Source organism: Chiloscyllium plagiosum, unplaced genomic scaffold, assembly GCF_037043375.1.
Source record: "Chiloscyllium plagiosum isolate Xiang-an unplaced genomic scaffold, Cpla_swu_hap1 HiC_scaffold_5, whole genome shotgun sequence".
Lineage (NCBI taxonomy): Eukaryota > Metazoa > Chordata > Chondrichthyes > Orectolobiformes > Hemiscylliidae > Chiloscyllium > Chiloscyllium plagiosum.
The window spans coordinates 14,099,771-14,171,859 of NW_028270143.1; the positions used below are offsets into that span (position 1 = coordinate 14,099,771).

A 72,089-nucleotide genomic window follows, 5' to 3' on the forward strand; every position below is an offset into this window, starting at 1 on the left:
GCACTAGTCAAGAGTGTGATGAAATTTTCCCCACTTACCTGAATGAGTGTGGATCCAACACTTAAGAGGCTTGACATCATCCAGGAAAAAGCAGCCACTTGATTGGAACCACCAATTGTACCACCTGTACATGCATAAGAATTTTATCAAGGCTCTTTAGACATCACCTTACAACTCCACAACCACTGCACTCCAGAAGGGGAAGGGCAGCAGATACACATGAACACCGCAATCTGCAAGTTCCCCTCAAGCCAATACTATCCTGACTGGAAATATATTATTGTTCCTTCAATGTTTCTTTAAGAATCCTGCAACTCCTTCCCTAACAGCATTGTAAGTCTACATACGCCAAATGGACTGCAGCTGTTCAAGAAGGCAGCCCTGCCCAACCCTCTTAAGATGAATTAGTGATGGGATATAAGTGCTGTTCCAGCCAGCAAAGCTCACATCCCATGGATTAAAAAAAAGTCAAAGAAATTACAGCCCAGGTAGGTTAAATTGGTGGTGGAGAAGCTTCTAGAAATAATTATTTGGGCTAGAATTAATTGTCGTGTGGAAAAATATGGATTAATTCACTAGAGTCAGTATGGATTTAAGAGAAAACCACATCTAACTTGTTGGGAGATTTTTTTTGGAAAGGTGTTAACAAAGGCAAGGCTGGAAATATTGTGTACATAGAGTTCCAAAAGATATTTGATGGAGAGCCACACAGAGACTTGTGAGGAAAGTGATAGGTAATCGAATCAAAGGGTCAGCAGCAACATGGGATATAAATTGTCTGACTGATAGGAAGAAGAGAATAATGATTAATGGGTATTGTTTGGGCTGGAGCTCCCCAGAGGTCGGTCTTGCTTTACTTATGTACAAAAATGATCTAGATCTCGGTGAGCTGGTGACAATTTCAGAGTTTGTGGGGATGGCACAAAACGGAGAAGAATCGTAAACTGAGAAATACAGAACCGTGACAAGTTGGTGGACTGGGTAGATAGGTAAAAACAATGACTGCAGATGCTGGAAACCAGATTCTGGATTAGTGGTGCTGGAAGAGCACAGCAGTTCAGGCAGCATCCGAGGAGCAGTAAAATTGACGTTTTGGGCAAAAGCCCTTCATCAGGAATACAGGCAGTGAGCCTGAAGGGTGGAAAGATAAGTGAGAGGAGGGTGGGGGTGGGGAGAAAGTAGCATAGAGTACAATAGGTGAGTGGGGGAGGGGATGAAGGTAATAGGTCGGTGGGGGTGGGGGGGGAGGGTGGAGTGGATAGGTGGAAAAGAAGATAGGCAGGTAGGACAGGTCATGGGGACAGTGGGAAATGAGGAAACTGTTGAAGTCCACATTGATGCCCTGGGGTTGAAGTGTTCCGAGGCTGAAGATGAGGTGTTCTTCCTCCAGGCGTCTGGTGGTGAGGGAGCGGCGGTGAAGGAGGCCCAGGACTTTCATGTCCTCGGCAGAGTGGGAGAGGGAGTTGAAATGTTGGGCCACAGGGCGGGATGTGGATGAGTTGCGTTGAAGGGCATCTTTAACCATGTGGGAAGTGAAACTGAGGTCTCTAAAGAAGGAGGCCATCTGGTGTGTTCTGTGGTGGAACTGGTCCTCCTGGAAGCAGATGCAGCGGAGGCAGAGGAATTGGGAATACGGGATGGCATTTTTGCAAGAGATAGGGTGGGAAGAGGTGTAATCCAGGTAGCTGTGGGAGTCGGTGGGTTTGTAAAAAATGTTGGTGTCAAGTCGGTCGTCATTAATGGAGATGGAGAGATCCAGGAAGGGGAGGGAGGTGTCAGAAATGGTCCAGGTAAATTTAAGGTCAGGGTGGAATGTGTTAGTGAAGTTGATGAGTTGCTCAACCTCCACACGGGAACACAAGGTGGCGCCAATGCAGTCATCAATGTAGCGGAGGAAGAGGTGGGGAATGGTGCCAGTGTAATTATGGAAGGTGGACTGTTCTACGTAGCCAACAAAGAGACAGGCATAGATGGGACCCATACGGGTGCCCATGGCTACCCCTTTGGTCTGGAGGATGTGGGAGGATTCGAAGGAGAAATTACTAAGGGTGAGGACCAGTTCGGCCAAACGAATGAGAGTGTCGGTGGAAGGGTACTGTTGGGGACGTCTGGAGAGGAAGAAATGGAGGGCTTGGAGGCCCTGGTCATGGCGGATGGAGGTGTAGAGGGATTGGATATCCATGGTGAAGATGAGGCATTGGGGGCTGGGAAAACGGAAGTCTTGGAGGAGGTGGAGAGGGCGTGGGTGGTATCTCGAACGTATGTGAGGAGTTCTTGGACTAGGGGGGATAGGACAGTGTCGAGATAGGTAGAGATGAGTTCAGTGGGGCAGGAGCATGCTGAGACAATGGGTCGGCCAGGGTGGTCAGGCTTGTGGATCTTGGGAAGGAGGTAGAACCGGGCAGTGCGGGGTTCCTGGACTATGAGGTTGGAAGCTGTGGGTGGGAGATCTCCTGAGGTGATGAGGTTCTGTATAGTCTGGGAGATGATAGTTTGGTGATGGAGGGGTGGGGTCATGGTCGAGGGGGCGATAGGAAGAGGTGTCCTCAAGTTGGCGTTTGGCTTCAGCGGTGTGGAGATCAGTGTGCCAGACTACCACTGCGCCCCCTTTATCTGCTGGCTTGATGGTGAGGTCGGGATTGGAGCAGAGGGATTGGAGGGCTGCGCGTTGTGAGGGTGAGAGGTTGGAGTGGGGGAGGGCGGTAGTCAGGTTGAGGCGGTTAATGTCCCGGTGGCAGTTGGAAATGAAGAGGTCGAGGGCGGGTAATAGGCCAGCGCGGGGTGTCCAGGTGGATGCAGTGTGTTAGAGGTGGGCGAAGGGGTCCTCGGACGGTGGGCAGGAGTCCTGATTGTGAAAGTAAGCTCGGAGGTGGCGGAAGAAGTGTTCGACATCACTGCGTGTATTAAATTCATTGATGCGTGGACGGAGGGGGATGAAGGTGAGTCCTTTCCTGAGGACTGATCGTTCGTCCTCAGTGAAGGGGAAGGTCTGGAGGGATGGTGAAAACCTGGCAGGGCTGGGAGCTGGTGTGGGTGTGGAGCTGGGAGTGGGTGTGGAGGTGAGGGGAATGGGGGTGGAGTCATGAGCAGGTGTGGTGTTCCCCTCAGGATTCTGGGGCGTGGGGATGGTGACAGTGGGATCTGTGGGGGGGCATGTAAGCAGAATGCAAGTGAGTGGCGTTGGTGGGGGCGGAAGTGGTGACAAACATGGCAGTGGGGGGGGCAGAAGTCACTGAGCGTGTGACATCAGCGATGATGTGAGGGGTGGAAGTGATGTCACGTGTGGTGCATGAGGAATTGTGAGGGGTGGAAGTGGCTGTGGGAGTGGCCATTGACATCATCAATCAGCGTGGGGGTGGCAGCTGCACCAGCCGCATGGCTAATGGCGTCCGAGCAGTTCCAGAGGCCGGGGAAATCTTCTGGAATGTTTGAGGAGCGCTGGTTATGGAGGTGGATAGATAAAAGTTTGTTGTACTTACAGTTTTTGATGTTTGAAATGGAGTTGAAATACTGTTTGTTGAGAGTATGAATTCTCTGAGGATATAGTACAGAGTGGGTCCTTTGCAATTCTGAGAGAGTGTGGCCCTCAGCTGAGGCAGGGCTGACTGTAGAGAGGTGCCGGCGCATTGCTGCGAGCGTGGAGTGGAGGATCTTGAAGGAGAACCGTTGCTGGTGTTTTTGAATCTGTAATCTGTACTGTTTGTCCTGTTCGGGTCCGAACTCTGCGGTTTAAAGGGGGTCCGGAGTCCGTGTGGGATGAGTTGGTTACGGAGGCAGGCACTGAGGAAGCAAATGTGGCTGTGGTAGCGAGTTTGTTTCAGGACATGGTTGAAGAACTTCAGGGCAGAGGAAATGACCTGGGAGTTGCAGTGGGACAGGGACTCCCTGAGATTCTTGTAGAGAGAGGAGGAAAACGTCTTCAAGGCAGGCATCCTTGCAAGAGGATTCGCAGTAGGGTTAAAATCAACTAGGTAAAAACAATGACTGCAGATGCTGGAAACCAGATTCTGGATTAGTGGTGCTGGAAGAGCATAGCAGTTCAGGCAGCATCCGAAGAGGGTAGATGGGTAGCAGATGAAGTTCAATGAGGAGAATCATTGAATCCCTACATGCAGAAACAAACCATTTGGCCCAACACGACCCTCCAAAGAGTATCCGACCCAGATCCATTCCCCTATCCTATTACTCTAATTTACCCCTGACTAATGCATGTAACCTACACATGCCTGAACACTATGGTCAATTTAGCATGGCCAGTTCACCTAATCTGCACATCTTTGGACTGTGAGAGGAAACCGGAGCACCCGGAGGAAACCCACACAGACCCGGGGAGAAAGTGCAAATTCCACATGGACAGTAGCCCAAGGCTGGAATCAAAATGTGAATCTTTGGCACAAAGAACCTGAAGAGATGGTACATAATAAAGGATGATATTGTGAAAGGTGAGTCGGAGTAGAAATATTGGGGTATACGTGTGAGTAAGTCATTAAAGATGACAGGTCAGGTAGGGAGAATAGTCAATACAATATGCAATATTTTAATCTTCATTAATAGGGGCAAAGAGTTCAAGAGTACAGAAGTCATACTTACCTTATATAAGAAACTGTTAGACCTCAGCTGGAGAATTTTGTACAGTTCTGGGTGCAACACTTCAGGAAGGATATGAATGTATGGAGAGCGTGCAGAAGTTTATGAGAATGGTCCCAATGATGGGTTGCTTCAGTTATGAGGACAGATTGGAGAAATTGGGACTGTTTTCTTTGGAGAGTAAGCAGAGGGGATATTTAATAGAAGTCTTCAAAGTCATGAATGTTCAGGACAAAGTGGATATGGAGAAATTGTTCCTATCTGTAAAAAGATCAAGAATGAGGGACAGTTTTAAAGTATTTTACAAAATAAGCAAATGGAAGTTGAAAAAAAATTCCATTCAGGAAGTTCATCTGATTTGTAAATGTGGTAGAAGCAGATTCAATTGAGGTATTCAAGAAGCCATTGGAAGATTTACTTAAATTTTGGGCAGCACAGTGGCTCAGTGGTTAGCACTGCTGCCTCACAGCACCAGGGACCTGGGTTCAATTCTCACCTCAGGTGACTGTCTGTGTAGAGTTTGCACATTCTCCCTGTGTCTGTGTGGGTTTCCTCTGGGTGCTCTGGCTTCCTCCCACAGGCCAAAGACGTGCAGGTCAGATGAATTGGCCATGCTCAATTCCCCATAGTGTTGGATGCATTAGTCAGGAGTAAATATAGGGTAGGGGAATAGGTTTGGGTGGGTTACTCTTCGGAGGGTCAGTGTGGACATGTTGGGTGGATTGTTTCCACATTGTTTCTATTCAGAATCCCTACAATGTGTGGGTTATGGGGACGAGGCAAATCAAAACACTTAGAGAACTAATGTAGATACATTAGTCCTCATTCTGTATGATAGAATTGGGATTCTGTCACCCTCTTGGTTTAAAATGCTTTCACGTTTCATATTATTTGAAGGTTTTGAGTTAGTGCCCTGAGAAGCTTTCGAGGAGATCTAAAATAGGTGTTCAAAACTCTGAACATCTTGTTGAAGTAGTCAGAGTGGAACCTTTTCTATTGGTGAGAAGACTGAGAACCCGAGGACACCAATTTAAGGCAACTGAAAAAAGAGGCAATGATAACATGAGGAAAAGTTCTTTTTGGCAACAAATTATTAGGATCTGGAACAAACTGCAAACTCTACTCAAAGGATACAATTTTTGCTTTAAAAGGGGAATTAAATAAGCACCTGAAGAGAATGAAATTGTTGGTTGTGGGGAAAGGAAGGTAGAGTGAGACTAGCAGAGTTGCTCTTTTGAATGGTGTTCATCTGTAATGTAATCTTCCTATAATTGCATGATGCATTTTTTTGGCTTGATGCTCCTCATGAAAATAATGTGTAGTGATTCACCATAATAATCTGCTCTATAATTTTTATAATTCAAAATGCATAGAAGAATAACAGGTTCTAGGTCTAATAATTAACTACAATGAAGAGCAGGTTAAAAAGAGCATTTATTTTCTGTCGGATATGATATTTTCTTCCATTCTTGTGACTTTCTTTGCCTTTTACATGCCTCCCCAATTACTTGGTCATTAAAGAACTATACAACATAAGTGCAATTGATCTCATTCAGACACTTTTAACCAACTTGTTTCCTTGAGGTTTTTCCCTTCGGTCAGAATGTCTGTCACATGCTCAGAAGGATAGGCATTTGGCAAATCACAAATAAATTAAACAAAAAAACACAAATGTCATTACCACTTGACAAAATGTAATAGCTCTTGACACAGAACAAATGACAGCAACATTCTTTCAGCAAACTAGCAACCACTGATTCCTTAAACATGCAGATACAGTAGGAATTAAAACATCTGAGTCATTTAAGACGTATTTATTGCAGGATTTTGAAATGTATCACTGCATTGTCTTAAAACTATTCCTCTACAATCTATCATGAGCATGTTGCTTTCCTTAGTTCCACACACATTTGATTTACAATTCTATTATTAACCCTGACATTATTTACCACATAGGCACATTAACCCTGTGAGATGTTGATTTGAATTACAGAGGTGGTTCCCACTGCCAAAGACTATTTTCATAAATAATGTACAGTAATGCCAATCAATAATGCTGCTGAAACACATTAACCCTCCTATTTTTGCTTCACTGGAGTTGAAGTTAGAACAGTTCATTTTCCATGATCAATAACCAGCTACATGACATGTAGAATTTTAATTTTAGCCACGATAGAGCACAGCTCCACAGAAATTACAATTTTCAAGTTGCATTGACCATTGACCTGTGAAAACAGCACAGCAAAATGTCAACTTATGCTTGCCACCTGGGTATTAAATATTAACTGCTTCATTTAAATTTAAATTAGTGGAATGGCAACGAATGGAACATTTGATGCCATTTGTTCATTAAGATGGAGAGAAGCATAATAAACTGTAGTAGGATAGGGAAATGATGCAAATACAATGAAGCACAACCAAATTCAATTGAACCCGATCTCAGCGATCAAACAGATCTCCCCCCCAAAATAAAAATCCCTTTAGGCATTTATCTGTAAACATCTCTCTCCATAAATAACATAAATGTCTCCTTAGTATCGCCATGTCTAACTGAAGCTGAAATAGAAGGAATGGATCATACACAGCACGGAGAAGGTGAAAGTGTTTTTGTGGTTGAAAATGGAGGGAGCGCTATGGCTCAACCATCAGATACAGGTGGAGTAACCCAGCCATATTTCTCATGTGTCTTCACCAAACTTTTGAATGTTGCTTCAGCTTCTTTACGAGTGAAAGCTTTCTTTGTTTTCCCTACTTTTCTGCAAATCCGTCCCTATATCAGATAAAGAAAACAGAAAATAAAATGGGTCAGTACTTCTGTTCACTACAATGACAGGAAGCAACCAATGCTTGTATGCTCAGAGAAGCACCATTGTCTTGAGAAGGTGCTCGTAAAGAAAGCTTGTAACAATGGTCATCCTTTAAGCTTAGCAACAACATTAAAGGATGTGCAGCAGTGGGAAGAGCAATTTTGGTTTTACCAGCAAAAAGCCCGATTTACTGCTCCAAATATTATTTAAATTTGACTGACAAGTTATTGCCAATGCTAATAACAAGCTCACCAAGTGCTTACCCATGGAGCAAAGCCAGCAGATGAGTTTTAGAGCACTACTGGTAAACTGATCAGTTTGGAATAGTTGGAATAATAGGTGGAACAGTTTGGATGGGGAAGGAGGTTAGTAATGATGGGATAGCAATATTGGATTGTAAGGAATCTGCAGAATAAAAATTGATTGGATTTGCTTTGAAAGTTTACAGTCCAGATGGAAATCTTGCCATGAGTCTATAAATCTGTTTTAAAACGATTTATTGCAAAACCACTGCTCATATTTGTAAAAATGAAATAAATCAATTATCTGCATCAGCTGCCTCTTGTATGAGATGAATTATATCAACATTCACACCATTGTTCACTTAGAGAGAAGGCACACGAAAATGGTTCAGCATAACCGTGCATGATATTTTTCAGATGCTAATGGAGAAGAGGCTTGATCCACATTGCCAGTCAAGTGCATCCAGTGTGAAGAGGATACACCAGAACCATCTGGAAAGATAACTGGCTGGGTGTTTGTTTCCTGATACACTGAGGGGACCTGGCTGTAGATGAGGAGAAAAATGAGACTTGAGGAAAGATGCCAAGGTTATTTTTCCCAGCAGATTATTGCAGCAATTATCTCCGCTATGGATGAGGACTTTCTGTTCTGACTCACTCTCCTGAGTTGTTTTGCAATGGTTTGAATCATGTGCATAGCTATATAGCAAGATAGTGCAGTTGCAAGAAGTGTGTTTTAGTTCCAGTTATCAAAAATGGATCTTAACAGTTTACCTAACAAATATTTCCACCATACATATTTCCATATGAGTAGGTGAATACTCGGTTCCTGACATTTACAGAGAGCTACAAGATAATGAAATGTATGCATTAATGTCAATGCAAAATGCAAAGTGAGAAAATAGGGCAGTCATATAAATACTTGGTGGGAATAGATAGACGAAAGTTGGGTGGGACTGTGGTTAAAAGATCAGAAAATATGAAAGTTCAAAGTACTAATGCCATGTGTATTTGAACAGAAGTGTGCTAATGGACAGCTCCACGACAATATCATTTTAAACTTACATAAACGAGGTTAACACTCCGTATTGTAATTAAATACTGACATTAAAATTTAAAAATGTAAGTACTTACATGTTATATCCACTGTTTGCAATTGTTGAGGGGTCAGTCATTACAGATATTATTGCACACTATGTTGGGTTGAAGTTGCAATGGCTGTTTCATTAATTAATAGTTCGACAACTGTGCACTTTCCCAATTATTCTATTTTCTTTAAATAACAATAACAATCTTGGCTTAAGGGCTGTATTTTCAACATTTTTGGCTACATTTGAATTACATTGAGTTTTTTCTTTGCAGAGTTTTTCATCCTGAGGCCTAGGGAGTTTTCTCACTGTGTTTTACCAAACTCAGCTCATTCATTATCTACCCTGCCATGAAGGTGTTCATTATGTCTGATGTAGGCCTCATTTTACCATGTGCCATTTCCAGAATTTGTCACTCAGCACATAGCCCAGAATTCAATAGCATCCCTTGTACCCATGCCATCTTAAAAAGAATGTGGCGCATCTGTTCAATCACTGTCAGTTACCAAAGCAGCTCTGCACAGTTCCTGATATTTGCCCCAGGCATGGCAGACAGGGAAAATTAGCACATTGTTGTGTGGGCAGGGACCTGGAAGTCCTGCCGAACAGGATGATGCAGGGATGGGACAGTCCTCTTCCACCAGGACCAGCAGTGAAGGCCAAGATACCAGACCACGTCAGTATGGCCTGAGGTTGTGATCCATACTAAAGCAGTCTCAGCCATCTGAAGGAGTGCTCAGCACCTTCAGAGGAAAGTCAACAGCCTCTCCACTCCAGCAGCTTAGGTGTCACCATTTTCACATTTGATACCTCATCACTGAAAGTAAGCTTGTGGGGAACATAAAAAAAAATTGTAAAAGCTTATATTGACAAGTGAAAAGGATTGGTGGAGACAAATGTAGGCCCCTTTATAATCAGAAAGAAGTTTAGTTGGGAGCGAAGAGAAGGCAGACAAATTAAATACATATTTTGGTTATATCTTCAAAAAGGAGGAAACAAATGGTGTCCCAAAAATGTTGGGGAACCCAGGCCTAGTGAGAGGGAGGCACTGAAGGAAATCATTATTAGTCAGGAAACAGTGGTGAGTAAACTGATGAGATTAAAGGCTGACAAATCTCCAGGCCTGATGATCTACAGTCTAGAGTACTTGAGGAAGTGGCCCTAGAAATAATGGATACATTGGTCATCTTTCAAGATTGTATAGACTCTGGAGCAGCTTCTATGGCTTGGAGAGCTAGTCAATATAACCTCACTATTTAAAAATGAATGTAGAGAGAAAACAGAAAATTATAGAGTGCTCAGCCCGATATCAGTGATAGGTAAAATGCTAGAAGCCATTATAAAAGATTTAATAGCAGAGCACTTGGGAAACAGTGACAGGATCAGAAGGAGCCAGCATGGATTTACAAAAGAGAACTCATGCTTAACAGATCTATAGGAGATTTTGAGGATACAACTGATACAGTTGATAAGAGGATACCAATGGATGTTGCTTGCTTGGACTATCAGAAGGCTTTTGATAAAGTCCCCGATAAGAGATTAGCAAGTATAATTAAAAAGCATGGGATTGAGGGTAGTGTACTGACACAGATAGGGAACCAGCTGGCAAAAAGCAAACACAGTAGGAATATACAATTTATTTTTTGAGTGGCAGCCAGTAACTAGCGGGCTTCCATTTCCTAAAAAGGTCTCACCACCCTTGTACCTCCATGAAGGCTAGTGCTAAGGAGAACAATGACCAAGAACATTGCAGAAGAGTGCCGTCCAAGTGGTCCAGGCACCACAATTACATCGCCAGAGGGCCGATGGTCTGCATAACAGGTGTGCTGCCGCTGTCTAGGATTCCTGCACTCAATTCAGTAGCCTTCTGTTGAATGGTATCCATTGTCCCAAAGGATCCAGACATGGATTTAGGTTACGGTACAGTTAGGAATGGCCCCACAGTCTGTACCAGTCGCTTTACGTCTGGTTGGCAACAGAGTGCCAGCAACCTATGTAACTCCCTGAAAATTCTACTTTACCTGTTTAGTGAGGTCTTTAACAAGTTTAGGAAGGTGGATAAGATCACTGTCCTGGCAATTGCTAATGCACTGAACACTGCCAGCATCAGGAATGGTGCAACTAAACTGTCATTCCAACCAGTGCTGGTATTTTAAGATTCCACGTGTGTGTCAATGCCTCCAGTGTGGCCCAAAGGTTAGATCGCATTTTGTCACATTAACTACCCAGACAGATTTCCTGAGTAATTTGGCGGTAAAATCTCTTTGCAGTATCTTTAACATTTCTTGACACATATTTGTGAGGTTCCTCTGTCCATTATTTTAATCAAGTCATAATATTTAAAATAAACAAGTTAATACCCATGTTAAAATAACAGAGAAATTTAACGCAAGTGCTTTTTCAAGTACAAGTTCACTGAGAAGTTGGTTTCCCCTCGAATTGGTATTCTTGCAAATTGTCCTGATGAGTGTACTGTGGAAAATCTTGAAAAAAAATCTTTTACAGCAATAAGTTAAACTTGAGTCAAATAAATTTAGTGTGAATTTCCAATTAAGTATCACTGTTCAATTAAGTTAAACATCAATGGATGCAAGTACACGGTAAATGCTTAAAAGGCAACTGAGTAATGCGGTGGGTCTATCATGATACACTGACACCAGTTAAAGATAAACAAAATATTGCTGAATCATAGCACTAAAGCAATCATTTTCCAACTTGCCATTCCCATCACAGAACCCTGCTTCCTGAAATCACATTGAATAATGCAAACATCCACCGCTTGCTTTTTGAGTTCTCAATCATCGGTAGTATATTTGGGCTTCTGACATACATTCCCACTAAGCAAAGATTTCTATTCTTAGCCTGCTGAGAAAAAAAAAATACCCCTTCAAATAAAGGTCACTTAGTATAAAAGATGCAGAAATTATTCTCAATTTTTAGATTGGACACTGCTGATGATGCATTTTGATGCATACCATTGAACTGAACTTGTACCAAACTCCACCACTTCCTCTAGCAGCTCATTCCATACATACATCACGCTTCGTGAAAAAATTGCCCCTTTGGTCCCTTTTAAATCTTTCCCCTCTCACTTCAAACCCAAATGCTGGCAAATAGGCCTTGACTATGTTTCCATGCTGTATAGCTCTATGGTGGTCTCAGAAAGATGACAAATGGATCTCAGTGGCTGCTTCCCATAAATAGGAAGGTTTAACTTTACAGACTGTTATGCCATAGGTGAAGGATACTTTTTTATTTGCTCTTGGGATGTCAGCATCTCTGGCAAGGTCAGTGTTTATTACCCGTCCCCAACTCCCCTTGAGAAGTTGGTAGACAGCCATCTTCTTGAACCACTGCAGTCCACGTTCTGTAGGTATACCTGTTGTGCTGTTACTTACGGAGTATTAGGATTTTGACTTAGCAATAGTAAAGGATTGGTGATATGGTTCCAGGATGTTGAGTTATCTGCAGGGGACCCTATTCACATGAGGCTAGGGATCCATGAGTTATTAATTTTTAAAAAATACTCTACATTAGAATAACTTTCTTTCACAAAGACTTTTGCTAGGAATTTCCAGAGCTGTTTTAGTTCTGCTGCTTTTACACATTAACATTTTTGACAAGGTTACAGCAATAGTGGGGGAGAAACCTTGATACAATCCCCAATGATAGGACTCATACTAAATACATGATTATATTCGGCTCCATGAAAGGAAGTTCGAGAAGTGTAATTAGTAGGTATCCTAAATGAGCCTGATTCTGTTCTGAGACAACATCCACACCTGTAAACTTCACAGTAAGGGTCACTAGACAGCAATTAAATGCAGTAAATTGGATCCAATTGTAATGCCATCAGACATCAGTTTGTTGATGTTCTCAGTCGACTGTGAATCAAAACATCAACTCACACTTATAATTTTGGATTCTCATGTTGTATCTTCTCTGTCCACTGTTTATGACCACCACAATGTTTTGCCACACCTATGCAATTAGGTGTACATTAGGATGCACAAATTACTGTTGCTCTGGTTCCAAAACATACATTTTAGGGCAACTTTAATCCAGCTTATAGCAGCAGGAAAAATGGTAGCTGGGCCCCACTTAATTGTGGGAGGACATGTGTCAATCTGCTAGCGACTGCAATATACTCCCTCAAACGATTAAATCAGAGAAAGGAAGGGGCCAGTATAAGAAACTTGCCTATTCATGGTGGTATATCAATTAGGCTTATTATCACTGAGCTCCCTGGAATTCAGTGGTGGTTTGGGCATTAAAAATGCACAGATTTTCTGTGCACATTCGAAAAGATGCTCAGCAAATCCTGTTGCGTTTTCCAGCAGCCTATCAGAGGAGTCTCTCATTGTTTGTGTCCAATCGAGCCACACTGGCAAAGTAGGGCTGCTGAACGTTACCTCATGCCTTTGATACCCCTCCAAGTTATGTGTGACACCCTTCCACTACTGTCAACCCATCCTTATTCACCTATGTCCAGAGGTCCAACTGAGATCCCTGGTGAAACCCTTGGAATATTCATTGCAGCAGCCACTGTTCTCAGTGCTTCTACTGTCAATGGAATGCACTTCCAACTCATGCTCCAAAACTCTAGGGCAAAATCGGCTTCTACCTTGCTACAAGTGCTGTTGCTGGAAATTATGCTGCTGTTAGCTCTCAGATGCTGTAGAGGTGCAAAGCTACTGCATTGTCATCTTTATTTTACCTTGTTTTATGTCAAATCTTTTGTAATTGCTTTTGTTTATTTTTCAGTGTTTAAAAATTATTTAATCTAACTACTTCAAATTAATGTATTAATACATTTTAATAATTGGAAAGGCAAAGATTGATTACACATAAGCAGCACAGATTTGTTAGAGTGAGATCCTGGCTGACTTATTTGAATTTTTTGAAAAAATGACTAAATATATTGAGGGTACTGCAGTTGATGTTGTTTAAGTGGACTTCAGTAAGGTCATTGATGGGGTCCCATATGAAAGATCTAAAAGAGCCCATGGGATCTAAAGCAAATTGGCAAACTGAATCCAAAACTGGCTGACAAATAGGAGGCAAAGGTGATGACGGAGGGTTGTTTTTGCGATTGGAAGCGTGTGGCTAGCAGTGTTCTGGGATCGTTGCTAGGGTCCTTGCTGTTTGTTATGTACACCACTGACTTGGATGTGAATGGAGAAGATTTAATTAGGAAGTTTTCAGATGACATGAAAATTCAGTGTGTTGTTGATACTGAGGAGGATGCCTCAGGCTACAGTCTGATACTGATTAGTTGGTAAAATGGACAGAGCTATGGTACGTTGGAATTTAACCCTGATAATTGTGACGTGATGCACTTTGGGATGACTAATAAGGGAAGGAAATGCACAATGAATTGAGGTCCCTAGGTATCCAGAGAAACAAAGGGATCTTGGTGCACAAGTCCACTGATCCCTGAAGGTCTCAGTACAGGTAGATAAGATGATGAAAAAGGCATATGGGATGCTTACCTTCATTAACAGGGGCACAGAATATAGGAGCGAGGAATTCTTGTTGCTGCTTTATAAAACATTGATGAGACCGCAGATGGCATACGAGGTGCAGTTCTGGTTGCCGTGCTATTGGAAGGAGGTGATTACACTGGACAGCAATTACAGAGCAGATTCACCAGGATGTTGCCCGGGATAAAAAGTATCAGTTATGAGGACAGACTGGATTTGTTTTCCTTATAGCAGAGGAGGTTCAAGGGAATCTGATTGACGTATACAAAATTATGAAGGCATAGAGTAGATTGTGAGAATCTCTTCCCATTGGCAGACATATCTAAGACCAGAGGGCATAAGTTTAAGGTGAGGAGCACATAGTTTACAGGAGATCGGAGGAAATAATTTTTCACTCAGAGGATGTTTGATATATGTATGGAATGAGCTGCCTGAGAGGATGGTGGAAACAGGTATTTTTGCAATTTTTAAGAAGCATCTGAACGAGCACTTAAAATGCCAGGGCTGAGTAAATGGAGGTAAATAGTGTAGTTCAGTGTTTGAATATGTTGAATCAAATTTTCGTTGTTGGCACAGTACTGAGACAGCAAGCAACATTCTCTGTGACTTTGACAATACTGCACTGTTGCTTCCCATCTTGATCATTATACCTTTTTGGCAGCTTGCTCCAGCATTCTCCTTCAATTCTGCTTTATTGTCTAGCTGATTGGAACTCCATTACTTGTTAACACTGTTACCAGCCAATATGAAATGTGTTTGGACACTTTTCTATTTTAAAGCAATTCCTTACATGCATACTTTTTGTTCCATTGTAGCTGCTGCTCCTGATGGTGTGACTCAGTTTCTCTGGTTCAGGTACTGGTCACTTAAAACAAATATAAACCAGCTCTTTGGTCAACTGAATGCTTTTATAAATAATGAGTAGATAAACTGTGATACGCAAGTCTTTTTATCCACTTCAGCACCTGACGAAAAGTAATAGTTCTCAACGCTTTATTAAAGTCTGTGCAGCATCATTGAAAATCAGGATTCCTGATGAAGGGCTTTTGCCCGAAACATCGATTTTCCTGCTCCTCGGATACTGCCTGACCTGCTGTGCTTTTCCAGCACTACTGTAATCTTGACGTCAAAGAAAATCAGCCAATCTCGGGGCTAAATAAAGGGGCCACAAACATTGGCTGAATAGGGCAGAAGAAATGGCTGGTAAAATTTAAATAAACTGCTCAAGAAACTCAGCCTTTGTGGAGGGAGAATCATTGTTGATCTTTTGAATCCAGTATGAACCTTCTTCAGTTGAATTCCAAAGTAGAATCACAGTGGACTCAAAATATTTACTCGGTTTCTCCACAGATGCTGGCCAGCACTGCTGTGCTTCTCTCACACTTTTATTTCAGATCTTCAATAGTAGTTCCTTTTTATTTTAGCTGGTGGAATAAGTATGAAGACAGGAATCTAAGATGAAAGGCTACAGCAAGCAGTTTGATGTTTGATGAAGCTGAGATAGAGGGCGGCACGGTGGCACAGTGCTGCCTCACAACGCCGGAGACCCGGGTTCAATTCCTGCCTCAGGCTTCTGTCTGTGTGGAGTTTGCACGTTCTCGCCGTGTCTGCGTGGGTTTCCTCCCACAGTCCAAGATGTGCAGGTTAGGTGAATTGGCCATGCTAAATTGCCTGTGGTGTTAGGTGAAGGGGTAAATGTAGGGGAGTAAGTCTGGGTGGGTTGCTCTTCGGAGGGTCGGTGTGGACTTGTTGGGCCGAAGGGCCTGTTTCCACACTGCAAGTAATCTAGTGCTCGGTAAGGTGGGTGTAAAGACACTTAGCTCGGCTGGCATTCTAGGGTACCCTTTAAATGGAAATTAGCACAGTGTGCCTTACAACAGTAAACAGTAACAATCAGCATTGTGTACATTATATACACGTGTTGAAGTGGAATACATACATTTTGTAAGGAAACTGTGAAAGACTGCCAATGAATGACAGAGTCCTGAAGAAGGGTTACACCCGAAACGTCGACTTCTGCACCTCTGCTGCCTGGCTTGCTGTGTTCTTCCAGCCTCCTGCCTGCCAACCATTTAATAGGCAGAAGTTCCAAATGTGCAGCAGCAAAGTGTAGCCCAAAATTTACTGTTCCTGCACTGCTCACCACGCATGAGCAAACACTTACTCAAGCTGCAACTTACTCAAAACTTTCCACAAGTCTTCATAAAACAATTGTGATACAATTTACTTTCGTGTCACATGGAAATGCCACACTGGGTGCTTGATTTGCAGTTTGGCTTTTCAGCAAACATAATGAGGCAATTCTCTGAAATGTTGCAATCAGCACAGTCTCATTTGTAGTGACTGCAGATCATAAAATTATAGCTACAATGCTGCGACTGTGCTATTTGCCAGTGAGTCTCTGTGCTGACAGCACAGCCTCACAGAATTGCCTTCTATATTCTGCTAGGACAAGAAAACATTTTCCAATAAAAAGCATTTGATTTCTTTTCATATTAAGTGCCAAGAAAATCTCTATTCATAGAATCCCGACAGTGTGGAAGGTAGGCCATTTTGGCCTATCGAATCCACACCGACCCTGGGAACAGCATCTCACCCTCAGCCTATCCATGTAACCTTGCATTTCCCCAGCTAGCCTGTACATCCCTGGATACTATGGGTAATTTAGCATAGCCACTCCATCTTGGGACTGTAGGAGGAAACACGAGCACCCAAAAGAACCCACACAGACACAAATTTTGCACAGTCAGTCGCCCAAGGGGAGTTAAACCCGGGTCCCTGGTGCTGTGAGGCAGCAGTGCTAACTATTATGTCACTGTGCTACGTAAAATTAAAATTCAAATAGCAGTTATAAAGCTGCAGACCTCTCAGAAATTTCAGCGTTTTTGGGAGTTTTGCTTAGATCCATTTCAGGCAATTTGAAAACTTAAGAGGATGGAATCTTCACACACACTTAACGATATAGGCTATGATGAAAAATTTGGAAGAATCATGTAATAAGTTTATATTGGGAACTGCAAGTTGCATTTTCCAATTCAGTTCCTGACATTGAGACAAGATTTTCGTTAGTGATAATCATTCACTATCACCCTCATTATTACTTAATAATGCCTTAATGTGCATATTGAAAATGGATACTGAAAATTGCTAGAATGGAAGTTAGAATGGGTACCTGACAGCAGCTCACAGCTTGCTCTATCTTGGATGTCTGACACCAAACTCTCCATGCATGCACCTTTAGCAGAGGGCACATGTACTCCACATCCATGGGCACTAGTATTGGATATATGCCAGCATCTCAATAGCACATTTCTGACCCACTTATGGTACACCTATGAACGTTAATGCTGCACTTGGGAGCACACTGGCATCAATCACTAGAATGCTACGTCAGGATGGTCTGTGTGCACAGAAAGGCACCCAGCTAACACACTGGATTAGGATGTATCTCAGAACTGTTTGTTTATTTATTTAATGCTCACTCACTTCTGCCTAACCTGGACGCTCACAGCGTCTCTCTCTTGCCTTGCTTTACCATTTAGCATTTTCCACCTTCAGCCAGCGCTAATAGGCACAGTATTTCTGTTTTGACAGGCCTTTTAGTGCAGACAGAAAGTCAGCCAACTTGTTATGGTTGCCAGCATCTTCAATCAAAGGGGTGGGCATGTTGCAGTTTGACAATGCAAATCAACTACACACCGGTGCCATTGCCAGCTTCTTATGTGGACAATACACTGCGTGTGCTTCAAGCAAATAGTCATGTCTAAGTCTCCAGGGAGCAATCTTCAGTCATTTCAAGGGAAAAACCGTTCAGTGAGGGGTATGGAACAATAAGTCTCCAGCAGATCCTGATATCAGTCGAGGGACTTGGGCTTGGTTGTTTGGCTGCTCAGAATGGACATGGTATAGAGTGTCTCCTTATGTAGGGTGAGGAGGTGAATGTTAGATACCCAACCACCCGTCTTGGCTCTCTCTTTTATTGTAGGCTCCTTCCTCTTGAAACGAGACAAATAGAATGACATCTACCATACCTGTGGCATATGTCATAAACGGTACCGGATAGTTCCACCTGACTGTGCTTCAACGCGTACACAAAGGCCAATTAAATATGGCTACATGCCTGGAATCCCTATACGTTCAGCTACAGAATGTAGGAGAATTGGGCTAGCACTGGATGCAAGTGTCATATAAAAGCCACGGTAGGGGTAGTTAAGGAGGTGGTTTTGGGACGATAGTGCAAGAAAATCCCTTGGGCCTCTTGGAGAGAAGAACCCTTCTTGAAACTTGACAAAAGTGACACTTGCTCAAAATATGGGAAGATCCAACCTATTGTCATATGAGCCAGGGGTGTTAAAGCTAAAAGTTGCCATTTCTATATAATGGGAGTACACTTTAGAATGTGTTTAAATTTTGTTATGTACCAGCAGAGCAGAAGGCAAGTAAAATATTTATTTTATAATGATGTATGCAATGAGCCTAGGAGAGGTTATGGGTGGTGAGTGAATGGGCATTGCTTGGCATGAGAAACCAGGTGGTGGTGCTGGGGCACGGACTGGTACAAACAGTATAATGAGCCATAGGAGGTCAGTGCGGTTGGGGGAAACAGTTTGGTTTAAGAGATAATAGAAGTCTGTGGAGAGACATATCTTGGAATGGGGATGGGGGCTTGAGTGGCCAAGGGTTCCATTGGAGGAGGGCATAGTTTGGCATGTAAAAACAATCATACCTTCCCTTATCTTTCTTTAGTAAATCTCCACTGCTCCCTCTTTAAGGCCCAGATATCCTTTCTGAAGTATGACCCTCAGGATCCGATAAAATACTCTCAATGAGGCCTAACCACAACCTCCTTTACAGTTGAATGTACAACTGATCATCCCATTAATGAAAGCTGCTCTGCTTACAATTTGTAATAGTTGAGTGTGTGTTGCTGGGAAAGCACAGCAGGTCAGGCAGCATCCGAGGAGCAGGAAAGCCGACGTTTGTGCCAAAGCATCAATTTTCCTGCTCCTCGGATGCTGCCTGACCTGCTGTGCTTTTCCAGCAACACACTCTCAACTCTGATCTCCAGCACCTGAAGATCTCACGTTCTTCTAGTTGATTTCAATCTTACAAATTGTGATAGTTCAGCTTGCTTGCCTTGGTCACATGCCTTTGGCCATGGCTACCTATCTAACATCACTCTGGATGTTAATTACAACTGCCTTGCTATAATTTCAAGGTTTGACACAAAACAATTAAAGAATAAAACAAACCAAATAAGCCTGAGAACTCCTAATGGCTTTGGACAGTTCCAATTGTCTTCTGCTTGTCTGCATCTAATTTCTGCACCTTGCTCAGTAATAAGCTGTTTCTTCAGTTAAACTGCTTGGATGAACCTTGTCTTTAAGTTTTGTTTACACCATTTTCCCATAAGGACTGTCAGTGTTTCAATGCACTTGTCCAATAATTTTCCATCTGTCTTACCACTTTATATTGGAAGTGAACTCGATTGCTTTTGCTGTTAACAGTTCCTCAATGAACGGATTCTGTCTATGCTGAAATTGTTTTGATGAGCCGAATCCTTATACAATCATTTGTTTGGGCAAATGGAGTATTAAACATTTTTGCACGCAAGGGTTCTAATGCAGGTACACTATGGGCACATTGCCAGCACTTGACTGTTCTATGCAAATAGAAATCCAGTACCTTCCTATTGTTTGTCTAATCCGCCCTGCAGATTCTATTTTGCATCTGTGAAGCTCCTTGCATGATGGTGCTAATACAACTATGAACTGTTTTCAGAAGCAATATTTTAAAAGATCTAGGCTACTTCCTTGGTTTGGAAACTACAATGCCAGCCACAATCCTTGTACCCAGTTCAATGTGGACCAGTTTCCCTCATCTGGATGTATGTCTCCTCTTTATTTCTCGTTCAGCACCAGGCCCTGAATGAACTGGCAAAGCAGGAACTCTTTGGAGCATGCTCTTTCCTCCAACTATTATGTCCCCGGGCTTTGTAGGGGGTGGAGGAGAATAGACTGTTGCAAGGTCGATTGGAAAATTCTGAACAGTCAGAACCTGCTCATATAGTCATAGAGATGTACAGCATGGAAACACACCCTTCGGTCCAACCCGTCCATGCCAATCAGATATCCCAACCCAATCTAGTCCCACCTGCCAGCAAGTACCACCCTCTGCGTGAAAACGTTGCCCCTTAGGTCTCTTTTATATCTTTCCCCTCTCACCCTAAACCTATGCCCTCTAGTTCTGGACTGCCCCACCCCAGGGAAAAGACTTTGTCTATTTATCCTATCCATGCCCCTCATAATTTTGTAAACCTCTATAAGGTCACCCCTCAGCCTACGATGCTCCAGGGAAAACCGCCCCAGCTTGTTCAGCCTTTCCCTATAGCTCAAATCCTCCAACCCTGGCAACATCCTTGTGAATCTTTTCTGAACCCTTTCAAGTTTCACAACATCTTCCCGATAGGAAGAAGACCAGAATTGCATGAAATATTCCAACTGTGGCCTAACCAATGTCCTGTACAGCTGCAACATGACCTCCCAACTCCAGTACTCAATACTCTGACCAGTAAAGGAAAGCATACCAAACGCCTTCTTCACTATCCTATTTAACTGCGACTCCACTTTCAAGGAGCGATGAACTTGCACTTCAAGGTCTCTTTATTCAGCAACACTCCATAGGACCTTACCAAGAAGTGTATAAGTCCTGCTAAGATTTGCTTTCCCAAAATGCAGCACTTCGCATTTATCTGAATTAGACTCCATCTGCCACTTCTCAGCCCATTGGCCCATCTGGTCCAGATCCTGTTGTAATCCGAGGTAACCCTCTTCGCTGTCTACTACACCTCCAATTTTGGTGTCATCTGCAAACTTACTACTTGTACCTCTTATGCTTGCACCCAAATCATTTATGTAAATGACAAAAAGTAGAGAACCCAGCACCGATCCTTGTGGCATTCCACTGGTCACTTCTTGCCACTTTCTGGAACATACTGCCAAACATCTGCTAGGGCCACAGCAAACTCATCTGAGTAATTGAGCAAATTCAAATGGCTCACTCTTTTGTATCCACGATGACTTAAACTGGTAATGGATCCTCGTTAAGGAATACAAGCTCCAGGAACACAGGGTACTGACATCTCTCTGGGCCATTCCTCCTCTCCCCTTTCCCCTGACTCCATCTCTTCATCTAACCCAATTCTTGCCATGTATTCACTGTATCCTCTGAGACCCAGCCCCCATCCTCGGCTGAAAGATCTGTGTTCAGTAGAGGACTTAGCATTATCCCTTTACAACCCTGTCTCAACAGATTCCAGCATGTTACTCTGCTGAACTCTTCTTCCCTTGTCTTCACCTCCACATACACTTCTTTAGACAGGAGTCCGTTCTCCGTGACACAAAACCTTTCACCCTGTCTCAAATTCTCCACCTCCTGAACCTTTTACCTGTGCTCGATCTCTTCTGAGAACTGCTGACATATAATGAACTGCCTTAATGTCTCTGTTCCCCTCACTAACTCTAACACGTCTCCCCTGAGCCTGCTGCACACTATTCTCTCAGAGCTAACCCTGACTTTGTAATCCAACCAACATCTTCATTTTGGAGACCCCTGGATGACTGTGGAGGAATTCAGCTAGTATCTAGTGACGTCCTTTTCTTGGGGCAATGACTCTTGCTCCCCATAACAATATGCCGTCCTCTACTGGAGCTGGCCATTCCAGGTCCAAAAAGGTTTCAATTCTGGTTGTGGCAGCCCTCTGGCTTTCCCCATCACCACCAGTTGTTTCAGTTTTGACAGGGCCGGATGCTTCTTTGTTGAATGTCTGATATTGTCAGCTGTGACTGGAAGTGTGTCCATAAAACATAAAACGATTACAGACTCTCCCAGTGGAGATAGCACTAGTGGTGTTTCTGCCAATGGAAGGCAGCTCAATGCATCCGCATTTGCTACTTGTTCTAACTTATGATTATAGGCACTTGGTATTAGATTCTGGATTAGTGGTGCTGGAAGAGCACAGCAATTCAGGCAGCATCCAAGGAGCTTCAAAATCGACGTTTCGGGCAAAAGCCCTTCATCAGGAATAAAGCTTACTTGGTATTAGAACCCATTGTTGAATTTGGCCTGAAGGTGTGGGCAGCACTGCCTTAAGCAGATCTAGTAGGGGTTTGTGGTCAATTTCTATTACAAATTTCTGCCCATAAAAGGTACTGGTAGAACTTACTGACTCAAAGTATGACACCCAATCCTTCTTTCTCTATCTGGGCATAATTTTACTTTGCGTTAGACAAAGTCCTGGATGCTTACGCTATTGGGCATTCCTCTCCATTGGGTCACCTGTAAGCTAATACTACCCCAATGCCATACAAGGGAAGCATCGCATGTCAACACCATATCTCGCTTGGGATCTGTTTCTTCACTTCACTGACACTTTTTTAGGAGTTGGTGCAAAGGTGCCAGGGTAGAGGCCAGGTTATGTATGAACTTTCTGCAATAATTTAATCAGTGCAAAAAATGACCTAAGCCCTTGAACAGATGTGGCACCTTTGATCACCCTCATTCCATCTTCCAACAGGTGTAATCCGGTCTCATCGACCCTGTAGCCCAAGGCTGCCTGGAACACATGTTTCCTTTCTGAGGCATACACCCATCTCAGAAAAATCTCTAAGGACTACATCCTAGTTCTCTCAGTGTTTCTTATTAGTCTTCCCTGTTATTAGAACGTCATCTAAATAAATGACGACCTGAGGTAGACCTTGCAAAACGTTCTCCAACGTCCGGTGAAAATTTGAACAGGCTGACAATACCACAAATGGCAGTCTTATATATAGGTACAAACCTATACCTTATGGGTATTAATTGGAATCCTTGTCTAAACACAATTGTAAGTAAGCATAGCTCATGCCCAGCTTCATGAAGGACAGCACCCCTGCCAGCTTTGCGTATAAATCCTCTATCCAAAGGACTGGGTACTTATCCAGCTGTGAAAAGTAGTTTACCATTTGTTTGAAATCCACAGGAAGGTGAACCAACCCATCAGGTTTCAAAATCATCTGACCACTGCTGTCCGTGATTAAGAAAGCGAATGTAAAGTTGTGATTTATCTCAAGAGATTGGAATATAAAAACAGCAATGTGCTTCTGACTCTTTCTAAAGCTCTAGTTAGGCCCCATTTAGAATACTATGTCCAATTTTGGGTCCCACACCTCAGGAAGGACATACTGGCAATGGAGTGTGTCCAGTGGAGATTCACGTGGATGATCCCTGGAGTGGTCGACTTAACATACGATGAACAGCTGAGGATCCTGGGATTGTATTCATTAGAATATAGAAGGTTGACCGGAGATCTAATAGAAACTTATAAGATGACTTAGAAAGGGTGGACGTTGTTTTCGTTAGGCGGGGAGACTAGGACCCATGGGCACAGCCCTAGAATTAGAGGAGGTCAATTTAGAACGGAAATGAGGAGACATTTCTTCAGCCAGAGAGTGGTGGGCCTGTGGAATTCATGCCACAAGTGCAGTGGTGGACGGGACGTTAAATGTCTTCAAAGCAGAGATTGATAAATTCTTGATCTCGCAAAGAATTAAGGGCTATGGGGAGAGTGCAGGTAAGTGGAGTTGGAATGTCCATCAGTCATGATTAAATAGTGGAGTGGACTCGATGGGCCGAATGGCCTTACTTCCACTCCTATGTCTTATGGTCTGTTCCATTGGATTGGTTCGACGATTCCTTCACTTTCCAGCCTTCTGATCTCTGCATCTACAAATGGCACTAGGCAGACCTTGCAGAATCATGGAATTGCTTCCTGGTCAACATGTAAGTTGCTTTGACTCCTCTGACAGTCCCGAGACTTTCCTGGAAGACTTCCTGATATTTCATTAGGACTTCACTCAGGCTTCCATTTTCTTGAGCCAATCCAGATGAATCTCTTTCAACCAATTCTGCCACATCAAGCTTTGGCCTTGGCCTTTTCCTACAATCATTAGTAACTATCATCTTTATCTGAACCACAAAGGTGATTGACATCATCCGTTGTCATTATACAATAAAGAACTTTTAAAAAACTGATCAGACTGAATTTCATGTTCAAAATATGCTTTTTGTATGTGACCAGAACTGAAGTTGTAGCTGAGGTCTTGCACAAACTTAAGGGTAGGAGTTTAGAGTGAATTTTGTTAAAGACTGATACATCTGCACTGGTATCAACCCCCAGTAGAACTGGATGACCATATACCCAATGTTTATTTTGGTTGGTTCTGATTTGGATGTTGCTAAGCAATTTAGCTGTTACCAACCCAGATGTAGGTGGACTTCCCAGGATATGCACTCACCTGGATATTGGCTTATGAGTCCCCTTACTCAATTTAGGTCTGGTAGCAGTCTTTTTCTGCCTCGAATCTGCATACCAGCAGCAAATACAATGGCTTGCTGGCCTGGATCCTGAAGAAAATTTGAACTGTTTGGCCGAGGCTTGGCTTTGTTTTCCAGTTTTGCTGTGGGCTAACCTTGAGTCCCTCTTTTCAGGTTATGTCCTGAGTGATGTTATGCAATTGCCTGCACTCAAGTGGTGTTACCCAACCTCAGTCGGACTGGCGAGGGTATCCATTTTCATTGGAATACCCTGCAACTGACTGGTCATTCTACTGCAATGTACCTTCTGTTAACATGAATTTGCTGTAACAGAATTGGCGGACTGAGGACGCTGTTTCTAAAGCACAAAGATTTGAAGCGTGTATTGATTGTAATGCGATTCCAGCCTCATTAGTTTAAACGGTGCTGCTATTATGCAAGTTTCTTATAACACGGGATTACACAAGAATAAACGACTGCAGACCTACTACTGCACATGCTCCTCTTGCCGCATTTCCAATGATAAAGCCAGCTGTAATGCCTGTTTGAAGTCCAGTTGGGCTTCAGCTAGTGGGTGTTTTTGTACAGTTCCATCATTAATCCTACTCTTGTGGCCACTGAAATAACCCCACATAGGCCGGTATCTCATCACCCAGTCACCCTATATTTACACGTGCAAAGTTCTTGACTCTGGCACAGCCTCTTCAGAGTCAGCACCCAGAACCTCTGACACTGATATTTTTATCTGTCAGCCAGGGCTCCCTGATTTGAACGGATTAACAGCCCCAATCAGGGAACTCATATTCTATGAGGTCCAACTGGCTGACCTCGTTACAATCACTGCAACACTCCCGTCCATCTTTTTTTCTCTTTCACCACAATTAGCCAGCCCTTGGGTTTGCCCGAAACGTCAATTCTCCTGCTCCTCAGATTCTGCCTGACCTGCTGTGCTTTTCCAGCACCGCACTCTCAACTCTGTGCTGGTTCTCCATACCATCTGTTCACCTTGCTTCTTCTCCACCTCTTTTAGAAGTCTAAAAGCCAACTGTCAGTTCTGAAGAAGCTGACTCAACATTAAATCTGTTTTTCTCTCGCTCTCCTCACAGATGCTGCTAGCCCATTGAGTTTCTCCAGAATTTTCTGTGTTTGTAATGGATCCTTGTTGGCCAATGGACAATAGCTCTTGGCAGATTTGTTTAGACCTATTGTACCTCTGAGGATTCTGCTTAAGCTGCTTAAGTACTAGGCTAGATAGCAAATATCTAAGCTTGATTATTTTGAACTGAGATTCAGTCTGAGCAGGTTTTTAAGTTCTTTGTTTTATGATGACAACAGGTGGCGTGAATCACTGGGTTCACCTTTGTAGTTCAGATAAAGATAGTTTCCCTGTTCCTAGCCATTCCTTGAAGGTCACAAAATCCTCTTTGTGCATTTTGTTTCTACAAAACTGACTTTACACAAATAACACTTTAACTTTGCCTTAAGTTGGTAAAAATTGATGTTTGCACGAAGCGTTGATTCCATTTGTTGAATTGCTTTGCTTGCAGGCAGTGTGTGGAATCGCAGTTTGGTGGCCACAACTTTCAATGTTACAATTCACAATTCTTTTGGACTGTCAAATTTGTTTCACGACTATCAAGAGGTTTAATGTGCCTGTGTTGTCCATACAACTTGATTTGCTTCTCCAAAGATTTCTCAATGACCAATGCATTGCAATCTAAGTGAGCTGCTCTTCTTTTATCGGTCTCAAGAAATTCAAAGTTGCTATCAAAAAGTATAATGACCTGCCCTTCTTATGCAAATAGAGTTATTGACTTGATAGTGTCAAAACTGCTTACTATACGTTTGTTATTATGAATTTTGAAATTTCATTGCTTCTCAGCAAGAACACGGCAGTGCATAATAATCAAATTTTCTGCAATTTTATTTAGTTGTCTGAAGCCAAGTTTTTTTTTAACCTTTGTCCATCCCTACAATAGTAACACTAGCAACTTGACACTAGCTCTTGGGACAGTTATATATTGACAGCCTGTGGTTGGACATTTTACTTTATTGCATGAGATGCTATCTAGTGGGACAACACTACTATTATAGGACAAGCCAAACAGAGAACAGCCAGGGAATTCCTAAAGGCATGGCACTCATCCACTGATTCAATCAATAAGCACATCGACCTGGACCCAATATATCGACCACTGCAGCGGACAGCTGGAACTGACAACCGGAAGCGGCAGGTACAAACCACTACAAATGCAGGAGGAAACATCACAGAAGCGCTTCACAGGAGGCTCCCAAGTACTGAGGATGTCATCTAGACAGGGGACGAAACGTCTGCAACACAAATTCCCAGCTCGGCGAACAGAACCACAACAACTAGCACCCGAGTTACAAATCTTCTCCCAAACTTTGAATGCTATCTACATATACCCTTGAGTTCTGCCACTGATACTTGGAAACATACTGCTGAGCTTAAAAATAATATAAAACAAATGTCTATCGAATCTTTAAGAAAATCATAAAATTCTGGAAATACTCAGTGGTTCAAGTGGGGAGAAAAAGAGAGTAAATTTTTCAGGGTGTCAACATCACAACAAAAAAATGGGAAAAGTTGGAGCTAAAAAGGGTTTACTGTTCTATAAAAGTGAGTGAGAATGGCAAAAGAAAACAAAGCAAAGTCTGTGATAGGAAGAAAGAGGCAATTAAATGACAAAAAGAATTGGTCTTGAGGTGAATTGCTGATGAGGCAGTGAATAGCCCAATGGTGAATAACTGCTGGAGGTAAATAAGAAAAAGGGGAAAACAAAAATAAAACCAAACTGGCAACAAAAAAGGAAACAATATGGAAGAGGAGATTCTGGTCTGAAATTGCACCATGTTGAGTCCAGAAAGCTACAGAGTGTCTAATCCAAAAGGTGAGGTGTTATTCATTGAAGCTCAAGATAAGCTCAACGGAACACTGCAGGAGACCAAGTACTGAAAGGTTAATTAAATAGCAAAGCGGAGAACTAAAATGACAGGTGTTAGAGTCATGCTTGCAGACTAAAAGATGGTGTCCCTGACAACCAAATACTTGATGACCTGCATTTGGTCTCTCCACTCTACAGCATATCACGTTGTAAGCAACAATAAATTTATCTTAAATTGAAAGAAATATACATTGATCATTCTTTTTCGTGGACATGTTTGGGGCCTTGGATGTTGAGCAGAGAAGTGCATCTCTGCACTGTTTCTTTCATTTAGATTAGATTACTTACAGTGAGGAAACAGGCCTTTCAGCCCAACAAGTCCACACCAACCCTCCGAAGAGCAACCTATCCAGACCCATTCCCCTACATTTACACCTTCACCTAACACTACGGACGATTTAGCTTGACCAATTCATCTAACCTGCAAATCTTTGGACTGTGGGAGGAAACTGGAGCATGTGGAGGAAACCCACTCAAACTCCACACAGACAATTGCCCGAGGTGGGAATTGAACCCGCGTCTCTGACGCTGTGAGGCAGCAGTGCTAACCACCCAAAGGACATATGGGTGTCACTGGATTGGCCAGTATTTATTTCCCATCTCTAACTGCCCTGAACAAGAAGGTGGTAAGCTGCTACAGTCCTTGGGGTGCAGTGACACCTACAGATGCTGTTAGGAAGGGAGTACCACAAGTTCACCCAGCAACAATGGCGAAACAACTACATAAATCTGAATTTGACTGGAAATAGGATGTGTGTCAATTTTGTCAGCTTCATGGAGGATTTTCCTCTGAACCCTGGAGTGTTTCTCATACCAACTTTCCCATTTTGCCGATACACCATTTTCCTATTCATCATATTGTCCCATTTGACACAGACAGAAGTGCTGGCCACTGCTAGGAATTCCAAAATTCCTGGTGTTGGCGCCATCTTCAAAGCCCATCTTTGCACCCAGTCAGTCTGCATGGTTCCTGTGAATTTCCATAGACATGTTGGGCAGAGACAAATTAGCACTGACTTTAGCCCTTGGATGGGGGTGGGTATGTTTGGTGCCCATGGAGCATGCCCCAAAGTGTTGATGACTGATGTAGGAGTAAGCAGTGAGCTGGAGTTCCAAATTACTGCTCTGATGTCCATGTCGGGAATTGTTGCCATTTAGTCTGGCAGGTGGGATAATAGGAAACAGCACATAAATGAGGTGAGGTGATGTGATAATGAAAATGTTAATGCATGCTAATACAAGAAAATCGGCTTCTCACTCCTTCTGAGCGAGAGTCTTCCCTTGCCATACAACACTTGGTTGGAAAATGGGAATATTTGCTCTCACTGCCAGGAAGCTCCTCACTGCCCATTTCATGCAATATTCCCAACTTTCTTGTCAATGGCCTCGTTGTTTTGTGCCTGGGAAGATTCCACCCATTGCTCTAAGTCAGGGCGGTGTATGACTTCAAGGGGAACTTGTTGGTGGTGGTGTTCACCTGCATCTGTTGCCCTTGTCCCTCCAGATGGCAGTGGACATGGTTTGGAAGGAGCCTGTCAAAGGACTATGGGTGAATTACTGCAGTGCATCTTGTTGATGGTACACACTGCTGCCATTGTGCAGTAGTGGTAGCAGGGATTAATGTTGAAGATGAATGATGGAGTGCCAATGAACCTGAATGTTGTTTGAGTGTTGTTGGAGCTGCACCCATCAAGACAGGTAGAGACTACTCCATTGCACTCCTTACTTCTACCTTGTCGATGGCGAACAGGCTTTGGGAAGTGCAGAAATGTCCAGATTACAGAGGAGGAACCGCTGGATGTCTTGAAACAGTTAAAATTGGATACATCCCCAGGACCTGATCAGATGTACCCGAGAATTCTGTGGGAAGCTAGAGAAGTAATTGCTGGGCCTCTTGCTGAGATATTGTACCATCGATAGTCATGGGTGAGGTGCCAGAAGACTGGAGGTTGGCAAACGTGGTGCCACTGTTTAAGAAGGGCGGTAAAAACAAGCCAGGGGACTATAGACCGGTGAGCCTGATCTCGGTGGTGGGCAAGTTGTTGGAGGGAATCCTGAGGGACAGGATATACATGTATTTGGAAAGGTAAGGACTGATTCAGGATAGTCAACATGGCCTTGTGCGTGGGAAATCATGTCTTACAAACTTGATTTGAGTTTTTTGAAGAAGTAACAAAGAGGATTGATGAGGGTAGAGCAGTAGATGTGATCTATATGGACCTCAGTAAGGCATTCGCCAAGGTTCCTCATGGGAGACTGATTAGCAAGGTTAGATCTCATGGAATACAGGGAGAATTAGCCATTTGGATACAGAACTGGCTCAAAGGTAGAAGACAGAGGGTGGTGGTGGAGGGTTGTTTTTCAGACCGGAGGTCTGTGACCAGTGGAATGCCACAAGGATCGGTGCTGGGCCCTCTACTTTTTGTCATTTACATAAATTATTTGGATGCGAGCATAAGAGGTACAGTTAGTAAGTTTGCAGATGACACCAAAATTGGAGGTGTAGTGGACAGCGAAGAGGGTTATCTCAGATTCCAACAGGATCTGGACCAGATTGGCCAATGGGCTGAGAAGTGGCAGATGGAATTTAATTCAGATAAATGCGAGGTTATACACTTCATGGTAAGGTCCTAGGGAGTGTTGCTGAACAAAGAGACCTTGGAGTGCAGGTTCATAGCTCCTCGAAAGTGGAGTCGCAGGTAGATAGAATAGTGAAGAAGGCGTTTGGTATGCTTTCCTTTATTGGTCAGAATATTGAGTACAGGAGTTGGGAGATCATGTTGTGGCTGTACAGGACATTGGTTAGGTCACTGTTGGAATATTATGTGCAATTCTGGTCTCCTTCCTATCGGAAAGATGTTGTGAAACTTGAAAGGGTTCAGAAAAGATTTACAAGCATGTTGCCAGGGTTGGAGGATCTGAGCTACAGGGAGAGGCTGAACAGGCTGGGGCTGTTTTCCCTGGAGCGTTAGAGGCTGAGGGGTGACCTTATAGAAGTTTACAAAATTATAAGCAGCATGGATAGGATAAATAGACAAAGTCTTTTCCCTGGAGTCGGGGAGTCCAGAACTAGAGGGCATAGGTTTAGGGTGAGAGGGGAAAGATATAAAAGAGACCTAAGGGGCAACTTTTTCACGCAGAGGGTAGTATGTGTATGGATGTGTAAGAGGCATTTGGATGTGTATATGAATAGGAAGGGTTTGGAGGAATATGGGTCGGGTGTTGGCAGGTGGGACTAGATTGGGTTGGGATATCTGGTCGGCATGGACGGGTTGGACCGAAGGGTCTGTTTCCATGCTGTACATCTCTAAGACTCTATAACTCCTGTCCTTTGACCTGTTTTGTAGCCATAACATTTCTAAACTATCCAGCTCAGTTTCTGATTTATTAAAACTCCGAGAATGGGAGTTGACAGTGGGAGTATTCAGTAACTGTAATGCTTTTGAATATCAAGGGGTGATGGTTACATTCTCTTTCGCTGAAGATGGTCTTTACTTGCTAGGCAATACTTCTCCTCTTCCTTGCCTTAAGTGGTATGGTGCCAAGGGAAGAGAAGAGGTTATTAGGAATGACTGACAAATAGATTAAGGTATGAGGAGGAAATTATCCCTTTGGAATGTTCATAAAGGAGGAGAGGGAAATACACGTCATGAAAATGGTGGAGGGTGATTCATTGAACAAAAAGCCTGGAAGGTGAGGATAAGGGGAGCCATATCATAGTTATGGGAAGGAAAGTAGAGAGTGCAGAAAATGATACATTTATGGTTGAAAATAGCAGTGAGGGTAAGTTTCCATTGGAAATCCCCAATCATCTATGATTCAATAGAGGGAGTCTAGTGAATCTACCAGCAGCAAACACAGAAGCCTATCTTTGGAGAAGCAGTTGCAGTTAGGAAACAAAGTGGTGACTGTCACTGTGTAATCAGAGTTGCTTTTTGCCAGATGCTGGGGCTTTGTCTGATGCCTATGCCTTTGCTGGAATCGGGAAATGTGAGTTAGAGGAGCAGAGTGAAGAAGAGAGGTGTGGGGAGATGATATGAGAGTTAGGTGGAAGGAGGAACTTGCAAGAAGGGTTCAGACAACTAGGCTGAAAGAATGGGATTGGGTGAGAAATGGGAGCAACAGGCTATAAGAGTAGTGAAGAGCAGCATGGTCCCTCAGCGGTTAGCACTGCTGCCTCACAGCACCAGGGATCCAACTTTGATTCCAGTCTTGGGCAACTCCACAGATCAAACGTTTGCACATTCTCCCCAAGTCTGCGTGGGTTTCCTCCCATAGTGCAAAGGTGTGCAGGGTAGGTGGATTGGCCATGTTAAATTGCCCATAGTGTCCACGGACGTGCAGGCTACATGGATTAGTTCTGGGAAATGCAGGGTTACAGGGATAGGGTAGGTGGACGGGATGCTCTTTAGAGGACTGGTGTGGACTCAATGGCCTGCTTCCACACTAGGAATTCTATGAAGGTGAGGTACAGGATGCTGAAGGGTTGTAGAGGTGGAGGATGCAAGGACTGCGGTGGCAGAGGGATGCTGAAAAATGAGAGAGAGCAGTTTTAAATTTTTCAAGAAAGAAAAACTCAGCTATCTGGGAGATAGGAAAAACTTGCAATTACCGAGATAATGAATTCTTTGCAAATCAATATGGAACATCTACTTTTAAGCTCTATAATTTCATAACCCTACTATCTGGTGTAATAATGTAGAAATACTATTGTAATGAACACTGTGTCAACTGTTAAATTTAATTCCTGAGATGCAGTTGAAAGAGTAGTAATTGTTTCATTGAAATATTCCAGCTTTGTATATATGTGATGAAATTGCATTAGCTATGACCTCACTAGTCTGTAGGCGATAGTTTTTTTTTGTGTAGAAGTCTATGTCAGTTATTTTTAAAAAGCTTTTGCTGTTAACTTTACGCCTGCTATCTTATGCCAATTCAAATATTGCAGTGCCTTGGAAATTAATGCTTTCCTTTTGTGCTGCAGTTTTAGGTTTAATTAAGGTGTGGTATTTATTCAGGATATTCATGAATTATTTTATTTCTGCTTCTCTGAGTTAAATCCACCACGTCAACACAAATATCGAAGGTATTCTTAATATTTGACTTACCTAATTGTTGTAAGGAGAGAAAAAAAAATCTGGTTCCCCAACTCTTAACTGTCCTCTAAGCAATTGGGGATGGTACTGACTGCTGGCCTGGACTGCATTGCCCACATCCAATGACATGTTTAAAAAAACTTGTATATAATTCTCTAGTTTCCTTCTGTCATCTTCTTAAACAGTGGAGAGACATGTACTGTTTTATAATGTAAAGGAATGGTTTGTATTAAGGGAGCTTTCTAAGATTATAGTTAAGGCATCTGTAACATTTGCATCTATATCCCTTAAACCAATCAAAACCACTTGGGGAACTGCTACCTCATTAATGCTACCATTTTCCTCATTACTCTAATTTTACTTGTGTTAATTTTGAAAAAGTCTCTTCCCTGATTAAATATTAGTTTCTTTGAGGGGGGGGGGGTCTACTACACTGACTTATTTACTTGTTTACCTATTATTTATTTATTGTATACCTTTTATTTACTTATCTATCATACTTAACTCTGTGATCTGCCTGTATTGCTTGCAAGACAAAGCTTTTTACTGTGCCTTGATACACATGACAATAAATTCAATTCAATTGTTTGTCCACTGTAACCACTGATGCAAACTAATTATTCAGCATGTCTGCCATTTTCAATGTTCATTTTGTTCCTATTTTGCCCTTTTTAAAAAATTCTTCATGTAGATGCACCATTGACCTTTTTCACACAGAAGGTGGAATGGACTGTAAAGGAAGTGTAGATGCAGGTACAGTTACCACATTGAAAAAAACATTTGAATAGCACATGAATAGGAAAGGTCTCGAGGGATAAGGGCCAAACACAGACATAGAGGACCAGTTTAGTTTGGGAAACCTAATTGGCATGGATGAGGTGTTGTGAAGTTGTGGAGCTCAAAAGAACACCCTGTAGAACTCAACTGCAATCTTTTTTAACTTTTCTCTTCCACGCAGTTCCCATCCACAGGCAGCCCGATTGATAAGTCTTAAGTGAGAACCTGCTTCACAAGGCCTCCCAGATTAGGTAGGTGCATTGGGTGGAAGGGAGAGGATTTGTTGTACATGGGGGGAGAGAGTAAGGCCAAGTAGATTGACTGGGCAGCATTGTTGTCCTGATGAATATACTTCTGTTCCTCCGAGACCACAGACAATGCTGTGGAGGCTTCACAGGGTCAGCCTTGTCATCTTCCAGCTGACAGGGTTTCCTGAAGGTTGGAAAACCTGACAGCCTGTTGTTACAAAATAGAATGACAGTCAACATTAAGCAGGCAACCTCATTATAATATTCAAATAACCAAACTGCTTCTGCTTCCCACCATCAAGTTAGTCACCCATTCCACATCATGCCTCCATTAAAACCAACGACAGTTCAAAGTTAGTTATTCTTGATTAAGATATCTGGCTCTTTAACCTCTGACACACCACCAATCCACTCATTTTTGAAATGAAGATTCAGCCCAAAGTTTCACCTCTCCAACATTTGAAATGTAAGCCAGTGGTGACAAAAGTCATAGATATTCAGCATAAAAACATTTCAAATGGCCAAAAGGCTAAATTAGATGAGTGCAGCATTCTTTGAAAGTTGTGACATTGAGAATGTTACAGAGGTAGGGAATGACAAGACATTGGATGGATTTAATAAACAAGGATGAGAAAATGAATGAGAACTTTAAACTGAGGTGATGCCTGACAGGCAGACAGGGTGGCTCAGTGGTCAGCATGGCTACCTCACTGAGCCAGGGACCCAGGTTTGAGTCCAGCCTTGGGAGTTTGCACATTCTCCCTGTGTCTGCATGGGTTTCCATTAGATGCTCCAGTTTTCTCCTACAGTCCAAAGATGTGCTGGTTAGGTGGATTGGCCATGCTAAATTGACTCGCAGTGTCCAGGGATGTGCAGGCTAGGTGGATTAGACACAGTAAATTTGAGGATAGGAATGGATGACTGGATCTTGGTGGAATGCTCTTTGGAGGGTCAGTGCCAACCTGATGGGCTGAATGTCCTCTTTCCACACTATAGGAATTGTATGATTTTATGACATTGTAGCTCCGTGAACATGTAAGTGCTGGATGAACAGCATCTGATGCATGTAAGAATACCACAGTACATTTTTGGATGACCAATTTTTCCAGAAGGTAGAATATAGAAGGCAAGCCGGAATGACATTGGTATAATTATGTTTGGAGGAAACAAAGATTTCAGCAGGTGATGCTCAAGTGTAATCAGGTACTCTTAGTAATAGCGTGGGTGTGTGGTCAGAAGTTGAGGGTGGGTCAAATATGACACCAAGTTTGCAAATAAGCTGTTCAGGATCAGACAGTTGCCATGGAGAGGAATTGGATCTGTCACTAGGAAACAGAGTTAGATGGCTGATGTTGTGCACAGGATGAATTTTGTCTTTTGAGTCCGTATCTAAGCTCATTTACTCTACAGCTGAGGAATTTCTTAAACTTAAATTTTAATGCTGAGAAAAGTGCTAATTCTTCCAGCTGATCAGTGGCCATCAACAGTGCATTTAGCATTCAGCAGCTCAGTTGTTGATAGATGAGTAGGACAAGGAGTAACTTGGTCTGAGTCCGCTATATTTAATTTACTCTACCCCAAAGAATCAATTAATACCAATACATGCTAATTTTTGCACTGCAGATTCGTGGTATCACAAACCTGCATTCTGCAGAAGTTCTGAAGAAGTGTCAGACCCAAAACGTTAAATGTTTCTCTCTCCATAGATACGGCCGGATGTGCTGAGTTTCTCCAGCATTCTGTTCAACATCATAGAACTGACATTAGGTGCCCAAACTAATGTCATATAAAATTCTCACAGCCGTGCAAGATTTCAGATACCTCCTTTGCTGAGGGAGTAGTTACATGTCAATAGAAACAAAAAATTTGTTGCAGTGCCCAAGCGGCAACCATCAACATTGGTTAAACTGCATCCATCTTCATGAGGGATTACTTCCTTCCGACTACAGCACTGTTCTTGACTAAGTGGTTACATCAGATGTTGATGACCTCCTTGACTTCCATCAGTGGGTTAGTTAGACTGGAAAACGCAGAACCCACTGTTTGTTTGGTTGATGTTGCAAACTTCCAGTGACCTGGGAACTAGTTCAATAACTTTTACAACAGATTTTTCAAAGGCTTCTAACAGGGTTGATCATACAATTGTGGCAAAGAAGTTGATAAAGTTAAACGTTGTTTGTCATATTCTTGCCAAATGCATTGCTGTCATTCTTCCCGATTACATGTGTCAGATATCAATGGCTGTCTGGGTATTTCTTTCAGAGAAAGTGAGGACTGCAGATGCTGAGGATCAGAGTTGAGTGTGTGGTGCTGGGAAAGCACAGCAGGTCAGACAGCATCCAAAGAGCAGGAGAATCGATGTTTCGGGCATAAGTCCTTCATCAGGAATGAGGTTTATGGGCTGAGGGGCTCAGAGATAAATGGGAGGGGGTGGGGTTGTGGGGAAGATAGCTGGGAAAGCGATAGGTAGATGAAGGTGAGGGAGAAGGTGATAGGTCGGGGGGGGGGGGGGGGGGGGGGTGGTGAGTGGAGCGATAGAAGGGAAAGGTGGACAGGCCAGGAGGGCGGTGCCGAGTTGGAGGCTTGGGACTGGGATAATCTGGTGGGGGGTAGGGGGAAACTGAGGAAACTGTTGAAATCCACATTCATCCCGTGTGGTTGCAGGGTCGCAAGGTGGAATATGAGGCAGTCTTCCTCCAGGCGTCAGGTGGTTAGTGTTTGGCGGTGGAGGAGGCCAGGACCTGCATGTCCTTGACTGAGTGGGAGGGGGAGTTGAAGTGTTCAGCCACGGGGCAGTGGGGTTGGTGGGTGTGGATGTCCCAGAGATGTTCTCTGAAATGATCCGCAAGGAGGCATTCTGTCTCCCCGATGTAGAGGAGACCACATCGGGTGCAACAAATGCAGTAGATGACATTGGTGGAGGTACAGGTAAATTTCTGTCAAATGTGGAAGGATCCTTTGGGACCACAGACGGAATTGAGGAGAGCGTAGGTGTAGGTTTTGCAATTCTTGCTGTTGTAGGGGAAAGTGTCAGGAGTGGGATATGGACTGATTGGGGGCGTGGACCTGACGAGGGAGTTGCGGAGGGAATGGTCTCTCCAGAATGCTGGAAACAGATGCGGTGGAGGCAGAGGAATTGGGAATAAGGGATGCCGTTTTTACGGGAGGAGCATTCCAAAGTGACCATTCCCTTTGCGACCATTCCCTTCACCAGTTTCCTCATTTCCCCTCTCCCGACATTATCCCAATCCCAAGCCTCCAACTCAGCACTAAGATGTCCATCACCTTTTCCATCTATCCGCTCCACCTCCCCCTCGACCTATCAGCTTCTCACTAACCTTCATCTATTGCTTTCTCAGCTACCTTCCCCACCACCCCACCCCTCTCCCATTTATCTCTCAGCCCACTGGCCTCCAAACCTCATTCCTGATGAAGGGCTTATGCCCGAAACGTCAATTCTCCTGCTCCCTGGGTATTTCTATCAACCTATTCAGACATGTTATGAAACGCCTCTGGATCAGAAAATCTGGGTTCAAACCCTACCTGCTCTAGAGATTGGAACATTACTACTGCACCAAAAGAGCCCTCCCCTAAATAAACAGTTATTTTATGTAGATTTTTCAATCACCCTATTCAGACACACCTTTGTAGCAGGTGGGATTTGAAACGAGGTCGCCTGGTTTCACTGTAACACTGCGTCACAAGAGCACAACCACAACAGCTGACTAGGCATTTTCCTTACCAATCTGCTCAGAGTTGTTATTTGATACCTCTGGAGCACTTGGGAACCAATATCCAAAGGTGTTCAATTAACAGGGCATGAAAGAATCAAAATAACAGCAAGTACGCCTCAGGGCATTTAGCTAAGGCCAATTATTTCCCTCATTCTCATTAATAATGCTCTCTTTTCTTCTAGCCTCAAGACGAGGAATAAGTGGACGACCTGACAGCTTGGAGTCTGAGCCATGGGATGCGGTTCCTAATGAACAGGAAATGGGGGAAATGGGGGAAAACTGGTTATTAAACTACATGTATTTCAATGCAAGGGACCTGACAGCTAAGGAAGATGGGCGGCACGGTGGCACAGTTGTTAGCACTGCTGCCTCACAGCGCCAGAGACCCGGGTTCAATTCCCGGCTCAGGCGATTGACTGTGTGGAGTTTGCACATTCTCCCCGTGTCTGCATGGGTTTCCTCCGGGTGCTCCGGTTTCCTCCCACAGTCCAAAAGATGTGCAGGTCAGGTGAATTGGCCATGCTAAATTGCCCGTAGTGTTAGATAAGAAGGGGTAAATGTAGGGGTATGGGTGGGTTGCGCTTCGGCGGGTCGGTGTGGACTTGTTGGGCCGAAGGGCCTGTTTCCATACTGTAAGTAATCTAATCTAATCTAATCTAATCTAAAAAAAACTCAGGGCATGGACTGGAACATCAGACTGGGAGATTATAGTTATCACAGAAACACAGCTGAGGGAGGGGCAGGACTGGCAACTCATTGTCAGGGATTGATTTTTCAAAGAATGATGTAGGGAAAATAGTAGTTTATTGAATTCTTCTAAACATAATGCAGGCAAGTAGACTTCAGTAGACATGAAATACATGACTAGGGGAAGGTAAGGACTGCAGATGCTGAAGATCAGAGTCGAAGAGTGTGGTGCTGGAAAAACACAGCCGAGGAGCAGGAGAATCAATGTTTCAGGCAAAAGCCCTTCATCAGGAATCATGACCCTTGACATAAAGTTATGCTATTACACGCTGGTAAAGTTGATAATCTTGCAGGTCCTAGATGTATATATATTCATGTTGACTTGAAGTGAGATAGTCAAAAAATATCGCAACACTTTGATTTTGGTCACAGAATTGTAATGGCATAGAAGGAGGCCATTCAGTCCATCATGCCTGTACCAGGTCTTCAAACAAGCATCATTGCATGGTGGCACAGTGGTTAGCACTGTTGCCTCACAGTGCCAAAGACCTGGGTTCAATTTCCGCCTCAGGCAACTGTCTGTATGGAGTTTGCACATTCTCCCCGTGTCTGCGTGGGTTTCCTCCCACAGTCCAAAAATGTGCAGGTTAGGTGAATTGGCCATGCTAAATTGCCCGTGGTATTAGGTGAAGGGGTAAATGTAGGGGAATGGGTCTGGGTGTGTTGTTCTTCGGAGGGTCGGTGTGGACTTGTTGGGCCAAAGGGCCTGTTTCCACACTGTAAGTAATCTAATCATTATCTAGCATCAACCTCTGTTTTATCCCACATTTTTTCAGATCCAAATAATCATCTAATGCTCTCTTAAATTCTTCAATTGAACCTGCCTTCACTTCATTTCCTGATTCTCAGATTCCCTCATCCCTTATAGAATCCCTAACCATGGCCCCATGTTGATTGACACTGGCTACATCCTTCACTTTATTGAATGTGTGTGACACCCTTGCTTCATACTTGTGCAAACCAACCAGAGTGAAAGAATGCAGAAGCGTGTGCTGATCTTGACCTCAGACCCTCAGTATGAGTTATAACATTGCCTTTCATGCCCCAATTCTTTTCACTCTGCAAACAAGAAGAGTTAATATTTGTAATAAGTTTTGAAAACCTATTCTATAAACATTTTCAAAATTGATTCCATACCCCGAACAATCAAGGCAATTCGGAAATTTGTATAGATTTGACCCTGTAAGATCAAAATGGAAAGGAACTGGTGCAGCTCAATTTGTTATATGATTTGGGTCCTCAATGAAGTACTTAAATGATTAATTCAAAATACCCATTGCCTGTAATGTAGACAAGATGTACTGACTTGTAAAATTAATATATTTTTAATTCAACATTATCCTTCCTTCAATATTCTGCTGAATTTGTCTATTTTTGTTGCAATGTTACACATTTGCCTGTTTTTAACCTAATTATTTAAGTCGAGACATAATTTCTTGAAAGTCAGCTACGCTGCAATTTAGCCTTTGAGTTGTGAATGTGTTTTTTGAATAAATAACTGTAGCATTACTTTATTAGTAGCAGCAGACAGTTTAAAGGCACTTTACTCTGGTTTGGAATTAACATTAATAAATGCTGATCCTGCCAGTGGTGTTCACATTGCATGTATGAATAAGAAAAAGATAAAATAAGTCTTCTAACCCATTGCACCACTCAATTCCTGCATCCTTCAATACATATGAAATTGTTTCTACACATCTGACCTCTGTCCATATGCCTTAATTGCAAAAATACTGTATTCATAATGGTGAAGAGGTAGGATGGGGGTATTTTGTTTCAACCTGTATTCCCATGGTTTTAAAAAACTAGCCACATGCAAAATCTCAAGCTGCTTTTGTTTATAAAAGAGATCATTCTAACCATCTCAGGAAGTGAAATATAGTGCATTACGTTATGCATGTGGAGATTAAAATGAAATTTTTAAAACCTCCCGTGCTGTAAATATTTAATATGCTTATTAGAGGAAGAACGTTACTGTCTTAAAAAGAACCAGGCATTGCAGAGGGATGAAGGAACTGAATTGGCTTTCTCATTGTCATGTGACTTGATCAACCATTTTAGTGGATTGCTAATTTGCATTAGACGAAGTGCAGCTCACAACTGACAACACTAATTATGGCAACTTTATAGTTTAGCTGATGCAATGTGGTATCTATTCCTACCCCCCTCTCTAAAAAAATAAAATGACAATATGCATTATCTTTGCTATGCTATTTGTGGGAGAGTTAAAGGCATGCACAGATGTAGAAGTGCAGTGCAGTCAAGAATCTACAATAGTAATTTTAAATTAGAATAGTTTGGTGGCCTGTTTTAGACTGGTGTGGACAGAATGAACTTGATGCTGTAGATCTCTATGACTAAATTGACAGTGCCTAGGCCTCAGTTCCCTAATAGACATAATGTTGCTGTAATCAACATCATTGGTATATATAACATTTGTACATGAACTCTCTGATCTGATGGGTACCAAACTAATTGATTACTGAGCAAGAGAATGAAGAGAGCTTCAAGATACTTTAGAAATACAGTCTCATGATAAAGTCAATCAAAATTTAAATATGACTAGTAACGCTATTATTTATCATGTTGAATAAACAGACCTTTAGTCCTAAGATAGCATTACTGTTCATAGTGACATTGAAGCTAATAATTTAACAAAATCTTTTCCTATATACAGCCATTATGCTATTAGGTTACATTTCATTCTATTTTACATTATTTTATGGATAAATTTTGCCAGATATTTCATTCTGCTCCAGTACAAAACAAAGTCCCATTACATCGCAAATAATTTCACTGAGCTACCTCACTCAGAACTAGAGACATGCTCACTATCAGATGCAGGCCAATTTGTACTACTGCCGAAGATTCAAATGCGTAATTATCTAAATAGAAGGCCAATGAGCTATTCCTATGACATTATTTCAGTACCTTCTGATAATGAGGCAGATGTAGTCATTTTTTGACTTTAATTCAGTAGCTTCTGGTTGAGGTAAGTGCTGCAATACCTGTACTATTAGGTTACCCACAAACATTATTTCTTGTTTTTATTTAATTAACTAGAATATGATCCAACTAGTGTCTCATGATTTTTCCGCATTTAATCAATTTAAGGTGATTAATTTTAAGTGCCTTATTCTATGCTTCTCCAATGAAAATTGTAATGTTAGATTTGTATTTTATAACTCAAACTCATTCTGCCTCACCACTGTGGTAGTAAATGCTTCTTTAAGGTACTATATTTGATCATAAAACATATTAAATGGAGTACTTACACCATTAGCACCCTTTTAAAAACAGCTCCAAGTAGTTATGAATTTTAACGTTCTTCTATTCAATAATTTTGTCTTGAATTTAAAATGTTATTCTTTAAGCAGGGAATATTGTTGAAATATTTGCAGGAATTGAATAGCCGAGTTTCTAATCCTGATGATGCAAGGGAGTCACATTAACATTGGTAGACACGCCCATTAACCAGCTGTGCTTCATTGTTTTTTGTAATTTAGCTGTGCATATGTTAACTCATATGCTCCTCACAATTAAGCCACAACTAATTCCCTGAATATATTAGTACTTACTGAGAAAGCGTGGAATTACAGAAAAAAAATCAAAAGCTATTAAACTGCACTGCACTTTTAAGAAACGAAATAGTGGCAAAACCTCCAAGGAGTTCAAAGAGAAAAGCAGGACAATTTAAAGCATATTTGCATTGCCATGTGATACTATTGTTGGTAAATTTTGCATCTGTTTGTGCACAGCAGAATAACAAGAATAACCAGTGCTCTTACTTTTAGTAGTTAAGATTTACATTATGATTCTGAGGATACTCAGAACAGTTCTCTTCAAATCATACCACCTCAGAAAACGCAGGTGGAGCCTCAGCTCAATACTTCAACTAAAAAGGGCATCAGTGACAATACAGCAGTCTCCAAGTGAGTTAGTGATCAGAGTAGGAACTCCCGCTGGCTTCAAGGAACAGGACTTGAATAGAAAACAAAACCATGAGCAACATTACATGGCAGTGGTGAAAGTCCTAATGGTCAACCCGAAAACTAGTAGCAAACCATTAATGGTTATTTTCAGAAGCTATGATACGTGTCAAGGTCATCAGACAATAGTAGAAGGGTTTCAGCCACTTTAACAATGCAGATGCCGCCTCCAATAGCTTTCCACCAAAGAGCTGCAAACTCTTCAGTTTCAATAGCACAACTGGGAGCGGTGGTTGCTCTTGGCACTGCAGTTGGTCAGCAGGAGTCACCAGGAAGGAGGTCCCACAACCTAGGTAAGTGGTTGGGCTCACACAGTCAGTCAGGTATGTCCCAATGAGGGATTGTGGGTGCCACCATTCCGACTGGTCATGTCTGCAGTTGACATTGTCACAGACTTATGTTTAAAGCCAAATACTGTGGATGCTGAAATCTGAAATTAAATAGAAAACTCTGGAGAAATTCAGCAAGTTCAGCTAACAGATCTTTGTTTTCTCGTCTGCTCCCTTTCTCTGCCTTTATACTTGCTTAAATATCTGTTTCTAACATTTTCTACTTTGGATGAAAGAACCTTGCATGTTAACCATGTTTCTTCGAGAAAGAGAGGACTGCAGATGCTGGAGAGTCAGTGTCGAAAAGTGTGGTGCTAGAAAAGTACAGCAGGTCAGGCAGCTTCCAAGGAGCAGGAGTGTTGACACTTCAGACATAAGCCCTTCATCAGGAATTCCTGATGAAGGGCTTATGCCCGAAACATCGACTCACCTGCTTCTCCGATGCTGCCTGACCCGCTTTGCTTTTCCAGCACCACATATTTCAACTGTTTCTTCCTCCACTCTAACTGTTGGTAAATAGAAGGACATTGGACCAGACCAATTTACTTGCAACAAATTCCACCGTCTTTCTTTCTCTCTCTCTCTCTCGGATGATTCAACTATTAGCTGAATGTAGGACTTCACTTCTGTTAGTATGGTAATATGGTAACATTTCATGGCTAATTTTGGAAAAACAATCTGAATAATTCAAGACACAATTTTTTTTTGGAAAAGTGGATAATAGATAAAATAAACTCTACACTCCTTTGTCCAAATACCCTTTTCCTGCTGCTTTCAGTAGTTATTATCAGTGGTTATAGGGCAGCAGAACAATTCCATCACATGGTCTCTTGTCACAATCAAATTAGAATCAAACAGTTTTGCATGAAAATTGAACATGACAGCAGCATCTGGCCAACAATTTATCTATGGCCTATGAATCTTAAATAAAACAATCATGCTATTTGGTCCCATTCTGGTCCCCTCATTCCTCGGATGCTGCCTGACCTGCTGTGCTTTTCCAGCACCACTCTTATCTCGACTCTAATCTCCAGCATCTGCAGTACCCACCTCCACCCATCTCCATACACCTTAGCTGTCGTCAGATGAGGCTAGGTGCAGTTTTAACATTCATACTGAATTTGATGAAACAGTGTTATGAGATCTAGAATAGTAAGGCAACTAACTGTTGTGCTGAAAGGGATCCTTGCTTTTCTAGATAAAATGTAACTAGATAAAATTGTATCTGTATATCAATCTACCTGTAATTTTACTTGGTATGTACAAGCTTACATTAAATGCTGATTTAGCATAGTAAATGAGGACTTTTTTTTTAGTTCCAAGATGTTGAAAAATTGACATCAATCATCCACATCAAATTCTAACTGGCATTTGCCTCATCCTATCAATTAACTGGTAAACTTAAATGCTATCTGATTAGTTTTTGCCAGAATGTCATATTTTACACCTGGTCACTTGTGTGTCCTCAGAAATTTCAGTTACAAGTATCCCAAAGTTAAACTGGATAACATTGTTGAGTTCAGTGGGAAAAAATGTCACTGGCTAAAAATGGCTAACAACAATAGTAACCCTACTTTTGACTTCTGTTGGACTAGTGTGTCACCCTATGGTATACATGGGTTTTAATTAAGATAACATTCAAATATTTATTAAATAGCAGGAAAGAATAAGATTTTCATGTGTATGAATCTAATTATACATGTGCGATAAAACTTTTGTAACTTGGGCTGATATAACAGAAAACTATGACCAACATCTTTCCATTTCGATGTAGGTTTTCTTTACTTTGAGATAGACTGGAAATTGTGTGTCTTTTTCCCCCACTGGTACTACCACAACACAGTCTGCACCATAAGCACAAGACACTCAAGATGGTTCACTGATAGGTGAATGCAGGGTCCCTGGGGAAGATGTTGTTATACAGGATAAACAAAAACTCAACTGAAGAAAGGATTGAGGTGTTTTCTAAAGGAACAGAGTGAACTAAATAGGCAGTGGAATTTAGAGAGAGAAATAAAATGATGTGTGCCAAATGACACACCTGTCAAACTATATTAGATTCAGCCTTTCTTAACACATTGCAAAAATAGAGAGCATGTAACAGGGAATATTTTAATCACTTATAGTGAGCAATTGTATTTATAATTGGTGAGTTTGGACATATTAAATCATCTGTATGAAAAACATTTGCATTCACTCCTCGATCATTGTTAAATTATAAAATTACGTTAATTCCTAGATCAAGTAAGCTTCTTGCACTGGCATCCTCAAAGTAAAACAAATTATAAAATAATAACATTGTCACAGTGTTCATTCTTATGTCTGCATTTTGAAGCAAGACCTGGTTGCTTCCTACTAAAATCATCAATATCTTTACATGACTGAGCTTGCATGTGGGCATCTGGCAAACCTATACCTGGCATGAGGTTAATACTCACATCTGCAAGTCTGAAGGCTGATAAACAGTAATGCACTGAGTATTACAACGAATGTTTTAATGTAAGATGTACATGCGTGTAACTGGGCAAAGTGAAAGTGTGGAAATGGTCGGTTTCGTTGGTTTTCCGTGTATCTATTACAACTATACGTGTTGTTGATTGCAGGGAGAGATAGATGTGTGTCAATCCTTACCTGTCCCTTGACTAGGCTGGCTGCAAACTGCCTCATGACTGCCTCCACAGTGTAGGCGCTGGACCAACCCCGCGGGGTCAGCAGCTCCATGCAGATCGCGCCTCCGTCCAGCACGTAGCCGTTCTCCAGCCGGGGGCTTAGCACCCTCATGAAGGGCGGCGAGAAGGGGAAGTTATCCGGGAAGTTGAGGTTGAGCAGGATGCACTCGGTGCTCGTCTCCTTCATGTCCTGCCACAGCGCCGAGTCCTTGTCCACCTGCAGCAGCTTGACGTTCCACTCGAAGAGGTTGTCCTCCACCAGCTCCACGCTGATGAAGTGATCCGTCAGCTTGCGGATGTCCTGCAGCTCCTTCATGAGCCTGCGGCTGCGGACCTGAGCGCAGTGCTGCTTGTTGGGGGGTTGCCCGGGGATGGAGCTGCTGCTGCTGCTGCTGCTGCCGGCCGGGGGCACCTTGCTGCCGGCCTGCTGTTTGTCCTTGTTGCTGTCCTTGATGGAGGGGGGTGGTTGCTCGGACCTCTTGTGGCTGTGTTGCTGCTGATGGTTGTTATGATAGTGATGGTGGTGGTGGTCAGACTGGAGCAGGATGCTCTCGTTGCTCGAGTTGCACTGCTTGCTGGCGTTTTTCTGGCTTTTGGGCGCCTTGCGGGAGCCCTGGTGTTTCGCACCGTCCGTGTCTCGGTCGTGGAGGCGAATCAGACCAATCTTCCGGAGCAGGGTAGCCATCTCTTGGTGAATCTTGACAAGAGTTTTCCTTCGGGAGAAATACAACCGTATTCCAAAGCAGTCGGACGCGAGGAACCAAATGGGTGGTGGGGGGGGGGAAAATGCTGTTTGACGCAGCTCATGCACGTTGGAATAAAATCATTTCTTTAAAGGAAAAGCCCCATCAATAGAATAAGGAAAAGTCCCTCGGCTCAAAAAAGAAAAAAAAAAGTATCGATTCGCAGGGAGTGTGGCAACAGATGAAAATATTTCTTTTTGTGGCTCGGATGTTCTCTCTCTCTCTCTCCAGATCTTGCGAAAAAAAAAACAAAATCCAAGGTTTTCAAGAGAGAAAAAAATAATAAAGGCGAAGCAAGCTCCGGCCCGGCCCAGCCCCGATCTGTGACAGGGTCGTGAGGAGATAGGATGTCTCTTGGTGCGCTGCAGGGTCAGCTCGGCGGCGGGCTCCGGGCGCTCCTCATTGCGGCTCCTCACCGTCCGGGGCAAGTTGTCCTCTGCACTCGCGGCTCCACACTCGACGTGCGAGACGCAGCTTCGGTGTATTAACCACCGACTTGCACGTCAGCCTCCTCCCCCTCCCACCACACACACTCACACACTCACTCACTCACACAACTGCTGCCTCCTACGTCAAAACCGTGCTTAAAGATTTATCACCGGCACGAATCAGGAAAGAGAGGGAGACAAGACAGAATCAAAAGCCCCTCTCTTAGATTTAAATTCAAAAGGCGTCCGACACCTCAGCATTCGCTCGATTTTCCTATGCACCAGTTAAAAGGGTCCAGTCCTGCCCCTTTGTGTGTCTCCGAGCCGTTTGCGTGAAACCTATTCTTTTTATTTTTGCAAAAAACAAAAAAGATCACAGGCATCACAAAGAGAATACGGGGATTTCGGGCGCTACCCTGCCATAGCTGTTGGGTACGAGGTGGGCTGGGGAGAACCGATTGGGAATTTGCTCGGTTAAGTCATAACGTCCTCTGAACAGAGATGCTGCACTCGGACACTTAAAGGGGACACGGCCTTCCATTTTAATCCTACAAAGAAAGGCGTTAGGCAAATATCTCGCCCGCGTTTGTTCTGCAGGTGCGCAAGAGGACGCAGTTGCAGTCAAAAAATGTCCATGGCATCATTGGGCATTATCCTAACTGTAATGGGGGGGGGGGGGGGGGAAATCATGCTGTCTTATATTTTCGTACTACTTAGCCAAATTAAAAAAAAGGTTTAACGAACAACGTTCTCCTTAAAAAAAGTCCCCTTTAAAGTGCCCACGAAACCTAAAAGGAGCATGTAACCTGTCATCGCTTCATCTGTCATTGCTGGAAAAGCGCAGCAGGTCAGGCAGCATAAGACCGAAACGTCGATTCTCCTGCTCCTCTGATGCTGCCTGACCTGCTGCGATTTTCCAGCAACACATTTTTAAGCTCTGATCTCCAGCATCTGCAGTCCTCACTTTCTCCTAATCGCCTCATCACTGCAAAGTAACCAACGATAATAAAACAACTTACATTTATATGGCAACCGTGCACACTGAAACATCACAAGGTTTTCCGTAGGATCAATTACATTGAGCTACTTAAAGGGTTTTTAAGACAGTTAGCCAAATCTCAGATAAAGGAGATACATTTTCAGGAGCTTTTTATGTTCATCCATTCATTAGATTGTGGTTCGCTAGGCCAGCATCTTTTGTCCATCCTTAATTACTCTTAAGGTGGTTGTTATTTGCTATCTTGAACCTCTGGTGTCCGTGCGGTGTTGGTACACCCACAGTTTTGTTCAGAGAATTTCAGGATTTTGAAGGAATGGCGATATTGATGCAAGTCTGAATTGCATGGTGGTATTCCCATGGATCAGCTACCTTTCCTCATCTCGATAGTAGAGGCTTGTGGGTTCGGGTGGTGCTGTCTGAGGAGCCTGGGTGAATTGTTGCGATGCATTTTTGTTGAAGAAAGCACTGTTGTTACACTCAGTCTGCAAGTTGTCTCCCCGGTTTGTTATGGTTCCACATGGGTCACCAAATTGCTAAGTCCAGGGTGAGGAAGGATGAAATGGCTCCCCTCTGTCATTAACCCATCTCCTTTGTTGGTTTGTGGCAAGCTTAATTTAAAAATAGATCTCTTCACTTGTGGATATCATTCTCCTAGATTCAAATGCACTTATGGAATGTACAGTACAGAAGGAGGGAATCTGATAGTTCCACTGTCAGTGTTTCTGGGACTAATTTATCATTCCAGATTTGTTAATCAATTGGATTCAGGTTCCAGAGGCTGCCATGGGATATTGAACCCATGTCCACAGGCCATTAGTCTGCGCTGCTGGATTACTAGTCAATTAACTTTGTAGTTATTGGGAAAAATGTGTATGGAGGATGCATGGGATGGAAAAAAATGTAGTCATAAAGTAGATATTATGTGGCACGGTGGCTCAGTGTTTAGCACTATTGCCTCACAGCACCAGGGACCCAGGTTCGATTCCCACCTTGGGTGGAGTTTGCACACTCTCCCCGTGTCTGCGTGGGTTTCCTCCCACAATTCAAAGTTGTGCAGGTCAGGTGAATTGGCCATGCTAAATTGCCCATAGTGTTAGGTGCATTCGTCAAGAGTAAATGTAGGGGAATGGGGCTGGGTGGGTTACTCTTTGGAGGGTCATGTGCCGAAGGGTTTTTTCCATACTGTAAGGAATGTAATCATAATCATATTTAAATGAGCAGAGGTCAGTGCTGGGCTGTCAGCTATTTACAATCAATAGAATAATTGAACCATCGAAGTTTGCAGTATGGAATGAGATAATTTGGCCCAATGTGTCAGTATCAGCTCCCAAAAGAACGACTCAACTAGTCCCATTCTCTAGCCCTATCTCCGCAGCTCTCTAAATTCATCATTTTCAAATATATATCCAGCTCTCTTTTGAAATTTCTGATGGAATTAACCTCCACCACTCACCCAGGCAGAGCATTCCAAACCCTAATAAGAAGTTTCTCCTCATCTTACTCCTCGCTGTTTTGCTGACAATCTTGAAATTGTGACCTCTAGTTACTGACATACCAACTAGTGGAAACAGAATATGCTGCTTTACATAATTTGAACACCTCAATAAGGTCACCTTTTAATCTTCTCTGATCCAAGGAGGATAATTGAATTGAATTAGCTTTATCGTCACGCACTCAAATGAGTACAGTGAAAAGTTTACAGTTCACTGCTTACAGCGCCATCTTAGCCCCAACGATGTACAGACATCGAAGATCAAATTCTTAGGAAACAAAATAATTAGAAATGTAGGAAAATAAATGGTCCAGCATTATAGGTCATAGGAACAAATTACAAAAAATAGTAGTAAGAAGTTCAGAATATAGTCTTTCAGACCTAGGCCATGCCGGGCCCTAGCCTTAAGAGAGACCTCCGCTGCCTCACTGCCGCCTACACCAGACCCACCAAAATAGGATTGCCCCACTTTAGGCACCAACTCTTCACTGCTGGGCCCGGCTTCGCTGACATTTGTCCCAGAACCAAGAGTCCCTGGCTCCACTGGGCCATCAGTTTCTTCATGCCATGCCGTGCATCCTCCATACCCACGCTGGACACATTCATAAGCAGGCAGACACTGTTTTCTTTTGGCTGAACATGCGCCGGCATCTTGCAGAGTCTGCCATCCATAATCACTGGAGGAGCTTTGCTGCTGCTGCCTCCTGCCCTGAATACCAGGAGAACGACCTTGCTGCTCCTGCCATTGTTCCTGAAGGGCAGGATAACACACCCATCCGCCACCAGCCTCCTGTCACCAAGTACCCAATTTCTCTAATCTTTCCTTGTCCCCAAAATCCCTCATTCCTGGTGTCATTCTCGTACATCTCCCTCACACTTTTTCCAGAGGTTTAACATCCTTCCTGAGATAAGTTACCCAGAACTGAACACAATACTCCAAATGTGGTCTGACCAAGATTTGTGGAGGTTTAGCATCATTTCCATGCTTTTATACACTATGCCTCTATTTATAAACCCAAGGATCCTATAAGCCTTCTTAACAACTGTTTGAATTTACCTGGCCACTTTCAGAGAATCGTGCAACTTGAAATCTTCAGTCCCTCTGCTCCTGTGCTTCACTCAAAGTTGTATCATTTCAGTCTGTGTTGTCAGTTCATATTTCTTCTATCAAACTGTATAACCTCATGTTTCTCGGAATTGCAATTCATTTGCTGGATGTCTGCCTATTTTGCAGCCAATCATTTGCCATTACTGCCATAACTGTCACACAGTCGCCACAAAGAAAACAGTGTGCCTGTTTATGAATGCATCCAGCCATCCAGTGATTAAAGTTTACCTGTGATTCTCTTCTATTGTCTGGCACAGTCACATGATAAGCATGCACAGATTTGGCTCAACTGGATCTACCAATCTGGAAGTTTGATGAGGACAGAGCAGTGGATGTGATCTATATGGACTTCAGTAAGGCGTTCGACAAGGTTCCCCCTTGGGAGATTGGTGAGCAAGGTTACATCTCATTGAATACAGGGAGTACTTGCCATTTGGATACAGAACTGGCTCAAAGGTAGAAGACAGAGGATGGTGGTGGAGGCCTGTGACCAGTAGAGTGCCACAAGGATCAGTGCTGGGTCCAATACTTTTCAATATTTATATAAATGATTTGGGTGTGAGCATAAGAGGTTAGTAAGTTTGCTGATTACACCAAAATTGGAGGTGTAGTGGACAGCGAAGAAGGTCACCTCAGATTACAAAGGGATCTTGATCAGATGGGCCGATGGGTTGAGGAGTTTAATTTCGATACATATGAGGTGCTGCATTTTGGGAAAGCAAATTTTAGCAGGACTTATACACTTAATGGTAAGTCCTAGGGAGTGTTGCTTAACAAAGATAACATCTGTTATCTTGTCCTAATAATAACATCTGTTGTGGTAAGTAGGTAAGTGCTGAATTTTGCTTGTTGTATTCTTTAGACCCAGTTTTTTTTAAAATAAAAGTTAGCTTTAGAGGGATGGCAGTGAAGGCAGTGCAATGTTCCTCCTGCAACATGTATGAGGTGAGGGATGCCATCGACGTCCCTGCCGATTACACTTGCAGGAAGTGCACCCATCTCCAGCTCCTCCAAGACCGTGTTAGGGAACTGGAGCTGGAGTTGGATGAACTTCGGATCATTCGGGAGGCAGAGGGGGTCATAGATCAGAGTTATAGGGAAGTAGTAACTCCAAAGATGGCAGATAGATGGGTGACAGTGAGGGGGACTGGGAGGAAGCAGCCAGTGCAGGGACCCCCTGCGGCCATTCCCCTCAAGAACAAGTATACCGTTTTGGATACTTGTGGGGGGGATGACTTACCAGGGGTAAGTAACGGGGTTCAGGTCTCTCGCACGGAGCCTGTCCCCGTTACTCAGAAGGGAAGGGTGAAGAAGAGCAGAGCAGTAGTAATTGGGGACTCGATAGTTAGGGGCACAGATAGGCGGTTTTGTGGGAACGAGAGAGACTCACGATTGGTATGTTGCCTCCCAGGTGCAAGGGTACGTGATGTCTCTGATCGTGTTTTCCTGGTCCTGGAGGGGGAGGGGGAGCAGCCCGAAGTCATGGTCCATATTGGCACCAACGACATAGGTAGGAGGAGTGCCGAGGATGTTAGACAGGCTTTCAGGGAGCTAGGTTGGAAGCTCAGAGTTAGAACGAACAGAGTTGTTGTCTCTGGTTTGTTACCCGTGCCACGTGATAGAGATTCGAGGAATAGGGAAAGAGAACACTTAAATGCGTGGCTACAGGGATGGTGCAGGAGGGAGGGATTCCGGTTTTTGGATAACTGGGGTTCTCTCTGGGGACGGTGGGACCTCTATAAACAGGATGGTCTACACCTGAACCTGAGGGGCACCAGTATCCTTGGGGGGAGGTTTGCTAGTGCTCTTGGGGGGGGTTTAAACTAACTCTGCAGGGGCATGGGAACCCAGATTGTAGCTTCAGGGTGCAGGGTCTGGAGTGTAGGGAGGTTAGGAACATGGCATCAATTTCCAAGGAGGGTGTCTGTAAACAGGAAAGTGGCTTGAAGTGTGTATACTTCAATGCAAGAAGTATACGAAATAAGGTAGGTGAACTTGCAGCGTGGGTTGGTACCTGGGACTTCGATGTTGTGGCTATTACGGAGACATGGCTAGAACAGGGACAGGATTGGCTGTTGCAGGTTCCAGGATTTAAATGTTTTAGTAGGGTCAGAGGTGGGGGTAAAAGAGGGGGAGGTGTGGCATTGCTTGTCAAAGATAGTATTACAGTGGTGGAAAGGACGATGGATGAGGACTTGCCATCTGAGGTAGTTTGGGCTGAGGTTCGGAATAGGAAAGGTGAGGTCACCCTGTTAGGAGTCTTTTACAGGCCTCCCAATAGTCCTAGAAACGTAGAAGAAAGGATAGGGAAGGTGATTCAGGAGATGAGTGATAGTAATAGGGTGGTGGTTATGGGGGACTTTAACTTTCCTGATATTGATTGGGAAAGCTATAGCTCAAGTTCGTTAGATGGGTCAGTGTTTGTTCAATGTGTGCAGGAGAGTTTCCTGACACAATATGTAGACAGGCCAACAAGAGGTGAGGCCATACTGGATTTGGTTCTGGGTAACGAACCAGGCCAGGTGTTAGAATTAGAGGTAGGTGAGCACTTTGGGGATAGTGACCATAATTCGGTGATTTTTACTCTCGTGATGGAGAGGGATAAGTGTGTACTACAAGGCAAGAGTTATAGCTGGGGTCAGGGAAATTATGATGCGGTGAGGCATGACTTAGGATGTGTGGCTTGGAAAAGTAAACTCCAAGGCAAGAGTGTAAATGATATGTGGAGCTTGTTCAAGGAGCAACTATCGAGTGTCCTTGATAATTATGTACCTGTCAGGCAGGGAGGAAAGGGTCGTGCGAGGGAGCCGTGGTTTAATAAGGAATTGGAATCCCTTGTAAAATGGAAGAGGGCGGCCTATCTCAAGATGAGACGTGAAGGTTCAATTGGGGCGATTGAGAGTTATAGGGTAGCCAGGAAGGACCTGAAGAGAGAGCTAAGAGCAGCAAGGAGGGGACATGAAAGGTCCTTAGTCGGTAGGATTAGGGAAAACCCTAAGGCTTTCTATAGGTATGTTAGGAATAAAAGAATGACTAGGGTAGGAATAGGTCCAGTCAAGGATAGTAGTGGGAAGTTGTGTGTGGAGGCGGAAGAGATTGGGGAGACACTGAATGAATACTTTTCTTCAGTATTTACTCAGGAACAGGGCATTGTCGTCGATGTGAATACTGAGTCACAAATAAGTAGAATGGATGGCTTTGAGGTATGTAGAGAAGAGGTGTTGGAAATCCTGGAAAAGGTGAAAATAGATAAGTCCCCTGGGCCTGATGGCATTTATCCTAGGATTCTCTGGGAAGCAAGGGAGGAGATTGCAGAGCCATTGGCCTTGATTTTTATGTCCTCTTTGTCTACAGGAGTAGTGCCAGAAGACTGGAGGATAGCAAATGTGGTTCCCTTGTTCAAAAAGGGGAGTAGGGATAACCCTAGTAACTATAGGCCGGTGAGTCTCACTTCTGTTGTGGGCAAAGTCTTAGAGAGAATTGTAAGGGATAGGATTTATGCACATCTGGATAGGAATAATGTGATCAAGGATAGTCAGCATGGTTTTGTGAAGGGCAGGTCGTGCCTCACAAACCTTATTGAATTCTTTGAAAAGGTGACGAAGGAGGTTGATGAGGGGAAAGCGGTAGATGTGGTATATATGGATTTTAGTAAGGCGTTTGATAAGGTTCCCCATGGTAGGCTACTGCAGAAAATACGGAGATATGGCATTGAGGGTGAGTTGGAGGTTTGGATTAGGAATTGGCTGGATGGAAGAAGACAGAGGGTAGTAGTTGATGGCAAAGTTTCTTCATGGAGTGCCGTCACTAGCGGTGTTCCGCAAGGATCTGTTTTGGGACCATTGCTGTTTGTCATTTTTATAAATGACCTGGAAGAGGGGTTAGAAGGTTGGGTGAGCAAGTTTGCGGATGATACGAAAGTCGGAGGAGTTGTTGACAGTGAGGAAGGATGTGGCAGGTTACAGCAGGATATAGAGAAGCTGCAGAGCTGGGCAGAAAGGTGGCAAATGGAATTCAATGTAGCTAAATGTGAGGTGATTCACTTTGGGAAGAATAACAAAAAGATGGGGTACTGGGCTAATGGTCGGATACTTGGTAGTGTGGATGAGCAGAGGGATCTTGGTGTCCATGTACACAGATCTCTGAAAGTTGCCACCCAGGTAAATAGTGCGGTGAGGAAGGCATATGGCGTACTGGCTTTTATTGGTAGAGGAATTGAGTTCCGGAGTCCTGAGGTCATGATGCAGTTGTATAAAACTCTGGTGCGGCCGCATCTGGAATATTGTGTGCAGTTTTGGTCGCCATACTATAGGAAGGATGTGGAGGCACTGGAACGGGTGCAGAGGAGGTTTACCAGGATGTTGCCTGGTATGGAAGGAAGATCGTATGAGGATAGACTGAGACACTTGGGGCTGTTTTCATTAGAGAAAAGAAGGTTTAGGGGTGACTTGATTGAGGTGTACAAGATGATTAGGGGGTTAGATAGGGTTGACAGTGTGAACCTTTTCCCGCGTATGGAGTCGGGTATTACAAGGGGGCATAGCTTTAAATTAAGGGGGGGTAGATATAGGACTGAAGTTAGGGGTAGGTTCTTCACTCAGCGAGTCGTAAGTTCATGGAATGCCCTGCCAGCAGCAGTGGTGGACTCTCCCTCTTTATGGGCATTTAAGCGGGCATTGGATAGGTATATGGAGGATAGTGGGTTAGTATAGGTTAGGTGGGCTTGGATCGGCGCAACATCGAGGGCCAAAGGGCCTGTACTGCGCTGTATTCTTCTATGTTCTATGTAAAGAGACCTTTGAGTGCAGGTTCATAGCTCCTTGAAAGTGGAGTTGCAGTTAAATAGGATAGTGAAGAAGGCGTTTGGTATGCATTCCTTTATTGGTCAGAGTATTGAGTACAGGAGTTGGGAGGTCACGTTGCAGCTGTACAGGACATTGGTTAGGCCACTTTTGGAATATTGCGTGCAGTTCTGGTCTCCTTCCTGTCGGAAAGATGTTGTGAAACTTGAAAGGGTGCAGAAAAAATTTACAAGGATGTTGCCAGGGTTGGAGGATTTGAGCTATAGGGAGAGGTTGAATAGGCTGGGGCTCTTTTCCCTGGAGTGTTGGAGGTTGAGGGGTGACCTTATAGAGGTTTACAAAATCATGAGGGGCATGGATAGACAAAGTATTTTCCCTGGGGTGGGGGGAGTCCAGAACTAGAGGGCATAGGTTTAGGGTGAGAGGGGAAAGATATAAAAGAGACCTAAGGGGCAACTTTTTCACTCAGCGGGTGGTATGTGTATGGAATGAGCTGCAGGAGAAGTGATGGAGGCTGGTACAATTGCAACATTTAAGAGGCATCTGGATGGGTATATGAATAGGAAGGGTTTAGAGGGATATGGGTCGGGTGCTGGCAGATGGGACTAGATTGGGTTGGGATATCTGGTCGGCATGGACAAGTTAGATCGAAGGGTCTGTTTCCATGCTGTACATCTCTATGACTCTATGAATCTATAACTATTGGCTTTCCCATTCCGCCAGCAGAATAGATGATGACATCACCACAACAGGAGTTTTCTTTACCTTGATTTAACTCAGTAAGATTTCATTCCACATGCATCACTTTGCAATTAAGCTGGGGTTCAGTTTTAAGATTTGAGTTTTGGCAATGTGACCCCTCTCTGGAAAACAAAAAAAAATTTTTATTTAATTTGTCCCAGGTACTAGCAGTCACAATGGAGTCACATATTAATAAATGATTCTTTCAACCAAAATATATTGATCGGGTTTGGAACTTTTTTAATCACTAAGATTAATTAATTAGACTTTATTCTTTATTTTTACATTCAGGGAATTTGGGCATCATTGACTGGACCAGCATATATTACCCATTCCTAGTTGCCCTTGAGAAGGTGATGGTGAACTGCTGCAGTCCATTTGGTATAGGATACACTTACAATGCTACTAGCGAGGGAGTGCCAGGCATTTAACCCAGTCACATTGAAGGAGCAGTTATGTATTTCCAGGATGGTGAGGGGCTTAGAAGGAAACTTGTGGATGGTGGTTTTCCCTTCTATCTGCTGCCCTTGTCCTTCCATATAGTAGTGATTGTGGGTCTGGAACGTACTATCAAAAGAGACTTGGTGAACCTCTGCAGTGCGTCTTGTAAATGATGCACACTGTTGCTACTGTGGTAGGAAGGGCGAAGGTATAAAGTTGAGGGCCATGACTGAGACAGCGAGCTGTGCATAGGGAGAGGAAGGGATGAGGGTGTTGCTGAGGCTCTGTATTTATGTATAAACTCGGCATTTGAATTTGTAGTTGAGCAACACCTGGCATTGCTGAGTCTAATTGTAATGGCAAATGGATCAGGGATTAGCCAAGATGTTTTCTGGTGAGTGACAATATCTGGGTGAAACTGGGAGAAAGGCTTTCAATGTGCTTTTTCTTCTCCCTACATCGTAAATGTTTTCAAACCGCAGTTTTCTGCTTTAACTGAATTTCTGCTTTGAACCTTGTTGGTGCCCAGAATTTCTAGATTCTTAATTTTTAAAACATTTGTTCATTGCATGTGGCAGTGAGCCAACCTCCTGAAGACCCCCCCTATACCAGTAGTCTCAAATTTTTTTCAAGCAGCACAGACCCACTGAGAGGTACAGAGAAAGCAGCTTTGTGGTCCCACAGAGACAGTGAGAGAGAAAGGGGGCAACTGTGCAAATCTACAAGATATTCAGGAAGTATTGTAGACTTAAGGCTGATTGGGATTAGAAAGAGTGTGTTTAGTAAGGTTATTGTAACTTCGTTTCCTAATAAAGTTGGGTCTGTTTTGCATTGGTACAGACTTGTGTTCATGGTGATTTGACCACTTCGGTATTGTGGGATACCTGGGCAAATACATACATAACATTCTGCTTGGAGTTGTTTTAAGGAGGAACTAGACAAAATAAGCTTTAAAAACATAGAATAAGAATATTTTTCTCTGTTTCTGAGTCCCCAGAAGTCAATTTCCTTTGATCTTATTTTCAGCTGAATATCTTTTTACAGAATAACTGTGTCCATATGTATTCCACTTTGTAAATCAAACACCTGATGGAATTTGATCGCCATCTCACCAATATATACTTGAAGGAATAGATTTGAAACAAACATAATGGCATGTTCCATCGTACCTAATTCCTGAAATTTCCAGTTGAATTCCTCTGCTAACATCCGCAGGAGAGGTGTTCCAGACTTCTTTCTGTGTTTGATTTTTAAAAAATTTCTTTTCTCCCGAATTGGGAAGCAGAGCAGAATTTTATTTTTTTAATTAGGAGGACTCCGGATCCAGTTTCAATTTACATATGTGTTAGGTCTCTGTCATTTTCCTGCAGTTCATGGTTCAGCTCATATAGGTTTGACATTTCATCTGTAAGGTAACCATAGTCGAGAAACCACACATTGTCTGATTGCTCACAACATACTTCATTCCTTTAGTTAAGAAAAGCGATGATCTCGGATATCAGATGTAAAACTCTTTGCTGGATGTTTCGCCAACTTTTCTTTTCACTCATGGGACATGGGTGTCACTGGCTGGGCTAAGCCTTTTTTCCCTGTTCCTACTTGCCCTTGAGAAGGTGTTGGTGAGCTGCCTTCTTGAACCACTGCAATCCTTATCATGGTAGACCCGCAATACCTTACAACAGGGGGTTCCAAGACTTTGATTCACCGACCACTGGAGGAATGGTGGTATATTTCCAAGTCAGAGTGGTGAGTACAGGAAGGGAACCTGCAGGTGGTGGTCTTCCTATGTATTTGCTGCCATTATCCTTCTAGATGGGAGTGGCTGTGGGTTTGGAAGGTGTTGACTAACAATCTTTGGTGAATTTCTGCAGTGCATCTTGTAGATGGTGCACACTGCTGCTACTGAGTGTCGGTAGTGGAGAGATTGGATGTTTGGAGAGTCATAGAGTCATAGAGATGTACAGCATGGAAACAGACCCTTTGGTCCAAACCATCCATGTCGACCAGATATCCCAACCCAATCTAGTCCCACCTGCCGGCACGCGGCCCATATCCCTCCAAACCCTTTCTATTCATACACCCATCCAAATGCCTCTTAAATGTTGCAATTGTACCAGCCTCCACCACTTCCTCTGGCAGCTCATTCCATACACGCACCACCCTCTGCGTGAAAAAGTTGCCCCTTAGGTCTTTTTAATATCTTTCCCCTCTCACCCTAAACCTATGCCCTCTAGTTCTGGACTCCCCCACCCCAGGGAAAAGACTTTGCTTATTTATCCTATCCATGCCCCTCATGATTTTGTAAACCTCTATAAGGTCACCCCTCAGCCTCCAAAGCTTCAGGAAAAATAGCCCCAGCCTGTTCAGCCTATCCCTGTAGCTCAGATCCTCCAACCCTGGCAACATCCTTGTAAATCTTTTCTGAACCCTTTCAAGTTTCACAACATCCTTATGATAGGAAGGAGACCAGAATTGCATGCAATATTCCAACAGTGGCCTAACCAATGTCCTGTACAGCCGCAACGTGACCTCCCAACTCCTGTACTCAATACTCTGACCAATAAAGGAAAGCATACCAAACGTCTTCTTCACTATCCTATTTAAGTGTGACTCCACTTTCAAGGAGCTATGAACCTGCACTCAAAGGTCTCTTTGTTCAGCAACACTCCCTAGGACTTAACATGAAGTGTGTAAGTCCTGCTAAGATTTGCTTTCCCAAAATGCAGCACCTCACATTTATCTGAATTAAACTCCATCTGCCACTTCTCAGTCCATTGGCCCATCTGGTCCAGATCCTGTTGTAATCTGAGGAAACCCTCTTCGCTGTCCACTACACCTCCAATTTTGGTGTCATCTGCAAACTTACTAACTGTATCTCTTATGCTCGCATCCAAATCATTTATGTAAATGACAAAAAGCAGTGGACCCAGTACCGATCCTTGTGGCACTCCGCTGGTCACAGGCCTCCAGTCTGAAAAACAACCCTCCACGACTACCCTCTACCTTTGAGCCAGTTCTGTATCCAAATGGCTAGTTCTCCCTGTACTCCATGAGATCTAACCTTGCTAATCAGTCTCCCATGGGGAACCTTGTCGAACGCCTTACTGAAGTCCATACAGATCACATCCACCGCTCTGCCCTCATCAATCTTCTTTGTTACTTCTTCAAAAAACTCAGTCAAGTTTGTGAGACATAATTTCCCACACACAAAGCAATGCCAAAAATTGGCTGCTTTTTCCTAGATGGTGTCAAGCTACTTGACCTAACTATCTCACATCAGCATGGGGCATTAGTTCACCGTTAGCAGCAATGGTTTGTTGAGTAAGGGCTGAAATATGTGGTGCTGAAGGGCTGTTGCTTGAAACAAGTTTACATTCATAACAACAACTTCCACTGCATGTGAAAAGATACATAGCTTTATGCTGATGCTTGCTACTGGATTATACACTGGTAACAGACAAAAGTGGGGAAATCAGGATCATTTTGCAAACTGCAATAAAGCCCAGGTTTGTGCCAAGCACAGCTGGTGCATCATCAGTTGTGATGGAAATCAGTTTTTCAAGCATATACCTTTTTAATTCATTGTAGATATACTGCCCTCTTATTCCCTCTTTAAGAGGCCAAATGGCCAAGAAGATCTGCTTTAGTTATGTTTTTAAAAACCATGCACACAATCAGCTTAGCTATGGTGTCATGGAAATGGATTCATTGAAGTGCAATGGGAAGTGTTCACAGTTCCTCAGGTCCTGCTATAGTTAATGAAAGGCACAGCTAAAGATTCCACTCATCTTGCTACTGTGGAAGCACCAAGTCACAAGCTCTGCACTGTTGTTGATCTTCCTTCTTTGTTCTTAAAGTCTGAGACAGCAGCCAGTCACTACTACTTTAATGACTTTGCCAGCTGACAATAATTTCTGATGTTTTGCCAGAAGATCAATCCGTCAATCGTAATCTAGGATTTAGAGAGCATGGTGTATAATGTCCCCATCAAACATTCCCAAGTAGCCACAATAGAACCTTGTGTTGTGTACTCATGGGCAACACAAATTGTTATTGATATTATTTTGCATGGACTGAGTGTTGGGTTGACTGTAAGCAGAACACTAAGTAGTACATTCTGTCCATCAACAAATTGCTCTTCTCCACATATTTTGAATGGAAACCAAACACTATTGACTCCTGCCGAGTATGCAGTATGTGCAGCTATGGAAATTAACACAAATTCAAGATATTGACACGAGACAGGCAGATAGTCAGCCCACGACTGGTGAAAGGGAGTTCAAAGCTGATAATAGTTAAGTCGCTCCTCAGTCTTTACCTTGGTAGTTCTGTGAAGTTGCACTAATAACGTTTCCAGTGCCGCAGAGATCTTCACCTACACAGCCACCATTTTCAGGCTTAGCATTTTCAGTATTTCCTCTTTATCTCCCAGACACCAAAGGTACACAAACTCCAATAAGTTTTTAAAAAGAGACAATTTTATCAGGCCTGTCAATTAATTACAAAATACACTCAGATTAAAATTTAAGGATGAGTACAAAAATAATTTTTAACAGAAAGGATATGCAGTCTCTGAATTCACAGTGAAGAGTGGATAGTTGAGATTTGTGGCCATTGCAGTGAGGGTTATCCAGGTATGTTTACATTTGGTTTGTAGTTGATTTCAAGATTCTTAGTTTTGTAGGTTGTTTGAGATTCTGTTGTTTTGATGCCTTTTTGCCATGACTGAATTCCAACATTCAGATTGAGACAGAGTCATTTTGTTGCCCTGTTTCCTTTTGATTGTCTTGCTCGCTAGCTGACTGCTGGCACTCAGAATCAGAGAGTCCTTTCTCAATGCTACATGGGTGAGTAAAAGGTAGTTCTTCAACTGTGACCTTAATAGCACACTAAACTCAGGTTGGTGCACCTTAGCATGCTCCATTTTAGCAGCACCTCTTTGTACAGCTGAAACGGGTTTTTAACACTTCAAAGAGAAAAACACAAAGTGCATCTGCATTTTGGGAAATAATCTGCAGAGGGTTGGCTTCTTGTTGACCAAAACATCATCAGCCCTTTGGTATCTTTGCGCTCACAAGCAATAACAGTCTTGCTTAGTTTGACTTGCCTCCTCCCCTCTGAAGATCTGTTGTTGAAGTTCCCGTCTCATCTTTAGATGTGACATTTCATAGGACTTTCTCTCTAGGTTCAAGTTCCACCTGCTCTAGAGAGTATAGCAAAACATGTTTGCACTGATTTTAAATTTTACAGTCACCTAATTCACATCTGCAGCCATTTTTGACTATATCAGCCCTGTTTTGAAAAACACATTTTGGAAGCAGACCTTAAAAATTCCATAGTAGTTGAGGGTTCTGAATTATATTGTAAAGGTGTCAATATTGAAGGTGTGACATGGAGTGCTGATCATGTGAGCTGCTTTTTGCGGGATGGTGTCAAATTTCCTGAGGAATGCTCAAACTCCAGGAAAATGGAGAGTCCTGTCTTGTACATTGTAGGCAGCAGTATCATAACCTAAGTTTCTTATGCAGAATTCCTAATTCCTGATCTGCTCTTGTAGCCATTGTATTTATATGGATGGTTCAGCTAGGAAAGAGGTTCCAGAATTATATGGATACATTTATGAATGGAATTCTAGAGCAGTCAGGTAGCTGGTCAGTGATGGTGCAATTAAATTGGAGATCCTCAGATGGTCAGCATTGGAAGAGTTCAGAGACCAGAGAGGTTAGAGGGACTTAAGTGGTTACTGTGATGGTTATAGGGAGGAAAAAGGACATGGAGGGAGTTGAAAACGTAGGTCAAAATTTCAAACTTGAGGCATTGCTTAGCTGGCAGCCAAAATAGTCTAGTGGGCACAGGGCTGATGAGTGAAAGGGATTTGGTGTGAGTTAGGACATTAGCAGCAGAGCTTCGGATTGCCTCCAGTTTATGGAAAGCACAATGTGAGAGGCTATACAGTGGAATAATTAATTAAGGAGGTAAGTAAAAAAGACATAAATGAAGGTTTTAGCCTCAGATGAAGTGAGGTGAGGGCAGAGTCGGGTAATGTTTTGGAGTGATAGCACAGGTATTTGGTTGGAAAGTCATTGTTGGTCAAATTTGAGAACAGATTTCCAAACAGTCAAATTCAGTGTAAGATAATTGCAAGGGTGTAGGATTGAGCCAGTCACCAGGGAATGGAGTTTGTGTCACAGCAGCAGACAATGGCTTTAATATTTGCAATATTTAGCTGAATGTATTCTGTTCATCTCATATTGACGGTAGTGAAGTGATTGGTACATGTGGATTATATTAATGAGATAGCAATGAGATATAAAGCCTCAGAGAACTCTGGTGATGGAAGAATGAAAGCAAGCTGGGGAAAGCTGATCTATTTGGATGTCAGAAAAAAGACAACAGAGAAGGGTGGTGTGGTCAAGTATGCCGGAGGCTGCAGACATTTTGAGAAGAATGACGTAGGTTAGTTTACCATGGTCAGAGTCATATGGGATTTAATTTGTAACTTTGCCAAGAACTCTTCTGTATTGTGGCTCCAATTGGAGGGATTTGAATATGGAGCCGCAAAAGGCAGTTGACCCAGATACAGAAGAAAGCAATATTTTCAAAGATTTTTGGAATTAAAAAAACTGAACATGCTGGAAACACTCAGCAAGCCTGACAACATCTACAGAGAGAGAAACTGAGCTAATGTTTCACGTTGATGGTGATAAATCAGAACTGGAAAAAAAAATGAAGATGTAATAAATCTTAAGCTACTCCAAAGCAGGCAGAAGGAAAGAACAAAAAAGGAGGGTTGTGATAGATTGAAAGGTGGGAGTGATTAATTGACAAAAAGGATGATAATGCCAAAGAGGGTATTGCTGAGATAAAAACTTAAAAATGTGTGCTGGAAAAGCAACACATTTTTAAGCTCTGATCCCCAGCATCTGCAGTCCTCACTTTCTCCATTGCTGAGATAAGTAAAGAAACAAAAAATCAGTCTGGTTAACTTGTAAATGTCCACAGCTAAGTTATTTCATCAGTTACTGTGAAAACAAAAACATGGGGGTAGTTCTTATTTCTGAGGTTGTTGAGCTTGATGTTGAATTTGGAAGGCTATAAAGTGGATAATTAAAAGATAAGGCGCTGGTCCTTGAATTTTGCTTCAGCTACAATAGGCCATTGTAGGAGGACAGATAAGAGAGGTCAGAGTTGGAATTGAGCAAAAAATTCATTTATTGGGTGAATAGCAACTCAAGGTCCCATTTGCAGACGGAATGGAGGTGTTCACCAAAGCAATCAGCCATTCTGCACTCAGTCTCTCCAATATAGTTAAGGCCAGATTGTGATTCGTAATGTTGAATTAACCGTAGAACATGTAAACTGCTGTTTCACCTTGAAAGAGTGTTTGGGATTTTTGATGCTGATAAATAATGAACTATACCTTTTTCTCTCCTCTAATTGCTCAGAGCCACTGTGTTCCAGCAAAGCTCTGTCCCCAAACTTTGATTCAATACCAAAAAGCCTATCCTCTCAGTATCCTTATGAAAAGCTCATGACAGTGATTTTAAGGTAAATGTTTGCTAGTCCCCAGTATTTGCACTCGAAAATTTTGTTGATTCCTCATAAAAATAACTGCAGATCGATAAAAATATGAACTGGTGTTTGAAGAAGATGATTCCATAATTTCACAAGAGGGTAAAGTTGAGGGCTTAACGCAATGAGACTGTGAAGGTTCAATTGATGATTTGACTAGCTAAACTCTGCTTGGAAAGATGGTAAGGTTCCAATACATGAAATTAAACAGTAAAGTGAAAGTCAGTCTCTGGTCAGTGCAGGATGTTGCATATCTATTTAATGTTAATCTATCTAAGATGTGTTCAACCGGTACGATAAATCCTATCGAGATTCATTTTCAAAACAAATCCATTACAATAGAAAATCTAAATTGAAGGGGAATAAGTCCAATTGCAACAGTTATGCAAAAATCTCTACGAACAAGGGAATCAGCACCTGGAGACATTTGATACCCCACATTAAATTTGCAACATCTATCACAAACAGAAAGCAAATCAAGTTGCTGTTTCCCAAGAACAAGATGAAAAGATCAATGTTGATACTTCACTGGCCAATAATGCTAAAAAACCATCAGGCAACACATAATTCACAGCAAATACACAGTCAGCTAAGTCTGATCAACTGGGAACACAACATACTAATCAATAATAAACTCCAGTAAATGCACACATTATTGTTAAAGACATGTAGAAATGTAATTCTAAGTGTTATAAAATGTGTAAGAAATAGTGTAGGTGGGATGCAGGGATGAGGGAAGAATTTGTTCTGGAATTGTTTATTGAATGGGGTAACTAATTTAACAATGTAGACCCTTGATTTAGAGTCATAGAGTAATAGAGATGTACAGCATGGAAACAGACCCTTCAGTCCAACCTGTCCATGCCGACCAGATATCCCAACCCAATCTAGCCCCACCTGCCAGCAAACCCTTCCTATTCATATACTCGTCCAAATGCCACTTAAATGTTGCAATTGTACCAGCCGCCACCACTTCCTCTGGCAGCTCATTTCATACCCGTACCACCATCTGTGTGAAAATGTTGCCCCGTAGGTCTCTTTTATATCTTTCCCCTCTCACCCTAAACCTATGCCCTCTAGTTCTGGACTCCCTGACCCCAGGGAAAAGACATTGCCTATTTACCTTATCCATGCCCCCATAATTGGCCTAACCAATGTCCTGTACAGCCGCGACATGACCTCCCAACTCCTGTACTCAATACTCTGACCAATAAAGGAAAGCATACCAAATGCCTTCTTCACTATCCTATCTACCTGCGACTCCACTTTCAAGGAGCTATGAACCTGCACTCAAAGGTCTTTTTGTCCAGCAACATTCCCTAGGACCTTACCATTAAGTGTACAAATCCTGCTAAGATTTGCTTTCCCAAAATGCAGCACCTCGCATTTATCTGAATTAAACTCCATCTGCCACTTCTCAGCCCATTGGCCCATCTGGTCAAGATTCTGTTGTAATCTGAGGTAACCCTCTTCGCTGTCCACTAGACCTCCAATTTTGGTGTCATCTGCAAACTTACTAACTGTACCACTTATGCCCGCATCCAAATCATTTATGTAAATGACAAAAAGTAGAGGGCCCAGTACCGATCCTTGTGGCACTCCACTGGTCACAGGCCTCCAGTCTGAAAAACAACCCTCCACCACCACCCTCTGTCTTCGACCTTTGAGCCAATTCTGTATCCAAGTGGCTAGTTCTCCCTTTATTCTTTGAGATCTAACCTTGCTAATCAGTCTCCCATGGGGGACCTTGTCGACTGTCTTACTGAAGTCCATATAGATCACATCTACTGCTCTGCCCTCATCAAACCTCTTTGTTACTTCTTCATAAAACTCAATCAAGTTTGTGAGACATGATTTCCCATGCACAAAACCATGTTGACTATCCCTCATCAGTGAGGAGAAAGTGAGGACTGCAGATGCTGGAGATCAGAGCTGAAAATGTGTTGCTGGAAAAGCGCAGCAGGTCAGGCAGCATCCAAGGAACAGGAGAATCGACGTTTCGGGCATAAGCCCTTCTTCAGGAATGAGGAAAGTATGTCCAGCAGGCTAAGATAAAAGGTAGGGAGGAAGGACTTGGGGGAGGGGTGTTGGAAATGCGATAGGTGGAAGGAGGTCAAGGTGAGGGTGATAGGCCAGTGTGGGATGGGGGTGGAGAGATCAGGAAGAAGATTGCAGGTTAGGAAGGCGGTGCTGAGTTCGAGGGATTTGACTGAGACAAGGTGGGAGGAGGGGAAATGAGGAAACTGGAGAAATCTGTGTTAATCCTTGTGGTTGGAGGGTTCCTAGGCAGAAGATGAGGCGCTCTTCCTCCTACCGTCGTGTTGCTATGGTCTGGCGATGGAGGAGTCCAAAGACCTGCATGACCTTGGTGGAGTGGGAGGGGGAGTTGAAGTGTTGAGCCACGGGGTGGTTGGGTTGGTTGGTCCGGGTGTCCCAGAGGTGTTATCTGAAATGTTCCGCAAGTAGGCGGCCTGCCTCCCCAATATAGAGGAGGCCACATCGGGTGAAGCGGATGCAATAGATGATGTATGTGGAGGTGCAGGTGAATTTGTGGCGGATATGGAAGTATCCCTTGGGGCCTTGGAGGGAAGTAAGGGGGGGAGGTGTGGGCACAAGTTTTGCATTTCTTGCGGTTGCAAGGGAAGGTGCCGGGAGTGGAGGTTGGGTTGGTGGGGGGTGTGGACCTAACAAGGGAGTCACGGAGGGAGTGGTCTTTTCGGAACGCTGATAGGGGAGGGAAATATATCCCTGGTGGTGGGGTCCGTTTGGAGGTGGCGGAAATGACGGCGGATGATACGCTGTATATGGAGGTTGGTGGGGTGGTAGGGGATCTCCCATCCACCGCCTCCAACCTCATAGTCCCACAACCCCGCACCGCCCGATTCTACCTCCTGCCCAAAATCCACAAACCTGACTGCTCCGGCCGACCCATTGTCTCAACCTGCTCCTGCCCCACCAAACTCATCTCTGCATACGGTCCTGTCCCCCTTAGTCCAAGAACTCCCCACCTACGTTCGGGACACCACCCACGCCCTCCACCTCCTCCATGATTTTCGCTTCCCCGGTCACCAACGCCTTATCTTCACCATGGACATCTAGTCCCTGTACACCTCCATCCCCCATCACGAAGGACTCAAAGCCCTCCGCTTCTTCCTTTCCCACCGTACCAACCAGTACCTTCAACTGACACGCTCCTTTGACTGACTGAACTGGTCCCCCCCCATGAACAACTTCTCTTTTCAATCCTCCCACTTCCTCCAAACCAAAGGAGTAGCCATGGGCACCCGCATGGGCCCCAGCTATGCCTGCCTCTTCGTAGGATATGTGGAACAGTCCATCTTCCGCAGCTACACAGGCACCACCCCCCACCTTTTCCTCTGCTACATCGATGACTGTATCGGCGATGCCTCGTGCTCCCACGAGGAGGTTGAACAGTTCATCCACTTTACCAACACCTTCCACCCCGACCTCAAATTCACCTGGACCATCTCAGACTCCTCCCTCCCCTTCCTAGACCTTTCCATTTCTATCTTGGGCGACCGCATCAACACGGACATTTACTATAAACCGACCGACTCCCACAGCTACCTAGACTACACCTCCACCCACCCTGCCACCTGTAAAAACGCCATCCCATATTCCCAATTCCTTTGTCTTCGTCGCATCTGCTCCCAGGAGGACCAGTTCCAATACCGTACAACCCAGATGGTCTCCTTCTTCAAGGACCGCAATTTCCCCCCAGACGTGGTCGACGATGCCCTCCACCGCATCTCCTCCACTTCCCGCTCCTCCGCCCTTGAGCCCCGCCCCTCCAACCGCCACCAGGACAGAACCCCACTGGTCCTCACCTACCACCCCACCAACCTCCATATACATTGTATCATCCGCCGTCATTTCCGCCACCTCCAAACAGACCCCACCACCAAGGATATATTTCCCTCCCCTCCCCTATCAGCGTTCCGATAAGACCACTCCCTCCGTGACTCCCTCGTCAGGTCCACAGCCCCCACCAACACAACCTCCACTCCCGGCACCTTCCCCTGCAACCGCAAGAAATGCAAAACTTGCACCTACCCCCTTACTTCCCCCCAAGGCCCCAAGGGATACTTCCATATCCGCCACAAATTCACCTGCACCTCCACACACATCATTTATTGCATCCGCTTCACCCGATGTGGCCTCCTCTATATTGGGGAGACAGGCCGCCTATTTGCGGAACATTTCAGATAACACCTCTGGGACACCCGGACCAACCAACCCAACCACCCTGTGGCCCAACACTTCAACTCCCCCTCCCACTCCACTAAGGACATAAAAGGTCCTTGGACTCCTCCATCACCAAACCATAGCAATACGACGGCTGGAGGAAGAGCGCCTCATCTTCCGCCTAGGAACCCTCCAACCACAAGGGATGAACTCAGATTTCTCCAGTTTCCTCATTTCCCCTCACCCCACCTTGTCTCAGTCAAATCCCTCGAACTCAGCACCGCCTTCCTAACCTGTAATCTTCTTCCTGACCTCTCCGCCCCCACCCCACTCTGGCCTATCACCCTCACCTTGACCTCCTTTCACCTATCGCATTTCCAACACCCCTCCCCCAAATCCCTCCTCCCTACCTTTTATCTTAGCCTGCTGGACATACTTTCCTCATTCCTGAAGAAGGGCTTATGCCCGAAACATCGATTCTCCTGTTCCTTGGATGCTGCCTGACCTGCTGCGCTTTTCCAGCAACACATTTTCAGCAGTATCCCTCATCAATCCTTGTCTTTCCAAATACATGTACATCCTGTCCCTTAGGATTCCCTCCAACAACTTGCCCACCACCGACGTCAGGCTCACTGGTCTATAGTTCCTGGCTTGTCCTTACCACCCTTCTTAAACAGTGGCACCACGTTAGCCAACCTCCAGTCTTCCAGCACCTCACCTGTGACTATCGATGATACAAATATCTCAGTTATGGTTTATAGAATATCCATCAGGTGATACAAACTAATAGAAAACAGGTTCAAGACACTCTGCATTAGTGAAGTAAAGGGCAAGAAGAGAGAGAGAAAGAAGGAGGGATTAGTACCCTCATAAGACTGTGGACCAGATTTTAGGTCAGCCACTATGAATTAGGTCTTGCAGAGAGATCATCAATCACTCATTTCACCTCTATCAACACTTCAACTGATTGGTGGCAACAACTTTGGACTGGGCACTCACACTCACCCAACAAATACAAAACTAAAAACAATAAAATAAAATCACTTTGAGCAACTTTTACATATAACAAAGTAAAAATTCAGATATACGTATGGGCTGTGTTTTAAAAGCTTGCTGAATGAAAATGATGAATTAATCATTTAACAGACTCTACGAGACAAAAATATTTTTCAGGGTGTCAGATCTGTTGGTTATAAAATTTTATTCATCACTTTACCATTAAAAACCCAGTTACACCAGATTGAACAAGAGATGTCCCTTGATTGACCGTTCATACTTCAGGATTCTGTACTAATCTGCACATGCCTCACGTTGTGAAATTGCAGTCACAGGACTATCACTCACTAATTCTGTCACTGTGCATCAAATCTCACCAACTGGCAATCCTCAGTAGCATATGTATTATCTCCACTCGTGATAATATGGACCAGGAGCAAAAGTAGACCATTCAGCCCATCAAGCCCGCTTCATCAATCAAGAAGATCATAACGCAGCTGACTGTAAAATCAAATCCATAATCCTATCTATCCCAATAACCTTTCACCACCTTGATTACCAAGAAGTTATCTACCTTCTACCTTAAAAATATATTCAAGGATTCTGCTTCCACCACCTTCTCAGGAAGAGAGATTCAAAGATTCCAAAAATGAATGCCTCATCTTTGTTATAATTGGATGACTCCTTAGTTTTGAACAGTGATCACTCATCCCAGATTCTCCCATAAGAGAGAATCTACCATATCTACCTTGCCAGGATCCTCAGGAGCTTATGTTTCAGTCAAGTTGCCTCTTTTAAATTCCTGCAGATACAAAGCCTGACCCGTCTAACCTTTCCTCATAAGAAAACCCACCCATACAGTACTAGTCTTTTAGACCTTCAAATGCATTTACATCCTTCCTCAAATAAAGTTACTTGGTACTGTATACAGCACTCCAAACACGGTCTTACTAGTTCCTTGTATAACTGAAACATTATCTCTTTACATCTTTATTCAACTCCCTTTCTAATAATTGAAAATATTCTATTTGATTTCTTAATTACTTGCTGTACCTGCATAGTAACCCTTTGTAATTCATGCACAAGAACATCTGGATCCCTTTGCCTTTAAGACCTCAAACCCACATCATCCTCCTAAAGTACTAACCTTTCCTGCCCTCTGTACTTTCTATTCACTCAGTGGAGACATCATATCTCCTGCTTATGTATGATCACTAACTGCTCTTGGAGTTGCTTCCCTCCTACTCAATCCTTACCTTTTCATCATTTCAGAAAAACACAACCAAAGAGAGACATCAATCTCTTTATTCTCTATGATGAGTACCTCTCCGATTACCACCAGTGCACAAGTTTTCTTCCAACTTCTCCAACTAATTCCTGTTCTTCTCTTGTGTAAGCTCCAGTGTCACACAGAGAACCTCCACAAGGAAGAGCCCTCCGCCTGAACATCTCAACAGCAGCTTCACCTCTGAGGATAAAGCATGTGAACCCTCAGGGGATGCACTGGCAAGGTGCTCACCCATATTCTCCTCCAAGTCAGAGTCTTTCACCTCAGCGAGTACACCCTCTGGAGTAGACTCAGGGACTCCGCACAGAGTCGAATACAATAGTTAGAGTTAAAAACAAGAACAGAAATTAAAGAAACAGAAACAAAAGGAAAAGAAAATCTAATCAATCTGGTCAGCACATTACAAACACACGTCTGCAGCTAGTGGAGAAAGAAATGCCTGAAGTCATTGACACTCCGAGGACTGCTGGAGACCAGGCACCTGCTCGGCCCCAGGCAGAAGACATGTCCCTGTTCTTAGTCAGAAATGACATGTTTTACAAGCAGAGACAGACATAGGAGCATCAGGCAGCTCGCTAGCAGAAACAAATATGGAGGAGTTTGTCCATATCCTCACTATCGTGACAATAGACAATAGGTGCAGGAGTAGGCCATTCTGCCTTTTGAGCCTGCACCACCATTCAATATGATCATGGCTGATCATCCTTAATCAGTGTCCTGTTCCTGCCTTATCTCCATAACCCTGTCCTCTGGGGCAGAGCATTCCACGCAGCCACCACTCTCTGGGTGAAGAAGTTTCTCCTCATCTCTGTCCTAAATGGTCTACCCTGTATTTTTAAGCTGTGTCCTCTGATTCGGCACACACCCATCAGCGGAAACATGTTTCCTGCCTCCAGAGTGTCCAATCCTTTAATAATCTTATATGTCTCAACCAGATCCCCTCTCAGTCTTCTAAACTCAAGGGCATACAAGCCCAGTCGCTCCAGTCTTTCATCGTAAGGTAGTCCCGCCATTCCAGGAATTGACTTCGTGAAGCTACGCTGCACTCAAATTTGGAGACCAGAACTGCACACAATGCTCCAGGTGTGGTCTCACCAGGGCCCTGTACAGCTGCAGAAGGACCTCTTCACTTCCATACTCAATCCCTCTTGTTATGAAGGCCAGCATGCTATTCGCCTTCTTCACTACCTGCTGTACCTGCATGCTTACCTTCCTTGACTGGTGTACAAGAACACCCAGATCTCTTTGTACTGCCCCTTTACCTAAATTGATTCCATCTAGGTAGTAATCTGCCTTCCTGTTCTTGCCACCAAAGTGGATAACCATACATTTATCCACATTAAACTGCATCTGCCATGCATCTGACCACTCACCTAACCTGTCCAGGTCACCCTGTAATCTCCTAACATCCTCCTCACATTTCACCCTGCCACCCAGCTTAGTATCATCAGCAAATTTGCTAATGTTATTACTAATACCATCTTCTATATCATTAACATATATTGTAAAAAGCTGCAGTCCCAGCACTGACCCCTGCGGTACCACACTGGTCACTGCCTGCCATTCCGAAATGGAGCTGTTTATCACTACTCTTTGTTTCCTATTAGCCAACCAACTTTCAATCCAAGTTAGTACTTTGCCCCCAATATCATGTGCCCTTATTTTGCTCACTAACCTCCTATGTGAGACTTTATCAAAAGCTTTCTGAAAGTCCAGGTACACTACATCTACTGGATCTCCCTCGTCCATCTTCAGAGTTACATCCTCAAAAAATTCCAGAAGATTAGTCAAGCATGATTTCCCCTTCATAAATCCATGCTGTCTCTGACCTATCCTGTTACTACTATCCAAATGTGTCGTAATTTCATCCTTTATAATAGACTCCAGCATCTTTTCCACCACTGAGGTCAGACTAACTGGTCTATAATTTCCTGCTTTCTCTCTCCCACCTTTCTTAAAAAGTGGTACAACATTAGCCACCCTCCAATCCGCAGGAACTGATCCCGAATCTATCAAACTCTGGAAAATAATCACCAACGCATCCACGATTTCTCGAGCCACGTCCTTCAGTACCCTGGGATGTAGACCATCAGGCCCCGGGTACTTATCAACCTTCAGACCTAACAGTCTCTACAACACCAATTCCTGGCAAATATA

At 43.3% G+C, this 72,089-nt stretch overlaps 1 protein-coding gene across 1 annotated transcript; it reads right to left on the reverse strand.

The window, feature by feature from the left end:
* Positions 1-6,003: 6,003 nt before the first annotated feature.
* ube2ql1 (ubiquitin conjugating enzyme E2 QL1) lies at positions 6,004-46,714 on the reverse strand. The gene is made up of 2 exons (XM_043689632.2): positions 45,078-46,714; positions 6,004-7,357 (listed from the first exon to the last, which is right to left on the reverse strand). The coding sequence occupies exons 1-2, from the start codon at positions 45,798-45,800 to the stop codon at positions 7,226-7,228; spliced, it is 855 nt and encodes a 284-aa protein (XP_043545567.2). The 5' UTR covers positions 45,801-46,714; the 3' UTR covers positions 6,004-7,225.
* Between the last annotated feature and the right edge of the window lie 25,375 nt (positions 46,715-72,089).

Bases quoted from the DNA above. Each gene is read 5' to 3' on its own strand.
- ube2ql1 (XM_043689632.2), bottom strand. From the start codon at position 45,800: ATGGCTACCCTGCTCCGGAAGATTGGTCTGATTCGCCTCCACGACCGA. The intron at 7,358-45,077 runs GTAAGGATTGAC...TATCTGATATAG, and splicing joins CCAGCCTAGTCAAGGGACAG to GGACGGATTTGCAGAAAAGT.